The sequence below is a fragment of the Leptonychotes weddellii genome, chromosome 11 (genome assembly GCF_054177405.1).
Source record: "Leptonychotes weddellii isolate Sample4059 chromosome 11, ASM5417740v2, whole genome shotgun sequence".
NCBI lineage: Eukaryota > Metazoa > Chordata > Mammalia > Carnivora > Phocidae > Leptonychotes > Leptonychotes weddellii.
Window position 1 is genome coordinate 72,419,320 of NC_138379.1, and position 56,696 is coordinate 72,476,015.

The 56,696-nt window shown below is 42.0% G+C and overlaps 1 non-coding gene and 1 pseudogene across 1 annotated transcript; one reads left to right on the forward strand and one right to left on the reverse strand.

Annotated features, from left to right (window-relative positions):
• The first annotated feature begins 7,212 nt into the window (after positions 1-7,212).
• LOC102728213 (transcription elongation factor A N-terminal and central domain-containing protein pseudogene) lies at positions 7,213-8,916 on the forward strand (annotated as a pseudogene).
• A 6,986-nt stretch (positions 8,917-15,902) lies between these two features.
• On the reverse strand, positions 15,903-16,004 carry LOC115940203 (U6 spliceosomal RNA). Its single transcript, XR_004075000.1, has one exon. It is a non-coding gene; the product is annotated as a U6 spliceosomal RNA (small nuclear RNA).
• Positions 16,005-56,696: the final 40,692 nt, after the last annotated feature.

The window sequence follows — 56,696 nt, forward strand, 5'->3', positions numbered from 1 at the left end:
GCACTGGGTGTTGTGCACGAACAATGAATCATGGAACACTTCATCTAGAACTAATGATGTAATGTATGGGGATTAACATAAGAATAAAAAAAAAAAAAAAAAAAAAAAAACAGTGAGGTCTCATTTTAGGAAGTGGTGATGCAGCTGGGATCCCAAAAGTTAGGCCTATATTGTGCAAGAAATCAGGTACTTAACCAGGTATTTCCATGGAAACAAAAGAAAAACAATGTTCAATGATTGGAACAAATTATAAACCCGTTTCTGAGTTCTGAGGGTAGCCAGTCAAGAAGATTTCTAGATGTCAAGTTCAAAGCATCTCCAGATGGAGTGAGGGCATTCAGTGGCCGCATAGCCATAAGTGTGAAGACTGTCTATATATGAGCTGTTGTGGTGATTTCTCTGTGGTTTATATTAGGTTGTCCAGCTATAGCTTGCACAGCTTTGGAAAAAGGGCAGTTTTAGCTCTTACTGATTCTAAGTCAGAAGAGTGGGAGAACAATTAGGAATTGTTTGGAGAATTATAGCCAAATATTGGAGGAAAGTAGAAGAATTCAGGATCAGGACAGTTTACTGGTAGAAAATGAAACCTCAAAGACAATTAACGGACTAGAATCTAATCTCCGTGAGTGTCTATTACAGTTTCTACAGAAACATAATTTTTCCTCTCTACAATTCACTATTTTTATTAAAAAGAACCATAGTAAAGTATTTTGCTTGCAAATTGTCCATTTCAATAAACTTGGCTTGATTATTTATATAAGTGCAGCAAGAATAACGGCTAACTATATAGAATCTTTTTTATCTGCTTTTTATAAGGAATCTCAGATTGGACTTTTAACAGCTTCTTGGGGCTAAACAGCGAAACCAAGGATTTGCTATCAGACTTCACCTGTAATACCTGAAGATTTGGGTGAATTTCTCTCTTCTTGAGGTCCTCAAAATATCCTAAGGTTCCTGGGCCTGCCAGGAAGTATCCTTCCTTATTCACCTGGTAAGGCTGCTGGGAACTCTGTAAGCAAGGTACCAGACTGATTTTTCAAGGGGCTTTATTGGTTCAATAAAGTCAACCTTAGTTCCTTAAAGCTGTCTGGTCCTGAGTCTGTGTGTTTCTTTCTCAAATATGACATCCCAGTCAAATCCTTGGTGATATAACCAATGTTTCTAAGTGTGTCTTGCTATAAGGATCACAAGTTGAACACATGCAAATGACTATATTGCCATGAAAATAAGAATAGTCACTGAGAGTTTCTGAATTCTGGAGGGATCAAGCAAAGAAAAAAAGATAACTGTTTCATCTTTCTTCACAAAGCTATATTTTATCATATTGCTCTAAATCATAAGTAGCCTAAGAGAAAAAAGAAAAATATTTTGTAGGGGGACCCCGTCAGGTGGAAGCTGGTGGCTCAGGCAGTGAAAGAATTCACCTGAGGCAGAACAAAGGACATAGCGGCTTACTGAATACACTGCAAGGGAGCAGTAAGCAGGACAGAAAAAGAGAGACCATCTGACACAAGGCAGTGATGGGGAGCTATAGTTAAGGGTGGGGAGTGAGGAGGCATGGGAATGTATGAAATTTTCCTTTTTTGGTACCTGTACCTGGTTGTAAGAAGCCCACTGGTCAGCTAGGGCATATGGATATTTGGAGGTGGGTCGCCTAAAGAATCCATTTGCATTCAGCCCCGTGGTCACTGTAGGCTCTTTTACCTTACTCAGGTTTCCATTGCTCAAGCCTGTTGCCTACAAGAAGCCTCTACAGGTTTCTTTAAATCTGGAAAAACAAATCATTTTTAAAAATCAGCAATGTTTCAAACAAAAAAGTCATAAAAAGTTGTAATTTTTTATGGTATAAAAATATACCTTCTGTCACTGCAAACACACATCCTGCTTTCCTTGTGTTTGGAGAAGTGTCCCTTATTTCTAGCAGCTTTAATTTCATATATTAGAATTTAACCCTTAAGAACCTTAATTTAGTGAAAATTTAAAAATCAACAATTATGAACTGTCTTTTACATTAGCATTCTGTGGCTTGATAAATTTATAAATACTTTATATAATTTCTGAAAATATATGTTTTCCCATGTATGTTTATATGTTTCCCATACAAATTTTTCAATATGGCACAGACCATGTAATGGACCCAAATATCTTCAGTGCCTCTGTAAAAGAAAGCTCACTGTTAGTAATCAATGTTTTAGTATTTTATCTTATTTGGAAATGATCTAGATAATCAATAAAATTCTACCATTTAATTTACCTTAGGAAAAGTCTTATCAGTGGAAGTCACCAAAGAGATTTGGATAACTATTTTTGAATACACACACCATAAAACAACCATTACTGAAAAGTTCACCTAAAATTTCTTATTTCATTTACATCTATTTAATTTACTTGTTTTTAACAATCATACTTAGATCATTCATGAAAATTTCAGGAGACATTAAAGCAGTTGGCTCTCATTTTTTTTTTTGCTGAGACATTTTGTAACAGAGATAACATGTACTTATTTTACTCTTAGTAAACCTAGGTAAAGTACAAGTATTGTATACTTAATGCTGATAGCCCTAAAAACATGTATTAATTAAACCAACAAACTTAAATAGTTTTTATTTATCAAAAAATTATCCTAGATCATGTGACTTGAAAAATATTTGGTTTCGTTTCTGGTACAGTTCTGAGATTTAGAAATACTTAATTTATGGGTACCTGGGTGGCTCAGAGGGTAAGCGTCTGCCTTCGGCTCTGGTCATGATCCCAGGAGAGTCCAGCGTGAGCGCCCTGCTCAGCGGGGAGCCTGCTTCTCCCTCTGCCTCTCTCTCTGTCTCTTATGAATAAATAAATAAAATCTTTTTTAAAAAAAGAAATACTTAATTTATAAGCATTTATTTTTAAGTCAATTAAATGAGGCTCTTCACAAATTAATTTTGCAACACCATCTGGAGGTAGAAAAATACCGTATCTATAATGTACATACAAAAGACATACATAAACATATTGATAAACAGAGATCTTATGGCTTTCATTTTCAAATTTCAGCCATGAATCAGATATAACAATATAAAACTCACTAGTTCATAAGTACTAGTTGGAGTAAAATTAAGTTTATGAGCTCAGATGGCTAAAACTTTTTACTACATGTGAAGACTTTAAGATTTGTATCGTATTGTTTGTATTTGTATTGTTCTTGACAGGTGATCTTTAGGAGGCTATGGTCTAGAATCTGGGCTAGAGAGACTTTTTAGCAGTTTGTATTTTTAAAAGCCCTCTTCCTCCCCACCCTCACCCCCTTTTTTTTTCCAGTCTGGGCAGAGTTTTAATTACCTCATATGGTGTTTACATTTCAAAGACATGGTAAGATTTACATCTTTAAGGAACAGAGAAAGAATGCATACCTTGGGCCTAGAGATTAGTTTGGAGTGCTCTGTGTAAATCTTGTAGCAAAAGAGAAGCTAAAACAGGCAGCAGAGTGTGTAAGGAATTTTCTGGGCAAAGTAGAGGAATTTTGGAAGTTAAGGGAATTTGCTGAGGAGATGGGGCCAGACTTTAAAAAGGGGAATTTACATTGGATGTGGACTTTAATTTTGTTCTAAGTTTAATTTCTGCTCTTTCACCTTGTTAAGGGAGCCCCCAAGGCTAGCCATTATACTTCTGTGTATCCACTTTTTAATTTGGTCTTTCCATAGATACCAATAAAACGATTGTTTAAAATGAGAGCTCTCTTAAAAAAAATTTTTTTTTCAAATATAGAAGATTCCTCAATTCAAAAGATCCATTCCAGGGCGCCTGGGTGGTTCAGTCGGTTAAGTATCTGCCTTGGGTTCAGGTCATGATCTCAGGGTCCTGGGATTGAGCCCCAAGTCAGTCTCCCTGCTCAGTGGGGAGTCTGCTTCTCCCTCTGCCTTTCTCTCTCTCTCACACACACACACACTCTCAAATAAATAAATAAATAATCTTAAAAAAAAAAATCCATCCCCTGGCCATTGACGAGTTTATTAATCTCAATAGCGATTCAAACCAATAGCCTTTTTATGGCTCAACCAAGGGCACAAGAGGTGTCCCATAAGAGAGTGCAAGAGATGCAGTCCTCACAAGATCCAGAAAGTTCACTCCCAAAGTCAGCCTAAGAAAGTAAAGGCCTTTGTTGTCACTGGTGATAAGAACTGCGTAGAGAAAACAGTATCTCGGGAATGTGAGATGCCTTTGAAATCGCTTAAAAACAAAGTTGAACAAAAATCAAAATGGCCGCACTAATGCTTCAGTGAAGCTGGATTTTAAAGTAACCTTTTTCCTCTCTTCCGCAAACCTCCCCTCCTCCCTTCTTAGCCTTTTGTTTCAGGAACCCGGTACCACACTAAAGACATGATGAAGGAGGCTAGTAGCACATACACAATTCCTGTTAAAACCAGCTAAAGCCTATATTTCCCTATAAAGCCCCCCAGTCCCTTCCTCCGGGAGGGCCTGCAGGTTTTCAAGGCCAAAGCCTGTTGCAGCTTCCTTTGCCCAGCTAAGCAATAATGCTATCGTTCCTCTTTATCCCAAACTCCATCTTCGAGTTTTGGCCTGGAAGCACAGAGTTTGGTTTTCGACACCTCAGTCATAGACCACCTAATCTGTGACACCAGGCAGGCAATACAGAAATGGGACTTTTCCACCACTAACAAGACAACAAAGGTTGAGACAACGAAGGCCCTTATGGACTGGGACCCCTCAAGACAAACTCTCCTGAGAGCTCGCACAGCTGAACAACAAAAAATGCCGTTTGTGACTTCACGTCTCAGAACCCCAGTCCATTTGACTGGCCGCCAGATGCACACCAGTATGTACACTCCCAGATGGCAGAGACCAGAGAGAATATTCTCACCCGTCACAAAGCCAAGCTCTTAGGACATACAACAAGACAAAAGGAAAAACGCAGCTGGTTTTTACATAGGGGATCCACAGCAAAGTTCATCTAAACAGATGCCCTTCTGGTGAGAACCATGAACTCACCAGTCTGTGAGGCCGGCTCAAACAACAAACTTATAGGACCTATGCCTCCATTCTACCCTGTGGTTTTTCTTCTTGACAAATGACACAAAAGACAAAGACAAAAGAAAACAATGATCATTTCTGGGAGGAACGCGATCAATAGAAATCAAAAGTACTCATCACAAATCTTTACCAGAATTGCTATACCCAAGTAACTAGCTCACCCAAATATTTTCTGCTAATCTAAATTTAGAAAAAGAAAAGTATTCTCACCTTTTTCACTTCCAACAGACCGGGCAGACAGAGATCCAGGAGACTGACATGGTAAGAACTCTTACCTTCTGCCAGCTTCCGTCAGAGGTCCCAGGATCTCTCCCCTGCAGCAGCCCTGAAGTGAGCACTGGCCAGATCCTGGACAGCCCTATGTTGGGCACCAAAACTGCAGGGAAGAAATACTTTTCTTTCTTCCTTTCCAAATTTTTTGGTTGATCTAATAATTAACTTGACATAAAACATTAACAGGAGAAAAACAACTTTAACTATGTACCAGTGGGAGCTCCACAAAGATGAGAGGCTCTCCCTTGACAGGTAACGGAGGCTTATATGCCATCCCAAGTAGGAGAAGGGAAATAAGGGTCTGGGACTGCAAAGGGGAGGAAGACAATTCACAGGAAAATGGGAAGAGCAAATGTTTGGTAAACAAATGTTTGCCATACCATATGGAGAAGTTGTTCTCATGTGTAAAAAAAAAAAGTTATCTTTCGTAATAGCTCTCTTCCCATCACAGACTTCCTATTTAAATTCTTTTAAACAGTTAAGGGAGAGGTAAAAGCTCTTGAGTCTGCTGGGCCTTGATTGTCTTCAGTTCAAAATAACCCACATGCCAAAGTGAAACATTCTGGGGCCACCAACCCACCATCAGTTGAGGTCAGGGTTTGAATTATGCAAACGCCTCAGGACCCTGGAACATTGGCCCAAGACTGTGACTGTAATGTGTCTTACAGCTTGCCCTTAATTTGCTGCTGTCATGAAAATCCTTGGAAATCTTAAATCTTAATCTAAATCTTGGTGGTTTAAGGAGTATGAGGAGAAGGGCGACAGATACTGCTTTTGAGCCTTGAGGTTGTCTGGAAAGATCAGGTTTACACTAGAAGGTTTTGGTCGTCAAGGTGCAGAAGTGAGGAGACTACTCCACTATTCGGAGAGCCATGTAATAAAACCTTCAAAACTTGGAAAGTAGCATAGTGGAAGGATCCTGAACTTTGCAAACAGTCTTAAAATCTAGTCCTAGCTCTACCATTTATTAGTCATTTGGCCTTGAGAAACACCATGACCTCAGCTTCCTCATTTGAATATGGGGATAAAAATAAACACTTTGAAGGGGTGTTGGAAGACAAATAAAATAATGTACATAGAGTACTCGGCTCATAGCAATTGCTCCCAAAATATTTGTTCTTTCTTCTAAACCTTGAGGATTCCACCAGTGTTATGTTCTAAAACAACCTTTTAAACAATAGAAGCCTTTGTAAAATTGTCAGGCATTCTACCTTAGAAGCTGTGAGATTTGCAGGATGTAATTGGATATCATTTTAATAACTCTTAGAATTGTGTGGCCCTACTGGTCAGGAAGAATATGGAAAGAAGATAGAATTCCATCAATGTCAAAAGTCATTGGAGCTAGATGGAAAAGAAATTAATATATCCTAGACAAAGAAAAGCAAAATCAAATCATGTGACAGCCTGAGTCAGTTTCAGGCTTCCGTGAGTAGTCTGGGTGGGACAGGGCTTAGTGGAATAAAATGAGAGTAAGCACGATTGATACCCTGGTAAGTACCTGTGTGGCCATACCAGTTTGTGCAGCCTTGTATGCAAGCCCGACCACCTGTAACAGGATGAAGTCCAGGTTTGGGCTACAAATAGGGCAGGCAGAAATCCAGGTACAATCCTACCTAAAATCTCTGAATTCTCCCCAAATTGCTTGGGATGGCATTATTAGTCCCTCAGTGGATAAGCATCTTTCAACTCTGGGAAAATTTAGAATTAAGAATAAAATGTTTAAAAGACTCACACTTAGAACATTAATATTTACGTATTAAGGATAAATCTGTGCCTATTTGGTAGTATAAGTATTTGTAATACTCAAAAGAAGTTGTTTGGCCTATTATAAAATTTACTGCACTAAAAAACCCAATTTGAAACGTATGAGTAATCTTGATTGGTATATTTAAGTGTAATCTTTCTAAGGTTATGTACAGTATTGGAACCACTAAGAATACTTAAGAATCACTATCTATGTAAGTTTATTTTATTAAATTTATAAGAGTTACTTAGAAGTTGAGAAAGATTATTTTATCAAGATATTGAAGGATTTCAAATGAGATTAAGATATTCAATTCATAAATGGGGTTTAAAAGCTTAGAGGTATATAAGTCTGTAAGTGGGCCTAATTATTAATCAAAGGCTTCCTTAAAAGTAATTGACGTTTCTCAACGTGGAGGTCTCCCGAGATTCCCGAGCTCCTGCACTTCTCAGTTTCCTCATCTGTAAGATGGAGATAAGCCATATACTTGACTTGGGCTCATTGTGAGGATGGAGATGACATGAATGTGTATGGCACATGGACTTCAATAAATGTACATTGCCTTCTGCTGTTAAGAGCTGTAAAGATGTCTGACCAGAAGCAGGTAGCTGCCAAAACATCCCTTATTGAGCAACTGATGTCTAAAAGGAATTTTGAGGATCTTGGCAACCACCTTACTGAGCTGGAGACTCTTCATGTGACTAAAGAGCATCTCCAGGAGACCGTCATGGTCAGGGCGGTGTACAGAGTCCTCAAAAACTATCCTACAGTGGCTTTGAAAAAGAAAGGCAAGTGTTTGCTGTCAGAATGGGAAGCTCTTTATAAGGATCTCCACTTCGAACTAAGGGACAGCCCTAAATCATTCCCTACGGGCAGAAACGAAGAAAACTGTGGACTTTCTCATGACCCAAGTCAGGATGAGATATCAGGCGGCTCCAGTTCTAATTAATCACCCCACGATGTTGCAAGAGCCATTGAAACACTTGTGACTGAAAATGGCACGAGTCAAATGGAGCCCAAGGAGGAGCATTTCAGGGGTGGTGACCCAAAATCCACTGACCAGAGATCCAGTGAGCCGCTGGATCCCACAGTACCTGTGAGAGCTAAATGCACAGAACTTCTTTATGAAGCTTTAATGAGTTCTTGCACAGATCAGTCCAAAGCTGATTTGTGGCAAAACTTTGCAAGAGAAATTGAAGGGCACATTTTTACCCTTCGTTTGAAGAGCGTCAAAAAGTACAAAACTTGTGTTAGAAGCAAAGTTGCCAATCTGAAGAACCCCAAAAATTCTCATTTACAACAGAACTTGCTCTCTAGGACCACGTCTCAGAGAGAATTCACTGAAATGACGGTGATGGAGATGGCAAGCAAAGAACTGAAGCAGTTGAGAGCCTCCTACACGGAACCTTGCATGCAGGAACATCACCTTCCCCACGCCACTGAGGGCACGCAGGCAAAGAAAATAAAATGCAGACGCTGTGAGAAGTTCAATTGCAAGGTCACTGTAACGCCAGAGGAACACTTTTCCTGCCAAGTTGGGTGCGGAATTCAAATCCAGATGAAGAGATGATGACCTATGTGATCTGTAACGAATGTGGGGAGCGGTGGTATCATAGCAAGTGGGTCTGCCCGTGATGGTAAATAAATGTTCTCTTAACCAAGAAAAAAAAAAGTAATTGACATTTATTAAACTTGTAAATAGAATAATAAGATTTGTAAACTGATCTTTAAGGAAAAACTAGGCTTCTGAATTCAGGAATTTAATAAATTAAATGTTAACTTTTAAAAACCAAAGATGGGGGTGCCTGGGTGGCTCAGTCAGTTAAGCATCTGCCTTTGGCTCAGGTCATGATCCCAGGGTCCTGGGATCGAGCCCCGCCTCGGGCTCCCTAGTCGGTGGGGAGCCTGCTTCTCCCTCTGTCTCTGCTGCTCCCCTTGCTTGTACCCTCTCTCTGTGTCAAATAAATAAATAAAATCTTCAAAAATAAATAAATAAATAAAAATAAAAACCAAAGATGCCTCTGAATAATATTTTCTGTACATGAGGGTGCCTGGGTGGCTCAGTTGGTTAAGCGACTGCCTTCAGCTCAGGTCATGATCCTGGAGTCCCGGGATCGAGTCCCACGTCGGGCTCCCTGCTCAGCAGGGAGTCTGCTTCTCCCTCTGACCTTCCCCCTCTCATGTGCTCTCTCTCTCTCTCTCATTCTCGCTCTCTCAAATAAATAAATAAAATCTTTAAAAAAGAAATATTTTCTGTACATGAAATATTTGCTGTTCCTGAGGGTAGAAAAAAAAATCTCCTATTGGGGGGGAAAAAATGAAATCTTAAGAAAGAAATCAGAATAAATTAAGCAGGACTCCAACTGAAAGAGGAGTAGGGCCTGAGCCTGAATCCAGCTTACTGGTCCACCTCTTGCCTTCTCTCAATGCCAAACTGATGCACATCCCACCATCACTGCCACCCTGTCTCCATCCACAATTGACTTGCATCTACCCAGTGGGGAGAGAAGCTGAGTAGCACAGGGCAGGTCAATGGGGGAGACATACCAAGGAATGTAAAGATCATCAGTTTTGAATTCACACAGACCTGAGTTTGAATAACAGTCTCTGAGAACTTAGAAAAAGTATCTAAATTCTCTGAGGTTCAGTTTCCTCTTTTCTAAAGTGGAATTTTTTAAACACCTATGCCAAGGGTCATTAAGAAAAGTATATGTAATCCTGTATTTTCTTAACTTTCACCACTAGCCACTGGGGGTATGATTGTGAATGAGACACAACCCTGCCCTCAAGAATAGCTAAAATGATGATTGCATTTATGATTAGTGCTCAACCAAAGGCTGCTATATCTATAGCTCATCATCAAATGGAGGAAATCAACATTGCCATTGAAGTCAGAAAGAACTGGGTTAGAGCTTAGCAATGCCACTTACTAGCTATGTAACTGTGGCCTCTGAGCCTGTTTCCTCTTCTGCAAATGAGGACAACTGATTGTAATACAGAGTAGTTGAGGGAATCAAACAAGCTGGTGTGTGTGTAATAACATCTGGCACAGTGCTCAGCATATATAGGAGATTCTCGCTGTATTGTAATATCCTATATGCATATGGCAGGTTTCTCCTGGCCCCACTGTACTGCACAAAAACTCCAAAGTACAGGGCTAACCCAGGTCAATGTCTTGTTGAACTCCAGGGATAGAGAGAATTTTGGAATTGCTGCTGGCCAGAAAGCCTGGCATTCTCTCCTGTACCCATGGCCCTGACTGACCCTGAAGAACCAAGTTGTTAGGTTGGAACAGATACATCAACATCTGGTTCCATTCAGTTTCTCTCCATTTTGCCTCCTTAGAAGTTCATATAAGAGACTGCATCTGTACCTGCCCACTGCTAACCCCAGCTCTTTTTCTTCCAAAATTTCCTAGTGGAAATATCAGCTGTGACCTTCACATTGCACTCATTTGTCTGGGCACCTACATAACTTCACACACCAAATTTAAGGGCCTTCTCTTGATCTAATAGTGATAGGTCTTTAGGAGTGTTGTGATGGCTGGTCAGTTCAGAATTCACACCAAACCCCCAGCAAGATGCTCCTAGTATCAGCAAGATACTTCCCCAGTGAAGATACGTCTTTTTAGAGCTTCCATTCCTGGGCACAGTCTTCTCACCCAAGTAGCTAAAGTTTGAACCCTGGGACTCATGAAACAAAATTCTCAGTAGTCCTTTTTGCCACAAACATCTTGCCATGCTCCCCTGGTGGGAGGTGTGGGAGAGGAACATTTGCCCTTTTTTTCCCTTCTAGGTTCTTTGGCTGGTCTAATAATTAAATTGAGATAAGACAGATTAACAGGAGAAAAACAAATAAATTTAATTTTCTACATACAGGAACCCTGAAGCTATGAGGCTAAAAGACAGTCAAAAAATTGAGGTTTATATGTCATCCTGAGCTAAGAAGGAGGAAGGGATCTTGGGCTTCAAGGGGAATGAAGACAATCCACAGGAAGATGGGAAGAGCAAATGTTTGGTTAAAAAAATAAAAAAAGTTTATTTTGCCATGCACAGACAATGGAACAGAGAGAGGAATCCTAACAAACAGGCCTCTCCAAACTCTTCCTAGCCTACCACACCTAGCCCGGACTCCTCGTGGTTATCTCTGGTGATAACCCTCTCTGGGACCAGACCCCCCAACTAAATTCTTTTAGGCGGGTAAGGGAGAGGTAAAAAGCTCTTCCTGAGTCTTTCAGGCCTTGACTGTCCAGTTTGAAATAATCCACATGCCGAAGTGGCACATTCTCCAGTGGCCTGCCCTAAACTCCATCAAAAGCAAGCCCACAGGGCGCCTGGGTGGCTCAGTCGTTAAGCGTCTGCCTTCGGCTCAGGTCATGATCCCAGGATCCTGGGATCGAGTCCCACATCGGGCTCCCTGCTCAGCGGGAAGCCTGCTTCTCCCTCTCCCACTCCCCCTGCTTGTGTTCCTGCTCTCACTGTCCCTCTCTCTGTCAAATAAATAAATAAATAAAATCTTTAAAAAAAAAAAAAAAGCAAGCCCACAAATCATGGAGCTGCTTGGACTGTGGCTCCGCCTCAGGTGTCCGTTCTTTCCTTTCCCATTTTTCCCACTCGTACACAAAAGGAGTGATCCAATCATTTTTCCAGAAAGGCTTCCCTGACACCTGCACCCTCTGAGCCAAGAAACTATTCCTTCTGTCCAGAGGGAGGGAGAGCTTACAATGGATGTTTGCTTTGCTGTCTGCTTCCAACCACCCTTCCAGTAATGATACCTGGAATTTCCTATGAGGAAACCCCTCTCCACTCTCAGTCCACATGCTTGGGTGAAACTGCCAGGGCGAGCCTGGAGAAGGAGAGTCTTAGTCGGTCTGGGGTTCCATAACAAAATACCATAGATGGAGTGGCTTAAGCAATGAGAACTTATTTCTTACAGTCTGGAGGCTGGGAAGCCCGAGATCAAGATGCCAATCAGTTTGGTTCTCCATGAGGCCTCTCCTCGTGGCTTGCAGATGGCTGCCTTCTCATTACATCTTTAGATGGCAGAAGGAGGAAGCTCTCTGGTCTCTTCTTATAAAGGCACTAATCTCATCGTGAGGACCCTATCCTCGTGGCCACATCTAAATTTAACTACCTCCCAAAGGCCCCTATCTCCAAATACCATCATACTAGAGGTTAAAGTTTCAACATATGAACTGATGGTGAAGGGAGATAAATCAGACTGTGGCAGAGAGCCTCACACTTCCCCCACTCCGGTGCTTGGTTCAGAGCCAAACACAGAACATAATCAGAGCCAATGGGCCAAGTCCTTGCTCCTCTGGATGACTGAAACCTTGGACAATGAGGCCTGAGCTGTAGGCAAGCATCTTGACACCACACAGAGGACAGAAAGAGAGAATAGTTCCTAATGACACCTGGCCTGACGCCAGACCAACCTTACCCTTCTGTACGCTTTAAATTTTGTAAGGCAAAATTATCTCTCTTGGCAATTTAGGTTAAGATTTTATGACCTGCAACTAAAAAAAATTCTAACTTCTGCAGATCTATACCAATTCATCCAGTGGTGTGCTAAAGAAAACTTCATGCGAACCAGTTGTTAAAGCTTCAGGAATTGTACAAACCAGGTGTTAAACACGGCCATTATTAATAATTAAATCATGCAAACTTATGAACAAGTCAATAATATTTGTAAAAGGTAATAAATACTCAAAACCCATCACTTCCTAATAAGTTTACAGTCACTTGTGCTTTGAGTTTATTTCCATCTACTGTATGTGCATGGTGGAAAAACTGTAGAGAAGGATGCTGCTGTGCACCTCTTCCCAGCTCTGTATTCAGTGGTATCAACCTGGGAGCTTGAAATTAACAGGGCAGAAGTACCTTCACCACAAAAATGGACAAACACTGCAAATCAAGGCTTGACTTACTGGTTTCTTGATTGCCTAGGCTTAAGGAAATAGTGCAGAGCGTGTCAATAACGTAGATTAAGTTGAAAGTGCTTCATGTCTGTAGTTGTTAGATTTGTGACCAGAACAAAAACTTGAGAAATATTCTTCCAGTATTCGAAAAGTATTATTTGACTGAGCAAAGAATATTTGCAGCCACTGCCATGGCCTAGCAGCACTGTGCTAGTTTTCCGAAGTCAAAACGAACAGGACACAGATGGCCCTGTGCTCAGGGAACTCAGAGCTCAGGGTGATTTGTTCTAAGCCAAGTACCACAGAAGAGACAGCAGTAAAAGACATTGTATCTGTCATCAAGAAGTGTATAATTTAATTGTAAAGGCAAGTCTAGCACACAGAAAATACAGTAGAGTCTCTTAAGTCAGGGATGACAAATATCTATTATGCACACCGCCACCTCCCTGTCCACACCTAAGTGAATAAGTGCCGGCACTCTGCCCTGAGCCAGGATGTGGCTCCAGCAACCTGCCCAAGAGAGCACTCCAGGCAGCCACCACTGTGCTCATCATGGGTGCCATTACACAGGAGTACAAACCATGGGACAGCCCAGTTTCAAAGTTCAGAGGTGAGACCAGCCGGACCTGCGCTACCAAAGAAAGGTTTCATGGAACAAAAAACTTGAAAAAGGTCTTGGAGGATGAGTAAGGAACGTGTTAGAAATGCAAAGTCCCAGGCCCCACCACAGGTCTACTGAGTTAGAAACTCTGAGAGTAGCCCCAGGACTCTTGTTTTAACAAGCCCTTCAGATGGTTCTAACGTACACTGACGTGTGAGAACCACTGGACTTTGCCCTTGGCTTCTTCTCCAGCTGCTTTCTCTCATGTGTCACTCAAGTTGATCCTTACAACTGCACCATGCAGTAGGTAGGCAAGCTAGAATATTTATCCTTCTTACACGGGTGAGAAGAGCAGTTCAAAGACATTACAGGACTCACCCAGGACCACGCTGCTTACGTGCAGCAGAGCCTGGGCTCCAGCCAGCTCTCCAGGTGCCAGAGCAGTGTTATTTCCATCAGCCCTAAGGTAAGAGCATAACGATAGCATGATTCCTCCCAGCCCCCAGCCTCCTAATTTCCTCTCTCACCTTCCCAAGGAATTGGCCAGCTTCCTGACAACAGGCTGTGAATAAAAGCTCTGTGGGGTGATGACAGTTGCCTGACAGAAGGAAGGTGATAGGACTTGGTGCAGGGCCCCCACCATGCTCATACCTGCAAGGATTGAAAGTGAACTTCAAAGCCAGCACCAACCAGCTGGTCCCAGGCATCCAACAGCTTCAACTCATCAGATGCCATGGCCCAGACCTGGCTAATGGCAAAAATGTGGAAACTCAGCCTCCAATGAAACCCAGGAACAGAGCCATGAAAGCTGGTCTAGGATCCAGCTCTTTGTGCCAAGCCCTCTCAGGCAGAAATGATCAGGTTTAAAGAACTATCTCCAATCCAAGGCCAAGCTGACAGGTCAGCCTGGAGGACTGGAAAGGGCACGGTCTCTTGAGTCCCACATACCTGGGTTTAAAATCAGTTCCAATGTTTACAAGCTCTGCAGAGCAGCCTCCTTACCTTCTCTGAGGCAATCACTTTCTATGCAAAATGGGGACATAAATACACACAGTTTGTGTGAAAGAAGAGAAATAACATATGCAAAAGTGCTGGCAGAGCGGGCACCTGGGTGGCTCAGTCGTTAAGCATCTGCCTTCGGCTCAGGTCATGATCCCAGGGTCCTGGGATCGAGCCCCTCATCGGGCTCCCTGCTTGGCAGGAAACCTGCTTCTCCCTCTCCCACTCCCCCTGCTTGTGTTCCTGCTCTTGCTGTCTCTCTCTGTCAAATAAATAAATAAAATCTTAAAAAAAAAAAAAAAGTGCTGGCAGAGGCCTCGGCCCTTTCCTTCCCTCACTCTTCCCTTTGGGAGTCTTCTTTCTCCATCTGCATGGATCCGGAGAAGGGGATGCCAAGTTGCTAATGAACCAGGCTAAAGGGGAACAGCTCTGCCTAGACAGAAGATAACCTCTAAAAGTACCTTCTAGCATTAGATCATAAATCTGTCTTATGTTGAAACTGTATTTGTGGGCTGTTAGCTCTGTTAAGAGTGTATCTTACTGCTTTATCCTGCATTCAGCACTCACTATGCACAATAATGAGCTGCTTTGTAACTTAGGCAATATTGGGCATGAAGAAATTAATCAGGAATTCGCCAGAATTCTCCAATCATCTGAAATGAATCAGTAATTCTCAGTAATCAGTAATTCTCTGGCAAACTACATCCACAGGCCAAATCCAGCCAAGCGCTTCTTTTTGTAAATAAAGTTTTATTGGAACACAGCCATGCTCATTTATCCACATATTATCTATGGCTGTTTTCACACTACAAAGCCAGGGTTGGACTGCAAGGGCTGAAATATTTACTATCTGGCCCTTTATAGAAAATTACCTACCCCTGCTCCAAAAGAAAGTACAGATAAATTGAATTGTTACAGTTCAAGTTCTCTAAGATGTAGGCTCTGAGAAAGAGTTTAGGATTCAGGGTGTTAAACAGGGAACGCCTCTGGGATCCACATCTCTGGAAGGGAGAGAAAGGAAGCAGGAGTGGGCACAGGGAAAAGACTGGCTGCAATGCAGGTCCAGCAGCTTCAGTCAACTCCACAGGGAATGCTGGAGCAAATAACCCCTTAGAGTTGGCCTGAATGGGCCCAAATAGCTGCACTTTTACCCTCTGCCTTGATCGGTCATTGGAAGTGGGCAATCCCCTGGAATGTGTGCCCGCTGGTGAGGCAACTCCCAAAGGGGCTAAGGGCTGGAGGCTGTCTATTGACATCATTCCCAGAACCGAGGGCAACAAATCCTCCCTTGCATCTCCATGCCCAGCACAGCCACCCAAGCTTTCTTTCTTTCTTTTTTTTTTAATATGGAATGCTTCACGAATTTACGTGTCATCCTTGTGCAGGGGCCACACTAATCTTCTCTGCATCATCTGCAGTTAATGTGCTGTCAAAGCGAGCACCACCCAAGCTTTTTTAAAAGTTTTCTTCCACCACCTTCCAGAAGTGCCCCCCGCCTCTACACCAGGGAGTCAGGTGTCTTCTAAACTTCCAAGGGAAGTGGTAGCTGTCATCAGTGGGACACAAAGTCAAAGTGGACACAAGGTGTTCAGAATAACAACTAAAATATCACCTTAAACTTATTCCCAGTAATATTCTTGAAAAACTTTATGTCCGTAAGCTTTATTGGAAATCACAGAGAAACAGGCTATGCATCAATAAATGCCATTCTCAGGAAAAGTGGGCTTTCTATTCCTATGAGAATAACACCCAGATTTTTTGATAGAATGGTGATATCTAAAATATATAATGTATATAAGATATAAAATGTTTTATATAAAAAAGATAAAATGAGAGATAAGGTAGAAAATGTCACTGCTTATTAGTGCAATAGCACAAGAGCAAGAGATTTTGATTCTACAAACCTAGGTTCAGTTCTCCACCTGCCACTTACTCTCAACCATCCCTTTACCCTCCCAATGTGTTTGCTCATCTATAATATGGGACTGTGATACTCTATCCACCTCACAGTGTTCTCACAGAATCAGAAGAAATGATATATGTGAACCAGTGATGAAATCTGGAAAGTTCTCAAAAAATATTTTTTTTGTCTATGTCTTCTGTAACACCTCCTTCATTGCTATCTTGAAGTTCTATTCAAATATTTAATTGCTTTAGTTATTCTTTTTTTTTAGTTCTTCTCTGTTCTTACCAAGTATATCATCAATATTTTGTCATACACAGAACAGGTATTTTAAAAGATTTTTTATTTGCTCTTGGTCTACCTATGTACATAAATATACATGCACACATGTATGTATACATACAGATACCAGCCCCATACGATATTTCCTTCCCAGGACAAATATCCCAGAGAATAGATAGGCATTGATATTCAAAACTTTTGGCAAAGGATGTTCGAGAAAATACCAGCGAACATTCAAGGTCCTACCTCTTCATAGTCCTGCCCCCACTGACATCATATAGGGTCTCACCTACTCCTGGGAGCCCACTGATTGGCCTAGCATAGTGAGGTTTTGTCCCACCATGTTTTCCTGAGCTATAAATGGCCAGGTATACCACAGTAAGATCTAGGGCTTCACTCCGTTTTGTCCTGTGTCTCAGCTGGCACACCTGTTCTGTCAATGAGTCATTTTCCTTTCTGCATTTCTTCTTTTCTCTTTCAAACTCTCTCTTCACTCCATGAATGCACATAATATATATATATATATATATATATATATATATATAATTTATTTCTTGGCTTGCATTAGCAAAGGGGAAAAGAGTACCATAGTAATAGGATAACCAGCATTACTCAGGCTCTGCCTACTTCTATTTAACCTGTCAAAATCTCCATTTATAATGAAAAGTCCCGTATAACTGGTTATGGAAGTCCTTAGAAAGTGCTTGCTTACTGCTGTATTCCCTGGCCCTCTCAGCTACTATGGGGCCCCTTTATTTTCTTTCTCTTCTGCCCTAAGTTTGTAAAGCTCCATGAAGGTGTCTTGGCTCTGCTCGTGAATACCTGGTGAAGTCCTTCTGGGCCAAAGTCACCAACAGAGGGTGGATGTCAGTGATGTGGCAGTCTAACCTGAGGAGAATTGCTCCCCACAACCTGTTACAAAAGCAGGACTGTCTGCTCCTCCTCAGTCTCTTAAGACTTTCATCCCAGCCCTCTTTCAACGTCATGTCCTTCATTGTTTCTTTCAGTTGCAGTCCCCTCTCCCCTGTCCTTAGCAATCAGAGGCAGGTCCTGCAGTGGGAGGGATTGGCCCTGGACAGCTGTCTGAGTTTCAAAGTCCATCCACTTCAAAGAACGAACCTCCTCACAGACACCTGCGGCACCATCAGTGGGCCAGGCATACTCACCCAGGCTCTGGCTTCCCTCACTAGAACACTGGGTCCTTGCTGCTGCGTGTGCCCACCCAATCAACAAACATTTGTTGAGCAACTACACTGGCAGGCCCAGCATCAGACAGTGCATAACTGAAACCCTAAAGGGGTATGCCTTTATACTTCTAGGGCCTCTTCCTTTACCTAGGCATTCAGTCATTCGATGAGGATATTTAGCAGCTACAGTGAAAGAGACATTAAACCCTGTGTGGTCAAAGATGAATAGAACACAGTAGCTGTTGCCTTCACTGGGCTTATAATCTAGTAGCAGATATAGAAAGTTCACAAATAACCATAATACAAAGCAAAATACAGTAAATGCTATAAGAGGGGTACAAAGTGTTTCTGGTATTCAGAAAAAGAAAAGTGCATTTATTAAGCACTTTCTATTGCTCGGGCATCTCTAAATCCCAGAGAGAGAAGGAGGGAGAGAGAATAGTGTGTATGTGTGAGTATATTTATAAGATGCATATTACAAATACTTAATAGTGTATATATAATTTCCATTTGAAGTTTATTACATCTCATTTTGCAGATGAGCATCTCCCTCTCAAAGTGATTCAGTAACTTGCTCAGAAAAGGATCTCTGTCAACAGGAACATCTGGAAAGTTTTAATAAAACCAGTATCATCTCAGCTGGTTCTTAAAGGTTTGGTGGAATTTTAATTCATATGTATGATTTTTAGTACAAAAGTAATACGTTTTCATTGTGGAGATTTTAAAAATATAGGAAAGCACAAACATGCAAGTTAAAAAAAAAAACCATAAATCCCACCACCCCAATATAAAAACATCATTAACATTTTGGTGCATATCCTTATAAACATTTGTCTACTAATCGCCGCATCTAAAAGAACAATTGGGACTATACTGTTTAGTCACCTGCATTTTTATAAATGCATTTCATTTAATCCTCACATTCCTGCAAAGTAAGGAGTGTTATCAATCCCATTTTCTAAGAATAACTTGTGGGGCAGAGAGTTTAGTTTGTCCAAGTCACATTACAGAGCCAAAATGCACATCCCAAATGTCTTTCTCCAGAGTCCATACTCAGCTTCCTCCAGCTGCCTCCCAGCCCATGAGCTATGCAATGGAGACGGCAGGGCATGGAAAGGAAAAGTAGGAATCACTGGGAGGGATTGGTCTTAAAGAAATACATGTAACCTGATTCCAGCCTCCAGACCCCAAGCACACCCTGCCCCACAGACAAGGAAATGCAACCCTGTAGACAACAGTAGAAGAGAGACTTTGAGACAAAGAAGGAACAGTGGGCACATTTCTTCTTGGGACCACTGGGATCCTTGACTGGGATTTGGAGACTGCTTCTATCTAGGGCATAAAGGATGGGGAGAAATTTTTAAATGACTCTAATTTTTCCAGCCTGGGTGGTTGGAAGACGGTTTGTCCCATAACCTGTTTCATAACCTGTTCAATAATACATGTAACCTCTACTAGGCAAAAACTATTCCCTCAATTTAGACTCACCCCTAACTCAGGCCTTTATGCACCGTGTGATCCAGTGAGGTCTCATCAAATCTATAATCCAGGTCACTAAGGAGATCTGACCCTGGCTAAAAATCTCATGGGAGCTGGTGTGGGGGCTGGAGCACCTCCTTTGTGCAAGCCCAGGCTTACCCACACTGTGTTTTCCCACAGTGGCTTCTCTGTAACCAGCAGGGTATCTGGAACAGGCACCAGGCTCAAATGTGGTCAAGCAGGATGGTCCCCTCCCCATTCCACACCAAGTGGACTTCAGTTCTGCCCTAGCAGGGATGGGAACAACAAGTCTTTGCCAAGAGAAAAGAAAAAATCAAAACATAAAATGTACTTCTTCCTTGGGCTGCATGTTCCTGGCTTGACTTATATCACTTATATAACAGTGATATTATTTTTTAGAACGGCACAGAGAGTTTTAGGCAAGGCCAGAAATGCCAGCCTGGGATTTGGTCCCCTAGAGTTCTGCCACCAAAAGAAAGGGAAGGAACATGGCTGTGTGGGAGTCAGGAATGTCTCTTCTGATTCCAGCGTCCAGGCCCCAGCCACACCCTGACCCACAGACAAAGAAATGCAACCCTGTAGACAACAGTAGAAGAGAGACTTTGAGACAAAGACGGTATAGTGGGCAAATTTCTTCTTGGGACCGTTGGGCTCCTTGAACCCTTTGCAGGTCTGGCTGACAGTTCATCTTTGATGGAGAAAACAGTAATTCACTGGACAAAGAGTTCTGGTTCAACTACTAGCTGAATACACAGCACCCATCTCCACCATCCACATCCCCCAAGCCCAAGATAATTTGTTTTGTTTATATTTTCTATCAGTTTTTCTAAACCTTACCACGTTCCAGAAATTCACCCTCAAGGAGCTAATTTTTACATAATTGTTCATTTGTTCTTTTTCTTTCTTTCTTTCTTTCTTTTTTTCTTTCTTTCTCTTTTTCTTTTTTTTAAATCAAAGCTGCTCTCCATTTCTGGATGACATTTGATGACCTGCATCAGTAGAAAACATTAGCTTTGCCCTTTTTGACTCTGAAAACTTGGCAACAGAGTCAAATTCTCTCCAGGTCTCTCTAGTGTGAAACTTCCTGTAATCCTTTTCCCTAACACATACCACAAATCACTCACACAGATGCTTCAGAGAGAAGGCCAGGCCCTTACACATATCCTATGGAGAGCCTTCTTCAGTCCTGTTTCTTCTAAATTTTTTCAGTTTCTGATCCTGCTTTGCTCTTTCCTCTACATTTTATCACATTGAATCAAACCAGTGTGTCCTCTAGTATGTACTGGGACAGATAGTGCCCAATAAATACTGATAGATGGAGTAATTTGAATGAATCTCTACCCATCTTTTCCTTTTTCATTCCTTTTCTTTGTATATCTTTATCACTGACTCCATATTCAGTGGGCTTCCAACTGAGCTCTATACCTGCTCACTGAAACTGAGCAACTCGACCCTTACCTATACCAGTGTCTATCACCAATTTTATCAAAAATTTCTTTTTAAAAAAAGATTTTATGTATGCACAAGGAGGAGAAGCAGCAGGCAGAGGGAGAAGCAGGCTCCCTGCTGAGCAGAGAGCCCCATGTGGGACTCAATCCCAGGACCCTGGGATCACGACCTGAGCCAAAGACAGAAGACTGAGCCACCCAAGCATTCCATTATCAAAATGTTCTTAACATAAACAAACTTCATTGCACCCATACCAATGAAAGTCCATTTTCCTTTTTACATTCAGTGGTAAATAATTATTGACTACCTCCCCTGTTCCGGACATTATTCTAACAAAACAGATAAAGTCCCAAATCCAAAGGAACTTAATTTCTAGTAGCAGGAGACCAACAATAAGCAAATAGATAAACCAATAAATAATATGGTCAAAAGAAAAATAAAGCAGAGTCAAGAGACAGAATGATGGGGGTTGGCTAGGCCTTTTCCAAGCCTTAGTAAAAATAATCACTTGTCCTCATATTTATCAAATGCCTAAGCCTCTCACTCCTTTGGCAGCAGGCACGGATGCACTGAGATAGTGATCCACAACATCTGTTTCTGCCAACCAACCCTCATATGGGAAAGGTAACAATGTCCACTTTGTAAGGATTGAACGAAATAGGTAATCCTTGTGAAGTGCTTGATGCAGTGTCTGGTACACAAAACATACTAAATAAAGGACAGCCAGAAAAAATGGGAGGGAGTGGGAGTCACCTTTGACAAAGGCCATCTCATTTGTGCTAATTTTAGCTTACTCTCCATATTATTTGTGCTTCCTCCAGGCAGCCTATAGCTTTATGAGCAATTGACCCTTGAACTGAGACGCTGCTCCAGATAAAGACCTTAGCTGGTCTTTACGTGACATGATAAATAAATGGCATGGTTTAGAGAGGAATGCAGGCTGAACTTGACAGTAGCTGGTATGTCTCACTTTCCTCTCTGGGGCTTTTCTTCACCCACTGGAACTCACTAGTCATCTGACATATGGGCAAACCTGGAAGTGAGGGAGGTAGTACCTCAGAGGGCAACTTGGATCAATGGGCACGGGAGCCAATAGATAAGCTACTCTACCTCTGGTTTTAAGGCAGAAGAGTCTGAGGATCATTCTACAGTTTCTCAGAAGCTTCCCCCAAAGGACGGAGTCTCAGTCACCCACAGCAGCGACCAGGTCAGTCATACATCCTGTCTTTGCTTCTTTCCCTATTCAGTGTTGTAGTCCCAACCCAGCTCCTGTTCATTGGAATCACTTCCCAAAATAATTACATAGCCCTCATATCAGGAAGAACTCAGGCTACTAAAACAGGCATACTATCCATGCAGTGGTCTTTCCTTTCAGATTCTACCTCTTAATATTATACATATTAGATATATAGTGTATATATGAAATTTCCATGATCTCTTCTCTTCTTCATAGCTTTTTCAAGTTAGAAAGTCTCCATTACTGTTTTGGATAGGTATGCAAAACCCCAGAATCACATCACTTGTTATAGAAATTCTCTTTGGTCCAAAATGTTTACATTGCCTCCTCTATAGAAGACAAGATCTTAAGTTTTTTCAAGTTGGAAAACTCATCTGAAAGGTTGCAATGAACTTCTGTATTTTAGGGTGCAGACTATCCCTTAATTCTGGAAGCAACATTTTGATGAACATTTGATGAATATATATACACACACATACGCAAATGCTTCAGACTGAGATGTAAAATACTGTTATTTGAGCATATAACTTGAGTATAACTAGCAAAATTATTGACCTGCAGCATGAGATTTTTTTCCTAAATCTAGATTTAAGCTGTCTTATAACTAAACTTTTTTATTTGCCCTTGGGAAGAAACAAAAAGACAACAGCCTGGAAAAGCAACAAGATGGACCAGCAGAAGTGGAGTCCTGTTCCAGAGCCAGAGACTATCAGATTGCCTGGCTAGAATGGAAGGGTTTGGGAAGAAGCTCCTTAAGGTTCCAAAAAATTACTTGAGGATGAAACCCTAATAAAATTCTGAACTTCTTGATGGCAGAATAGAGACCTAGACCCTTGTTATTTGGGCATTAATACCTTCTAAATGTGGAAGGACAGAAATCTCTTGATTACTCATTATCCCCAGGACTCCTGCACCCCTTTCTTTTCCCTTCCTCGTGAGGACAAGAGAAATCAAGGATCTACCAACTCAAAGTGTGTTCTACCATGTCAAGCTTTATAGGTATTTTGTAAGTATTTATTGAGTGAATGGATGAAACTGACCAACCTCTATCAACAAATACAAAACTATCTGAATATTAAGTAAGAAAGCATAAAAAAAAGAGAGAGAAAGAAAAGGAGTTTTTTTCAACTACTACTCAATTTCCTTTCTAGCATTTCTCAGTGGGCTCTGATAACCATTAGTTCTTTGGTATGCAAATAAATGATGGAGTGTGGAGGGAGAATATATGGTAAATATGTTTGGGAATACTAGTTAAATAGAGTAAAAAGGGCTTTATTGTTGTTAGCGTTTTTTAAGTATAGGAATTCTCAGCTTTTAAAACACTAACATATGCTACAAGAGTATATACTATGTTCTGTTTCTGTATGTACGGTTGACCCTTTGAACAACATGGTTTAAACTGCATGGGTCCACTTATATGCAGATTTTTTCAATAAATACAGTACAGTACTGCAAATGTATTTTCTCTTCCCTGTGATTTTCTTGATAACATTTTATTTTCTCTAGCTGACTTCATTGTAAGAATACAGTATATAATACACATAACATATAAAATGTGTGTTAATCGACTCTTTATGTTATCAGTAAGGCTTCCAGTCAACAATAGGCTATTAGAAGTTAAGTCTTGGGGCACCTGGGTGGCTCAGTTGGTTAAGCGACTGCCTTCGGCTCAGGTCATGATCCCGGAGTCCTGGGATCGAGCCCCGCATCGGGCTCCCGGCTCGGCGGGGAGCCTGCTTCTCCCTCTGACCCTCCTCCCTCTCGTGCTCTCTCTCATCCTCTCTCTTGCAAATAAAAAAAATAAAATAAAAAAAGAAGTTAAGTCTTTAGGGAATCAAAAGTTATAGGTGGATTTTAGACCACACAGGTCAGCATCCCTAACCCTGCATTGTTCAAGAGTTGACTGTATTTAATCATGACCTATTTTTGGAGAAGCATCGTACAAGATAGTATTTCTTGGGTATACAGTTCCCTGAAACATACTTTGGGAAACACTGTTTCAGTATTATCCTGATTTCGTTTTGATTTTTGATTCATACTGCATTTTCCTGGCCCTTAGACAAAGATCATTCTGTACTCATTCTCCTTACAAATCTTCTTATGTAAGTGTAAATCACTAAGTGTTCCCAAATATCCTCCTTACTTCTGCACCCCAACTTTGAAGTTTAATTTAGGCCTGGACCTCCAAGAGAGAGGTCTTCTCAGACATCTTAATGACTTTCTAAGAGTCTTACAGAGTCCCTTAATTTTAAACCATAACCTATAAAACAAGTTGTTATCTACCCATTCATGCAACAAAAAATATGTACAAAGAAATTTTTATGCTCAAAGCAGCTTGGGGATAAATAGTTATATGACACAGATCCTACTTTAAGGAGTGTATAATTTGATAATAACTGTAACTTCAAATTAAAAGGCTTGGGAATGAAATAAACCTGATTTTGTGGTCTTGGGCAAGTTACTTAACATTTCTACTGGTACCACACCTGTAAAATAGAGATAATTATATCTACTTTCCATCTTTGTCATGTTGATCAAATACAATGAAGTATACAAAAATATCTAGCATAGTGCACATTCTGGCACTAGAAATTTAGTAGCATTAATAGTAGGAGAACACCTTAAAATCTATACAGCAGCATTACCCAGAAAGAGGCCTTGTCCTCAACTGCTTCACTGAAACCTCCAGAAGCTGCCCAAATCACTGAACTCTGAGCATGCACTGGGGAAGTGTTACCACTTGCACCACTATACACCCTCCACCCCTTGCACTCTTTGCTAGCTGAGGCAATGGTGAACCAAAGAGGAAGTTGCCTTTAGCCAAGACTAGCTGGTTGGTCTCTCCAGTCCTCTAGCCTGGCCCAGCCTTTGTGGTCTGGCCTGGTTCTCACAGTTATTTTCAACAAATTTTCACAGTATTAGTAGGGCATTTTTTGTCTTTATCTATTTTGAACAAATGAGTGAACTTAGGCTCTGAAAAAATAAATGCCTTGGCCCAGATCACCCTGCTAATAAGTGGCAAAGCTAAGATGACTCTATTTCATGAGGTCAGTAGCACATAAATAACAAGAGAAAAGGTGGAAGGTTAAGAGGCTATTGCATTAATCCAGGCAAGGGGTGGGCCATTGTTAGAATGGAATGGAGAAGAAAGGAAATAATGAAAAACTAAAGTCGACATTTTTGACAGTGGAAAAACCTGAGAATCTTACAGTATCTGTTAACTTCCAGCCTTTCCCCCAACTGCCTCCTCCCTTATCCTCAAAAGGAAAGCACATCCTAGCTAACAAATATGCACACAGAGACATCCATGCTTGATTCAGCTTTCCACTGCCAGATAAAAACATTAGCTATATTGATTTTTACACAAGGTCTGCCTTCAAAGAGTTAAAAATCAGAAGGGGAAAAGAGAGAGACCACATATAGGACATAAAGTCAAAGGTTCTGTCATACACAGCCTCGTTACCTAGATTCCATGGTTAGTTCTGCCATTAGTTATGTGACCTTGGGTAAATCGCAGAACTTCCACTGGATCACACTGTCTCCACTCATCACTCATTCATTCATATATTCAATAAATATTTTTTGGTTGCTTACCAGGTGCCAATATAACAGTGAGCACCAAGAATACAAATGTCCCTGAACCCAGGGAGGTTAGAGGCAAACAACCAGAGAATTCCAATTCAACAGATTCCTCTTCCTCACCCCCATGACCAGTCAGTCACCAACTCCTATCCATTTTAGCTCCAGAACATATCCTGAATCCACTCATGTTTCAGCCCCTCTCCACTACCATCCTGGTCGAAGCCAGCCAGGGCTCATGAACTCAGGTTTGACTGACTCCATCGCCCAAGCAGAAGCCTGATGAGCCAGAGGAAGGTTCAGCTGTGGTTAGCCACCCTTCCTCGGAGCCCTGCCTGCTGCAGGAGTGAGACCAAGTCTTCTGGGCAACCAGCACATTGTATGCATAGTCAAGGAGGCCAAGAGCCTTAAGAAGGACATCCTTCGATGCTTGAACATGATATTAGCATTCCAAAGAAACCACAGATTATTAAAAATCACATTATGCACATAATTGTTTCAAAGGGAGGGGAAGTGAGAAGCCAGAGAGTTTAAGTATCACAATAACAAAGTTACGTTTCCTGCAGGAATTTTAATAATAAAAGTGTTTTTAATAGCTTTAAGTGTTTAGCTATAAAACCAGTACATCATTACGTAAATCCAGTCTTTGATGATTCTGGCTTTTCTGCTCAAGAAGAATAGCTGTTCTTTTTTCGATCATATCATAGCTTTTTATCATTCTTTTGAATGGAAAACAAAACACAAACCGCTCAAACAAAGCACATCACCTCCCCACATACAAACCCGGTTCCCCAGCAGAAAAGAAAACTTGCCTCAGTTTCCTGGTCTGTAAAATGAGGATAGTTAATAGGATCCCCTTTAAAGAGTTATAAATAGGGTTGTACTGGTTAATATTTGTAACATGCTTGGAGGAGTGTCCAGCATACAGTGTATGCTGTATAAGTGGTGTTAAATTACATTAATTACTAGATAGATAAGTTATATTATATCTAATTCCTGTTACGAAAATACTTGATGTGGGAGAACTGTCAAAAGCAAAAAATTTAATAAAATAAAAGGGAAAGGGTAGGAAATGAGTCTATCACAGCACAGCACATAAGCTATATAAAAGAGGACATCAGAATGAGATTCCCTCTAGAGATAAAGTATATTAGAGACCAAATATGTATATTCCTGAATAAGTGTGTTATGTGCACATGTACATATATCTACATACACCTACATGCATCAGTATATAACTCCTAACTGTCCTACTTAAAACCAGAGTCTGAATCAGAGACAAAAATGAGAAATTCATTAATTATGCCCTACTTTTCTCTATAATAACACACAAGAGGTTACAAACCCCAAATTGGGCCCAGTCCCAGAATTTGGTCAGTAAATTGAAAACAATAAGAACATAAAATGACTGAGATTCTCCATCTGCAGAAATAAACCACTTAGGAGATGGTTGTAAATGTGCTGTTGATGGGAGTAGGGCTTCTCCCCATTTTCCGTCAAGGAGAACAGGATGCTTCACAAATTTAATTAAGGACACCAGAGTCTCCCCCAAGTCCAGAGTGACCCCAAGGTACCTCCCCAGGAAAACAAGTTAGAATGTGGTTTATGGTAACCTACTCAGATGAATTGCAATGTATCTGAGGTAATGTTGTATTGTCATAACAGAGTGGGGGGGGGGTTCCACGGGAGTCAGGAAACTGAAAGCCAAGCAGTGAAACTCTGAGTGTCTCCACCACTACCCAGGGCTCTGTTTCTAGATCATCAGTATTGTAGGATTGAAGCATCCCCCCAAGACAGCCAGTAACCTTTGGTCTAATTAAGATCTCCAAGGAAAATGGAAACTGTCCTTCAGTGTCCTCAGTGGCGTGCCTTGCAAAGATGAGTGCCCTCTCTTGGCTCCCTAACCAGAACCTCCGCTGCTGTAAATTTAAAATTTTAATTGGTAAGAGAGCCAATTCTGTAGACAGACTGCCTGAGTTTCAATCCTGGGTTTAACCTTTAATGGTTGGAAGATACAAAACAAATCATTTAGCATCTTTGGTCTCAGCTCCTCACTGACAAGGGGATAACAAGAGTACCTACCTCATGGGCTGTTGGGGGAGATCAAGATAGAATAATCCAGAAAATATACTTTCTATTTTGTGCCCAATAAATTCTAGCAATTTTTATTATTGGTTACTGTATTGTTATTGTTGGTCTGGTTAAATCCTGACTGATCATCATCATTCTGTTTGAACACCTCTGGATAAACCACTGAAATCAAATATTTTTTTCTTTTTTTTTTATTTAAATTCCAGTTAGTGTAATATTAATTTCAGGTGTACAACATAGTGATTCGACACATCCACACATCGCCCAGTGTTCATTACACTTAATCCCCATCACCTATTTAACCCATCCCTCCACCTACCTCTCTTCTGGGAACCATCAGTTTGTTCTCTATAGTTAAGAGTCTGTTTTTTGGTTTGCCTCTCTCTCTTCTTTTCCCTTGGCTCACTTGTTTTGTTTCTTAAATTCCACATATGAGTGAAATCACATGGTATTTGTCTTTCTCTGACCAACTTATTTCACTGAGCATAATACTCTCCAGCTCCATCCATGTCATTGAAAATGGCAAGATTTCATTCTTTTGATGGCTGAGTAATATTCCACTATATATATCACATCTTTCTTATCCATTTGTCAGTCAATGAATACTTGGGCTCCTTCCATAATTTGGCAGATAATGCTGCTATAAACATCGGGGAGCATGTGTCCTTTTGAATTAGTATTTTTGTATTCTTTAGGTAAATACCTAGTAGTGCAATTGCTGGATCATAGGGCGGTTCTATTTTTTTATTTTTTGAGGAGACTTCATACTGTCTTCCAGAGTGGCTACACCAGTTTGCATTCCCACCAACAGCACAAAAGTGTTGGCTTTTCTCCACATCCTCATCAACACCTGTTGTTTCTTGTGTTGCTGATTTTAGCCATTCTGACAGGTGTGAGGTGATACCTCATTGTAGTTTTGATTTATATTTCCTTGATGATGAGTGGTGTTGAGCATCTTTTCCTGTGTCTATTGTCCATCTGTAGATCTTCTTTGGAAAAATGTCTGTTCATGTCATCTGACCATTTTCAATTGGGTTATTCATTTTGGGGGTGTAGAGTTTTATCAGTTCTTTATATATTTTGATACGAACTCTTTATCAGATATGTCATTTGCAAATATCTTCCCCCATTCTATAGGTTGCCTTTTAGTTTTGTTGATTATTTCCTTCACTGTGCAGAAGCTTTTTATGAAATCAAATTTTTGATCTGAAAAGTTAATCAAGAGCCTTAATCTCCATTGGCCTTAACAGGATTCTTCCTTATAACTGTTAGCAACAATGTTAATATTGCTAACATTAATGTTAAGAATGATCTTGTATGCACAGGAATAAGTAACACTTTTTTAAATAAATACATTACTATATAAAATATCCAATGTTATAGAACTATCCTCAATTGCCTCCCAGGAACCTAGACCCAGTCAATGTTTTCCTATATTAGAAATGGTTGGGACTTGAGCGGTAAACTCTCTGACTTTATTTTACAGTTGAGAAAACTGACAAGGAGAAAAAGTAGACTTTCTTTTCTTTTCTGATTCGTGGTCAAATGCTCATTGCCCTGTGCCCTCTAAGTTCACAAATCATTGACAACACAGCAGAACTGGGAAGAGAACTGCTGAGCCGTGGACATGAATTCAGAACACTCCAGCTTGAACCCACTTCTGTGTGAGTGACCGTGGGCAGGCCGTTAACCTCTCCCTCAGCCCCCCTCCCCATTCCTGCAGGTAAGAAATAGGGTCATGTTGGCTATTTCTGCTGCTCAATGCTGTTGGGAAGATGGGATGAAATGAAATGTGAAGGTGCTTTGTGAAGCCTGGAGTGCCATGTAAACAGAGTGAATTGTTTTGGTGTGGACTTCAGAGCAACATTTTACAAGTTAGTTCTACTAATCCCTGAGAGGTACTAGAAGTGAATTGTGTTACATTAGTGGTGGAAACAGGGAGAGTGATAGGAGGGAACAGATACCACAAGGCCAGAGGGTCTAAGAAAGGTTCCTGAAGGAAAAACAATGAATTTATACATGTGTCTACTTTCCTTACCTTCTATGCCCACAACCATTCTTAACACATTCAAAAAAGAGAAGCTGAGAACAAGGGCTCAAGCTTTTCTTAGAAAAACAGGTGATAAATCATAAGGTAATCGAATCTGTAGCAAGGAATGGGAAACACGTGGTGGGTCATTCTAATTATTTGATACGTTGCACGGTGTTGGGGTGTTATTTCCAGTGTTTTACATTTGATTTGTCCCAGGCCACTCTCTCACCATAGCAACTCAAGTTTACTGGAAAGTGGAAAAGTCTGCATTTGAGAGAGTTAAAGGAGTTTGATACAGTTCAGCTAACCACAATTAATTTTTAAAAAGAAGAAGAAGTAGCCAAATATTTCCTTCTTGCAAACATCATTTGGGAGATATTCTCTCCCTTTCTCCTTCTTATATACCTCATTCTCTTTTCCCTCCACTTCCCTGCCCTCTCTCTCCACCTCCCTAAAAATGCCTTTTCTGTGTTTCTGTTTCTCACCAACCGAGGAAAGAGACAGAGCAAGAGAACCAAGTCCATATATGTTCTGCACAAATATCTGGTTCTATAAACACCATGAGGATTTATCAGCTGTGTTCTCTGTTATACCCAATGGCAACTCAATAAAATTTTTTTAATGGATCAGTGAATGAGGCTCCTCCCACCTTTTGCTCCGGACTTAATATGATATCCCTATTTCAGAGATGCAGTAGGAGACAGTACAGCAGGTCGTAAACCTACCAGGAATCAGTGATACCCTGTTTGAATAAATACATTATTGTATAAAATAAAATGTTTAATGTCACAGAACTATCCACAACTGCCTCTCAGGGACCCATTCTCAGTCAAAGTTTTCCTATAGTGAAACCACTTAGCAGGGAATGTTAGAGATGGTTGGGACTTGACAGGTAAACTCTCTTTCTGACTCTCTGATTTTACATTTGAGAAAACTGAAAAGAGAGAAAATTGGCTTTCTTCTCTTTTCTGATTCTTTTCTGAGAATCTTAAGCCCAGGGGTCCAGTTCAACCTTGCCCCCTACCATTTGGTGTGGGCCTCAAGTTAATCACTCACATCTCTCTCTGCTTTATTTTCTGCTCCTGAAAACAATGGCTTCAAGCAAGAAATTCTTTAAAGATTCTGCATAGTTCTCAACTTCTTTGAGTATTTTACCAGAAGACCTGCAGAGAAATATCCATCCCTTCATGGACGAATAGGCTAGGCCTGTGCTGCTTGTCTTTTCTGACTACAAACATGGGCCACACTAGAAGAGAAGGCAAAAAGTGTCCAGTCTGTCTGTCTGTACCTCTAACTCATGTTCATACTGACTAAGCCAGGAAGGTGAAACTGGAAACAGGGCCAACTCTCTGAATAATTTGAGGACCAGATCCCAGGCTAACTGCCCCCATCTGGGCTGGATGCCCTTACTAATTCAATTCCTGTCATCTTTAAAGGACTCTTCAGCTCAGTTAGCTCTTACAGGCAAAATTGTAAGCTTTCAAAGACAAGAGATTCAAGAGGTCTCCCAACCTTTTCCCACCTCCATGAAGGGCCTTGCCTAAACCACCCCAGAGAAGTGATTAGATTCTGCACTTAACCATCATCAAAGGACATTTCACAACTTATCCAGGCATTCTGCCATCTTTGGGCCAGGCACTGCTTCATACCATCCTCAGAAACTGAACTTTAACAGGGATTCTCTATGATACACATCAGGAAGCTGCTCAGGTAAGAAAGCCTGGGCTATTCCCACGGTGCTCTGGAAACTCACTGGTTTGCAGAGCAGATCTTAGGCTTTGGGCTCTTCTCTGGGCCATGGCAACTTCTCAGATGGAGCAGTGGGACATGAACTTGAAAATTTGGTTGATTTTAAGCCCCTTCTTGGGCATCTCTTCCACTGCCATTAGTAGCTGAGCCATTTGAGAAGTCAGGGTAGCCAGGACACAGGTGCCCCCAATGGCTGGGCATCAACCTAGACTCATGCATTCTCAGGGTACTGAGTTGGGTGGAGAGGACTTTTCCTATATCTGGCCTATGTCCATGAACTCCAAATTTTGGAGTGATTGCTTTAGACTAGCCAAGTTAATGTTTAAAGATCTCATAAATAAATAAATAGGTACTCTCTGGAGGAAAACTGCCAAAAGCCGCTCAGACCTTCCTGCTTTCTAAAAGCCCTTTCAAAGTGGGCATCAGCTGGCAGGTCATTAAGAAAAGTGAAATGTGCTCATTCTGCAAAGCTCCCTTTTCCCTCAATGCTCCTTTGTCCCTACGGGTTTCAACACACTCCATTTGACATTCTCAATTCCTTTGATAAGAAGTTCTTAGAAGTTTATGACAACTCAGATCTCCCTATTCTGGAAGCAGGTCTATAGGAATTCTAGTAATTAGTTGAGTGACCTTGAACAAGTTGCTTCACTTCTCTGAGTTCAGTTTTCGTGTTTGAAAATGATTTGTTCTCTGTAGGACCTCCTTAATAATCCATGACTCTGCCAGAAGCAGTGGAGTCACGTGGAAAGAAAGTAGCTTTGGAATCACACAGGACTGGGTTGGGGTCCTGAATCCCCCACTCCATGTTTGACCTGGGCCAGTTACTTCACTTCTTTTAGACTCCATTTCTACATTTGTACAGGAATAAATGAATTAATGTGTGCAATTAATCTATACAAACTCAATGTAAAAAAGTAAATATCTTGCTTTGTGGGTTTTTGGTAAATTGTTCAAGCCCTGTGGCATATTGGCAAAAAGCCTGGTGTCTCTCTCTTACAGTTATTTTGTCCATGAGTTTTCCAGGAACTCCAAGCTTCACTCAATCCAAAGGTACCCTGTCCTCAACCAAATGGCTCATCTCTTTCACAGGATGTTGTTCTGATGACTCACCCTAAACAGATCAACAGTCTGTGCTTGCTCCTAGAGCCAAGATGGATTTCTCAGTCAACATTACCTAGGGAACACCACATAGGCACCACTGTTATAGGCCTTTGTTCACACTCCATCCTCAGCCATAGCTCCCCAATTTTCAATCCATAGACAGGATTAGGAGGTGCAAGGGGTACATATCACACAAAAACAATGCTTGCCCACAAGCCTGAGCCTTTGCCTTGAGTTTAGGTGACTGGTCTAGCTGGGGGCTGGGCCCTTCCTTTTCAAGAAAGCCCTGGGATTAGATAGTTTTCCAAAGAGATCCACTTTCTTCATATACCTCCCCCCATTCTGTTCTTCCTTTCTCCCTACTGGGCAAATATGTATACCGAGAGGTAAGACAGCATTTGCAAAGACATTTTTCAAAAAGTGTAGTCACATCCTTATCTCATTACAAAGCAGGCTTATTTAAGTGCCTTATATTTGTATAACTGGGAATGTGTTCCCTGAGCTTCCAAGGTCTGCTCTGCTCTCTGCTTCCCCAGGTAAAGAAAGGAGGAGTTGAAATAATTTTAAGTACCCCCTTAATGGGCAGCCCATTTGGTCTCTTCCTTATCCATAACCGTAATGTGTTGGTACAAATATAACACACCTAATAACACCCGACACAAAGTAGGACTTTAAAAAATGTTAGTGCATCTGGGGCGCCTGGGTGGCTCAGTCGTTAAGCGTCTGCCTTCGGCTCAGGTCATGATCCCAGGGTCCTGGGATCGAGCCCCACGTCGGGCTCCCTGCTCAGCGGGGAGCCTGCTTCTCCCTCTCCAACTCCCCCTGCTTGTGTTCCCTCTCTCGCTGTGTCTCTCTCTGTCAAATAAATAAAATCTTTAAAAAAAAAAAATGTTAGTGCATCCCAATCCAGTAAGAACCACACCCAAAGCAAACATGCCCTTTCCTGTAGGGAAAGTGACCCATTGTAGAAGTTTTGCAGATATCATTACTTCTTCACTAGTTGTAACATCATATTTATTTATTCCTTACTAACCCATAGTTAGGCAAACATTTTCCTTAAAGGGCCAGAAAGTATTTTAGGCTCTGCAGCCCAGTTACATCGTTGTCATATATTCTTTTCGCTTTTTTTTTAATGATGCTTTAAAAATATAAAAACCATTCTTAGCTCTAGCCTGTTAAACAGGGCTGTTGCAGGTTGGGTTTGGCCCAGGTGCTACAGTTTCCCTACCCCTTGTCTAAACTAATGACTTCATAAATCTAAATGTTAATCAGCCTCACCTGGGAATTGGGGTGGGGGACACTGTTTTTGAAAACAGATTCCTGGGTCCTAACCAAACTCACTCAGTCAGAATCTTTGAAGTCAAACCTTAAGCTCTCTGGTGCTATGATGGCACTGATCTACTGGCTGACCCCAGGGGCAGGTCTGGAAGACCTTCTCTGACACACATTTGCTCCTCTCCAGCCTCATTCCTCCTCCATCCTCTATGGATGGTTCTTTTACCTGCTCAAATGTTATTTGTTGAGTAACTTCCATTATGCTCTATCCTCCATCTCTCCTCTTATTCCTATCTATCTGCTTACAAATAAATCATATGCACTTCATTTTTTTAACAATCCTTTCTAATAATACTGGACAATTTTATTTATAGCCCCTTCCCCATAAGCTTGCTGGCAGGACAATACTCCCCCAAAGTGTTTTGTTCACCCCATCTTGGCTGTTACCATAATTCCTCCCCAGTCCCATCCTTTCAGCTAAGCATGGACCAGCTTCTGCCCCAGCCATAGCCACCTTTGGGCTGAACAGTGAAACAGTTTTCAGATCTCTGAACCAGTCTTGAACTTTGCTTCAGGAGGATGAATATCCAGTTCTTCAGAAGTTTTCCATGATTACACTTCTGGGTTTCTGGTTCCTCAAGGTCATAGTGCATAACAGGCAACTTACCCACAAGAGGCGAAGTTCAACCTCTGGAATTCTAGAAAACGGTTTATGCACAGCATGTAACAAAAGCAAAGCCAAAAATAAAGGCAACTGGGAATGAAAGCCAAATTTAGGGGGCTTATAAAGTCAGCACAGGATTTTGAAACAATTGGCAATCAGTCCTAGATATAAACTAGATCAAAATGATGTTGAAGTCACTTGGGCACAGCCCATAACCTTAGTGTAGGTGCAAGTGGGCTGGGGATTTTCATGGAACTGCTGCTGTCAGCATCAGAATTTTTCCCTGCAACATAATATACCAGTTAGCTGAACAGTTGTGGTCTCCAGAACTTTGTCAACAGAAAGAAGCCTTGATCAAAAGAGTCCAAAAGCCAATTCTATCTCAGTTTATTCTTGACTCAAACAGAATTGGAGAGAAGCCAAGGGTAAGATATTGGAGGGAGAGGCATGGACAGTAGGCACAGTATTATAAGATAGCTGAGGACATTTGAGAGAAGATATGCATCTCTGAACAAAACAATCAAGAAAACGAGGACTGGCCTGTTGGCCTGGATCTCCCAGGATCTTCTGGCAGACTTAATTAGAAGTTAAATAATCTCCCTTTACATCTGTTGTGCATAAGATTTGAGTCTATTGGGAGTTGTGATATCTGTTTTTTACTCAAGTGAAGGGATATTAAAGAAGAGATAAGGAGTGGGAGACATTGGGAAAAGTTAGTGGAAAGTTTCAGATGCCATATAAAGTTTTTCAAGCACTGAATAAATGCAAAACAACAACACTCCTAGAAGATAACACAGGAAAATATCTAGGGGACCTTGGATTGAGGGAGGATTTTTAGATAGAGCACCAAAGGCACAATCCATGAAAAAGAGAACTGATAAGCTGAGCATCATTACAATTAAAAATTTCTGCTTATGAAAGACACTGTTAAGAGAATGAGAAAACAAGACACAGACTGGGGAAAAAATCTTTGCAAAAGTCATGTCTGATAAAGGACTGTTATCTAAAATATACAATGAACTCTTAAAACTCAACAATAAGAAAATGAACAACCTGATGAAAAAATGGGCAAAAGACCTGAGCAGACACCTCATCAAGGAAGATATGCAGATGGAAAATAAGCATGGCATTAGGGAATTGAAAATACAAGTAGATACCACTACATACCTATTAAAATGACCAAAATCCAAAACACAGATAACACCAAATGCTGGTGAGGATGTGGGGCAATAGGAACTCTCACTCATTGCTGGTAGGAATGTCAAATGGTATGACCACTTTGGAAAATAGTTTGGCAGTTTCTTTTTTTTCTTTCAGTTTTATGGAGATATATTTGACCTACAACACTGTATAAGTTTAGATGTACAGCATAATGGCTTACATATATTTTACAATATATGAGTACCACAATAAATTTAGTTAACATCCATCATCACATACAGATACAAGGAAAAAACGGTTTTTTCCCTTGTGATAAGAACTTTTAAAATCTACTCTCTTAGCAACCTTCTAATACACCATACAGCAGTGTTAACTATAATGTCATTCTGTATATTATATTCCTCGTGTTTATTTATCTTACAACTGCAAGTTTGTACATTTTGTCCACCTTCATCCAATTTCCCACTCCCTACCCCTGGCAGTTTCTTACAAAATTAAACATACTCTTACCATACCTATGGTCCAGCAATTGTGCTCCTTGGTACTTACCCAAAGGAGCTGAAAACTAATGTCTACACAAAACATGCCCACTGATGTTTAAAGCTACTTTATTCATAATTGCCAAAAGTTGGAAGCAATTGAAATGTCCTTCAGTACATGAGTAGATAAATAAACCCTGGTACATCCAAAGGAATATTATTCAGTGCTAAAAAGAAATGAGTTATAAAGCCATAAAAACACATGGAGGAAACTTAAATTCATATTACTAAGTGAAAAAAAGCCAAACTGAAAAGGATACATATTGTATGATTCCAACTATATGACATTCTGGAAAAGGTAAAACTACAGAGACAATAAAAAGATCAATGCTTCCCCGGGGTAGGAGAGTAGGAGGGAGGGAAGGAGGGAGGAATAGGTGGACCTGAAATCATTCAGAGGATTTTTAGGGTAACAAAACTATTCTATGATACTATAATGATGAATCCATGTCATTTCTCAAAACTCACAGAATCTACAACACCAAGAATAAACCCTAATGTAAACTATGGACTTTGGGCGATAATAACATGTCAATATAAGTTCATTGATTGTAACAAATGCACCACTCTGGTGCAGGATATCGATAACAGTGGAGGTTGTGTGCAGGTCAGGGCAAGGGATATATGGGAAATCTCTGTACATTCTGTTCGATTCTGCTGTGAACCTCACACTGCTCTGAAAAATAAAGTCTGTTTATAGGGCACAGAGCAACTTGTAATAACACTGAAGAAGAACTGGATTGGATTTTTTTGAACTCAGAATGAGTTTAGGTCCCAAAACAATGATAAATTCTAGCTGGATAAAGAGGTGAAACCACCTAAAACATCAGCTAGAGCCATGTCATCATAGATGCTCTGTAAATATTTGTAGAACAAATCAATAACTTATGCCACCTTATCTGGACCTGAGGCATAGATGGCAACCATCATTCCAGATGGCTCCAAACATATGTGTTCATTTTGTTGTATTGTCTTTCTCCCCTACTAGAATGTAAGCTTCATCAGACCTTGTCTGCTTGCTTACTGCTCATGCCCAGGGTCTAGAGCAGTGCATGGCACATAGTAAGTTTTTGATAAATATTGGAAGGAAGAGAGGGAGAGAGAAAGGGAAGAAGGAGGGAAGGAAGGAACAAATGAACAAACAAAGGAAGCAAGGACCTACCATTTGCTCACCACTCAACAAGGCTGTGAATAATATAAAGGAAAAATAAAGCACTCTCCTTGTCCCTAAGAATCTCAGTCCTGTGAGAAATGACAAAATATACTAAAACAAACTGAGTGAATAATAGAAGCAATTCGCTATGCTGAATATAATCAAAAGCTAAATATATTTGAACACAGACAAGTGTTATGGGAACCAGAAAAGAAAGAGAACTACATGGAAACCGGATATAGTTGTAAAGACTCAGCTGCACGTATTTCTCTGGTCCTACAGAGCATGTCCCTCCATAAATAGTCAAGACACACTATATCATGTTCTCTGAATTGGTTCTGCGGAAATTTGCCCAAATCTTTCTGAAACGCACATTACCCACAGCTTCAGGGGTGTCCAATGACCTAAAAATCCCTGAGCTCCTTATTCTCATTATTGCTGTTTCTTCCATTGACCCATAAATCCAATCTCCCCAGTCACCCCTCACCCAACCCTCTCTCTCTTTCTAGAGGGGGAGGGGCAGAGCACAAAGTCACTCCTGCGCTTTCTTTGACTCCCTTACTGATATTTTCCTCACCTTTTTGCTCTCTGTCTCTTCCACTCAATCTCAACAACCCTTCTTTACTCATCTCTTGACTTGCTTTTAATCTTTTCTTTTTCTCCAGCAGTGTCCACTCCATTTTCTTTTCCTTCCTTACTTCTGGATCTTTCTACACAGACACTTACATTTATAGCTCACCTCATTGCCCCATTTTTAATAACTGGGAAACATCCCCACCAAAAGCATTCTGTTACAGTTTAAAAAAAAAAAAGAGGTACATTCCATCATCCACCTGCATCATCCACTCAAGGTGAAGGAAGCACCTAGTAAATCATTCTTCCACATTCTCAGGTGGCCAAACCAGTAGAGGTGGCTGACCCAACATTATCTGCTGTCCTGCTCTTTGCTGGGCTGCATTTCCTGTTCCCCCAGCCCTCCTACTCATCAGCGCATAAACTGAAGTAAGATTTTTAATTCAGTGCTACTTTTCTGGAGAAAGGGTGACTAGAAATGCCTAATGGAATGGCACATGTGGAGGAATGTTCTCCTGACACCCAAAATCATATGCCCAGTTTGGACCTGGAGCTAGAGTTATATACAGCAGGCAGAGAAGGTGGGTCTCACCCATACTCAAACTGAACAGTACCACCTTCTCAAGCAGGAATCTACTGTTTCCACCCCCATTATTCAGTGATGGAGAGGTCCCGGATCTGTCCTCCACAAATTAAATGTGCCAATAGGTGCCACTAGTTCAGAAGGAGTCAAGAAAGAAGGCATCAATCAATCCGCCATCCAGGACAGAAGGACAGTAAGATAAAGGGTGAAACACAAGTATATTAAATTAGGAAAAGTCAAAACACATGAAACCCCTGTAGCTTTAGCTTGTCTATGAGACTCTCTATGGGAAAAGTAATGCACTTGTTGGAGAGGCAGCTGGTTTTCATTACAGCCAAAAAGAGTTTAAAAATAAATACAACCCCCCTTATGCCCACCCCAAATTCACTGCACATTCAATTCTAACAGAATGGACACCCAGACTTAAAAGTCAAACAGTTTGAAACCCATACCAGGGAGAATTGTTGCTGTCCTTGTGGCTCAGATGGTTTATTCCTTTAGAGGCCACTAACCAAAACAATGACAGCTTTCATGTCAAATTCCAGGAAATAAAAGATAGACAACAATAAGAGATTTTTTCTCCCAAATACAAACAAATGAATTAGCATTGAGGGGCTGAAGGGAAGCGGAACAAATTAGACCAGAGGACTTCTACCAGCCTTCCTGCCCCACTGCACAGCCCTCGGGAATGTTCTCCAATCCGAGTGCAGGAGGGGTCCGGGTTTGGGGACAGATATGTAACAAAAGACGCAGGCCCACCCAGGAGATACTGGAACCTGCTGTGAGCATTACAAACTCTGGCATAGGGCCAAGAAATGCCTCCCTTCCCCCAACTATGGAAAAAAAGGGAAATGGCCAACCCAACATTGTAGACAAGTCCCTCCCACAGTCAAGAATGGTTTTTGTGTAGAAATAATGCCTGGCACTGTGCCTCCAGAATCTTAGGCTGGTAACTACATTTTAAAATCATTAATTTTTCAAACCCGCTCGCCATTACCGTTATCAGATCATCTCAATCAGTTACAGCCTGGTATGTTCAGTGCTCAGTAAATATTTGTTGTTAGAATTAATTAACTGTGCTAAAGAAGCTCCAAGCCAGGATCATTATACCACCAGCCTTTTAGTTTCCCACAAAGAAAAAGTCTATTCTTAAACCACAGTCTTAACCCTCAATGCCAACCAAACATTGAATAAGTCATTTATGAGTTATTAAATGGGCTATGCCAAAAAGCAGATGACTCAGGGCAAAAAACCCAACCACCCAAATCATGGAGGCTGGGTTTGAAATAGCATCTTCTGCAGGTTAACACATTTCCAGTAGCCTATTGTACAGACGTGATCATTGACAACCCAAGGTGTTCAAAGACTTCCCTAGAGCAACAAGCAACAATTAAATTAGCCGTAAAGTCTCCTTAGGTGGTTTTCATTAAGAAAATCTTATAGATTTAAAATTTTTAAATCTCATTACTCACTAGTCCCCACCTAGAACCAAATGCTTTCTTCAACCTCTACCTTATATAATCCTACCACTTTCTTGTGAATCTCCTCCTCATGCCTTATCCCAGGTCATTCATGAAATCCCAATTTCCACATACAAATAGAATGATGAGCAAGGACAAGGAGGCCAGCTGACCTGGGAGGCCCCAGCAATTCATGCGGTTGAAGGATGCCATTGCCTGCCTGCAGGGTGTGTGCTATTCCAGGGTCATTGAAGGAGCCGGAGAAGCAGTCAGTAGTAAGACAGCAGATCACTGGACCTCATGTTAGAAAGTGGACTTTGATGGCATGGTGGTAACCTGAAGTCTTTCCATGTTATTTATAAACCAAGATAAGTTTCCTTGGGATTTCTTGGAGCAACCGCTAGTTTGGTACCTGGAATTATGTTCAGCTTGTCTTTGTCTTTCAGTCGGGGTGCTCACCCCCTTCACAATGAGCTTCATCATGGACTATTCCCAGCCATCTGATAATCATAAGCAGCCTGGCCTAGCCACCACCTGTGCTTCTCAAGGGGCTGCAGCTATATGACTTCATTAGAAATGCAACACCAAAGCCTCTCTAAAATACTTGGTGCATGTGGTCTGCTTACAGTTGTTCTGCCTTAGCTAAATGCACAGAAGATACCTATGGGCAAATGGGATGTTACTTCATCTGCAAAGATTCCACTTACACATAATCTTTTAGGCACATACCTGTTTTCTAGGGTAGTGATTTTCATTCTGTGTCCCTGAAATCCTTAAATGACATGAAAATATCTCAGAAGACCAAGGAGGCCAAGCTGGTAGGACTCTGGGCCCTCCACTTATTCTTCAATCAGATTCATTGTGGTTTTACCTATTTTGTCTATTTTATTTATATAATATATAAATTATATACATATATATAATCAGAAAATTTCACATAGAAAAAAATCCATTGCTAAATAAAAAGCTTGAAAACCATGATTTAACCAAAGTAAAATCTACTTATATCAGTGAGTATAGTTTCTAAAACTCTATCAGGCTTTTGTGATGTGAACAGCCAACAATGTAGGAGATTCTCTGATTGAAGCAGGCCTGGGGAGCCCAGACTCCCACTTAGGATCATCCCCTTGCCCCCACTTACTCACATTCTCTCTCTCTCTCACTTTCTCTTTCCTTGGAAAATAGTTTTGAAACTATTGAACCAAATGATCTATGCAATTCCTCCACATTCAGTGATCAAAAAATTTCTATATTCCAGTAATTTTAGATGGAATGGACAAAAAGAATAATGATTTCACTGTCTGGGGACCTAAAGTTTAAAAGATTCTGAATTACATTTCAAACCATCACCCAAGAAAGGAATTATTTAGGCAAGCAAGATATTAGTATATGTTGAAATCAGATTTCATTGCACAACTGCATAGATGAGCTTTAAGTTGGGTTTTCTGATTTTTTGGTTTTGTTTTCCTTGTGGCCACCCAACCTCTCAGAGGCCAAGCAAGATCTTTCAGTTTAGGATTGCAACAAGTCAGATACTGTAGCAGAGGAGTAAGGATGGTAGAAATAGACCACCAGGTGATCTTCAAGCTCTTCCTGCACCAGTTTGTCATCCCAAATTCTGTTACTTTCAATATCCAAAGAAAATCACTTATTCCCAAACAAGAAGAAATTTAATCAGCAGCTTTAACATTGTCATTCAACATTTGGACCTTATTTCTTGTTACTATGTCACCACCACTCACATTCTTAAGATATAAAAGTGAAGATTGTCCCATGCCATGGTCATTTACAGTGACAACAATCTCTTCTACCCTGCGAAAAAAAAAAAATTTTTTTAACAAACACTTCACATGGTTTTTCGCCCAAGGATTATGTAAAGCATTTCCACTTGTCTTGATAAATGTGACCTAAATATTAAAATATTCAGGCTTTGATTTATGTGTGTGTGTGTGTGTGTGTGTTTTAATTTAAGTAATGGACAGATTGCAAGGAAGTAGAGCTCTTGGTTAAAGACATTTGCTTCACTTTTCTCTTTATTGTCTGGCTAACTTTACTATATCTTAAATAGAAGAAGGTACATGGAATACACCCAAGGAGTTTCCAAGTTGCCAGAGCTCAAGATACAAAATCGGTAGGTATGGAACTATTCTAAATAAAACACACCTAGTAACTTCTAAAGGGGCTTCCCAGAGCACAATTTGAGGACCCCACCCCATGCCAATGTTCTTTAAAGATTCCTTCAATTATAAAATTCTCTGATCCAACTCAGTATTTAAAAATGGGTAAGAAAAGGAAAGAAGTGTTCAAAGAACCAAACAAGGATCAAAAAGCCATACTCCTTACAAGTTTGTTAAAATAACCATGCAATTTATTTTTTCTTCCCATAACTCAGAGTTCTATATCTGCAAAATGGAGAAAATATGGGGCAGAGGAGGATCCAAATGGCTAATGATGTTGACGAAACATGTTCCTTTCTCTTAATGGTTTTGTTAGGCCTCTCACAAAGTCACCACCCCCACCCCTAATACTAAAACATATGGGCAGTGTTAGACACACATAAGAGGAGGGTAAAGCACAACGTCAGTAGAGGCAGGGTGAGTTGGGGTCAGAAGACAGGATGGGACAGGAAGCAGAAATCTCAGAATACGATAGGCAAGAGTAATGGGATGGCTCTAAGTTTTCCCAAGCCTCATCTGTGCCAATTTGATTGGACACAGTTAAAAAGGGAGAAAGAAAACGCAATTAAAAAAAAAAAAAAACAGATAAAGAAAAAGAGCTTTTCCAAATGGGTGGGCAGGGAGGCAGGGATCTGGTCTCCTGGCAGGGGAAGAAGCCCACAGCCCAAGACGCATGTCTTTGAACCAGCTGAGCCCACTCTCCTCCTGTAGCAGCTCCTTCCCACGGAGCTCAACTGTGCTTTCTGCACCTTGAACCCATTTGAGGGATTTTTTTTTTTGAGTGGGTTTGGCAAATTGTTATATAAAAAGAACCAAAAAAGAGAAGAGAAAAATAAAATCATTTCTTCAGCCTAAAAAAATTTATCCCTTTAATTTAGCCAGACAAAGAATTTTCAAACTCCATCCAGCCATAAACTCAGTTCTTATGCCACCCACATTTCACATGCCTCCCCAGTCCTCATTGCAGCTCTTCTACTCCTTCGGCTCATCCCATCCACCTTCCCCCTACCCAGCACTATGCCTCACTCACCATATCCCAGCCTCAAAGCCAAGCATCCATTTGAAGCAAACATGAGGACCCAACAAACACTCCCTCTCACACATATTCACATGTGAATATCCCTACATATACAGCTACCTCCATCCCTCACTTAAAGTCTCTAACATCTAAGAGAGATGTTACCCATGATACCCAGCTTGCTCCCCATCCTCTTCCAGTGAAACTGCTTAATGCACAACTCCCATTTAGGGGATAGCTGTAGGGGATGGTTATTCTGCCTGGTAAAGAGCCATAGCTGACTGGACCCAAAGTAGGTAATCAAAGAGCTATGACAAATGACCCTGAGTGTGGCTGGGTAAAAGCTAAATTGCACATATTTATTTATCTCTTACAAATCCTCCCTGAGGGGTTTAGGCGACATTCATTTCATTCTCTCTTATCCTTGGGGTGAGCTGTGAGTCTGCATAAAATGCTCCATTCACACACACTTGGATTGCCTCCTTTATCTTCCTGCCTAAGCCTTTTTCTTTGGAAGAGCAAGTGCCAGAAGATAAGCTTCTGAAACAAGTCAGATTCTGAGAGCAGCATTCCCACCAGTCCTGGAGAGCTTTCACACAGATCAGTGTCCTGGCATGGGCCTGTTCAGTCTACAGAAGGAAGTGTGATAATGAAGGAATGTGGCTTTGAGCCACTGTCCCCCAGGGAAGGGGAGAGAGGAAGAGAAAGGAGGAAAAGCAGAGTTAAAGGTCATGTAGAATTACTAGTTGATAATACCACCTGCCTATGACAGTGAAGTTTCAAAGCTACACATGGTAATGGGGCTTTGAATTCTGGGATCTGTGTAACCAAATCTTGGGCTAAAAGTTAAACTATGGTCTGGTCTTCAAGTGAACAGGAACTTCTTCCATAATGCCAATACCCTAGTGATTAAGGAATCATAGCCTCCCCAAATTCTACTCCTCCAGTTGGACTAACCTTAAGAGTGTGATCTATTAAAATGGGAAAGGGGAATGGATTAGCCTGGTGATGCATATTAAAGAGGGCACATTCTGCATGGAGCACTGGGTGTTATGCACAAACAATGAATCATGGAACACTACATCTAAAACTAATGATGTAATGTGTGGTGATTAACATAACAATAAAAATTTAAAAAATAAATAAATAAAAATAAAACTGAAAAAAAAATGGGAAAATCCCCCTTCTCTCTTAACCCCTATGGGGCAACTTTGATTAGATAAAGTCCTGGATGTGAGAGTCTTAACTCTGACCTTTGGAGAAATTTAGCGTACTCAGGAAATTATTTTCTTTTATTTGGAATAGCCATAGTTTCTGCTGGTGAAGTTCCACAGGGTTTCCTACAGACACCATGGTTGTGCACACTTTGGCAAGGTTCCTAGACCTAATGAAGAGATAACATGAAGAGGAAGAAAATTTGGAGGGCAGCAAAAAGATATGGATAATAAACTATGTGTTGACTTCATTCTAACATACCACATCTTTAGCCATCCACATGAAAACTTTTTCTGGAGAGCTGATAAGATATAAAGGCAAGGGAAGGAGTTTTACCTCTTCCTTCTTTCATTCTCTAGTGTCAGGATTAGGAAGTAACAAGCTAAAAGTCAGGGAGTAAGAAGGAGAAGGAGACAAAGCAAAAGTTCTGTATTGCCCCCTCCCTGGATTATCCCAGTATTCTAACAAATCACAAGCTGGCCCTTTGAAACAAGATGCAATTTCTCAGCCCATATTAGGGCTAGAACCAAATTTTCTCATTATAGTAAATCAGGACAAGTGTCATCGGAATTCCAAAGAGGCTCAAAACTCATATCTCCATGCAGCTCCCCCAACCATCCCCTCTGATTTTAGGAGTAAATCCATAGACTGATAGGTTCCAAGGCAACCCAAATTAAACACATGAAAAGAGAAAGAAAGAAAGAAAGAAAGAAAGAAAGAAAGAAAGAAAGAAAGAAAGAAAGAAAGAGGAAGGAAAGAGAGGAAGGAAGGAAGGGAGGGAGGGAGGAGAGGAAGGGGGAAGGAAGGAAGGGAGGGAGGAGAGGAGGGAGAGAGAGAGAGAAAAGGAGGGAGAGAGGGAAATAAAAAAGAAGAAAGGGAGGGTGAGAGAGAAGAAGGAGGAAAGGAAGGAAGGGGAAAAAAGGGAGGAAGAAAGGCTCTGGGTTTTTTTTAACTTGGGTGTAACCAACAAGAGTATGATTTATGCCATTTGTCAAAGCAGGGAAAAGCTGAAAAAGTCAGAGAAGTTAAGGGGTCCTGTCCCCCTTACCCACCTCTGACGTACACAGTATAAGGTAAGAAAAGGCTGTTGGCAGAAATCCCTCAGAGAAAGAGGGAATCCTATTTATAGTTAAGCAATTGCATCTCTTTTCACTAAGGAAAATGGTATCAATTTTCAGGGAAGAAATTGGAAGAGACCAATCAAGCATTCAAGAGATGGATGCTTCCGAGTGTGACCAAGAAAACTCCTTAGTTCCTCAGGCCTCAGAATTACTATGAAGCCAGAGGAGAGCAGCGTTAAGAGAGCAAATGCCTTTGAGAAACAGGCCTGGAAGGTCAAAGAACATGGTAGATATTTGTTTTTGGGGGCCACCCAGAATCTGAACACTCTCAAACGAGGGGAAGAAATCCCAAGTTAGGTGGAAGATAGGCCTCCTTCTTATGGAAGCCAAAGGAGCTACAGAGTTCCTCTTCTGCCTTCCCTGGCAGCTAGAGAAAGGGCACGTGACCTACATGTAGCGCATCAGAAGCTACCACACAGAATTTAACTCTGAGTTAAAAGTCAAGGATCAGTTAAAGATGATCAGGAGGCCATTCATGTTTTGGCAAGTTTCTAGGGACAGCAATGTCCAAAAATGTGACATCAGAAGCCGCCACTTAAGTCCACTGCTCCATGGTGGAACTTTGGCAGAACCTTGCCTTTCTTGATGTCCCAAACTGGTTCGCTAGTCTTCCCATAGATTTCAAGAGTTACCATATTACTTAACTATAAAGAAGGATGAGATCTTGCCATTGACAACAATATGGATAGACCCAGAGAATATTATGCTAAGTGAAATAAGTCAGAAAGAAAAAGACAAATACCATATCATTTCACTCATATGTGGAACCTAAAAAACAAAACAAATGAATGAATGAATAAACAAACAAAAAGCAGAATCAGACCTATAAATACAAAGAACAAGCTGGTGCTTGCCAGAGGGGAGGGGTGTGGGAGGATGGGCAAAATGGGTGAAGAGGAGTAGGAGATACAGCCTCCAGTTATAGAATGAATAAGTCATGGGAATAAAAGGGACAGCATTGGGACTATAGTCAGTGGTGACAGATGGTAGCTGTACTTGTAGTGAGCATAGCTTAACCTACAGACTTGTTGAATCACTATGTTGTACACCTGAAAGTAATGTAACATTGTGAGTCATACACTCAAATTAAACAGCTACCAAATATCCTTCCAATAAATTATTTCCTGCCTACGTTAATCAAGAGACTTCTTTTCATTATAACCTAGAACCTCATTAATGCTGAATTATAATAGGAAATGTATCAGAAAAGACTCCCCTATTGGTTTTGAGGCGCCCACCTAACCCTATCTAAAAGCCCATCAAGTGCCCTTTTCTCTGGTGGTGTTCACCATGTCCTCTCTGGGCTGTGAGCTGGTAACTAAGGAAACTCTTACATTTGTATTGACTTTACATACCACATGGGACTCTGCTCCTAACACACAACTCAACATTTTGCCCTCTGGGAGAGGACATGCTCACACTCACTGCACACTCATGAATGACCTCATTTCATTTGGTGTCCTCCTTTCTTATTCCCTTTATTTCAGTGCTGTTTTCAGCAAATATCTGTTTGGGAGATGTAAGTGTTCTATAACCCACAGGGAAGAATCTGAGAAGGGGAGTAGGTCTAAAAGCCTTCTACCAGTTTCCACCATGGCCATCTGGCCAACACCTCTCCACTCCAAACCATTTGCTCTGCCCCATGCATAATTCAAGGCCTTGTTCAGTAGAGAAATTTCACTCCGCCAATAGAATTTTCTCTCTTTCTCCAAATTCCTGTTCAAGATCTCCCTCTTCTATGGAACCTGGCTCCAGAAATCAGGAGCTACATAGGTCCCTGAATGCATCATGGTGCATTCTTTTTCTCCTTCACCAGGAATTCCAGACCTGCTCTCCATGGCCCCACACCCAAAAATCTCCACTTACCCTGACCAGCTTCTACTTCTTTAAACTTTAGCTCAGGTACTGCCAACTCCAGGAAGTATTTGCTGACCCGTCCAGGATATATTAGAGGCTTCTCCTCTCCACTCTCCAGAAACCCCATGCATACTTCCATCATTTCATTTACCATGTGTGTTTTACCCTACTTATGTGTCTGTCTTCCCAGGCAGATCATGAGCTCTTTGGCAGCTGGCACTTTGTCTTACTCATCTTCTTACACCAATACTTGAAGCAGTACTTGGCACATAGTAAGTGTTCAATAAATGTTTGCTGAATGAGTGAGTGAGTGAGTACTGGGATCCAGCCCCAAATCTGAACTTACTCTGCCCCTGACACCTCATCTGTCAAAAGGGGAAATGCAGAATATTCACAAAGGTCACTTGCAGCCCCAATATCTTGAGAATCATTTAAGTTTTCCCTCATGGATCCCATGGAACAACATAATAGTCATAACTAATATTTACTGAACAGTCAGCAAGCCAGCCACACTACCCAGCACTGCATAAGGTTATCTCATTCAAATCTAACTAAAGCCTAAACCTGCTTCTGGTATGTTTGTGTGGGAGCTGTACAGTAACCAAGTGCCCAGCATCATAGGTGACTAAGAGGGGGCTGGATATATGTATGGGGCAACTTAAAAAGGAGACAGCCAAGTAAAGGGAAAAGAAGGGGGCCAAGCAATTGGATGTGGTTTTCCTGCCAGAAGAGACTTGAGGAACAAGCCAGGGGAGAAATAGGAAGGAAGGTCACAATGGTCAAATGTTCCCCTGTGAATCCCCACAAAACCCTATGAGCAAGGCATCGTTAATTCTTTACTAAGAGGAAAACTAAGGCCCAGAGAAATGAAGGAATCCATTAGGGTCCTGCCAAATGGAGGCAGAGTCCAAAATCCCAGGTCTGTTTGATTGTCAAGGTGGGCTCATTCTCTGCCCCAAGATGGTAAAAGTCTGACTGTGGGCAACAGTCCCCAGAGCAAACACTCAGAGCTCTGTCCTAGAGGTTCCTTCCAGCCTGTTCTCCCAGGGAAAGTGATTAAAATCACACAACCAGTCACAACACGGCTGGCAATTTCCAAGGGGACTTCTACTGTTATCTAGGCTAACCTACCAAGGTGGATTATCACACAGGCAAAGAGAAGAGCTTAACTTTGGAATCTAAGAATTTGAATGCCAGGCCCCCATTAACTCTTTGTTGGCTGGTGACCTTGGGACTTTGAAAACTGTAAAGCATTAAACAAATATTAGATACTGTCATTATGGATGATCTGAGAATCCTGGCCTTAATGTATAGTCAGATATGATCTGGCCCTGGATGTTGGTCCCTTCAAGCACGCCAACACCTTCAAAAAGGACAGCACACCTCAGCTAAGCCTGACACAACCTCTCCAAGGCTTCCTGCTCTGTTTATTTGTTCTAAGCATCTGTTTGGTTACAGAAACACAGCAAAAACTGGGAGACTGGCGTCCTTCTGCCTGCAAACCTCCCCTTCAGTTGGACAGATGGGCCAGAGAGCCTGGCTCACGGGAGTGGGGGTCCTAAACAAGACGCAGATGGTCAACTGACCCAGGCAGGCAGCTCCACGTGCCGGGGGTTGAGCAATTTCACAGGCAGCTCCTTCAACACCCCCTCACCATCGCTGTGCTGACCCCTCTGGCAAAGAGCTGATGGCTAGGATGGGCATGACGGCTGAGAAATAAAGCAGCTCCAATCCTCCCCCTCCAGCTCCCCTTCCCGCACTGGCTAGATTTAGCACTGTTGTCATCAGGAGTGCCTGGAGCCTGGACTATATATAGGAACCGTGCATGAGTCTGGGGGGCCTTGACACTGCCATCTATGATGTGGAGTAAGAGGGCTTGGGCTGGGTAGTCCAGATGTGCTCTGGCCTCCTGTACCTGGCCTGGGAGGGCCTAAAATGAGGTGCCTTGCTCTCACTCACTTCCGTACCCTGGGAAGTTTGGATTCCTACTTGGAAGACCTTCCACCCTGCACTCTCCACCCCACCACAAACTCAGACACAATCTCAGAACAGCACTCTTGCCAAGACAACTTGTTCTCTGGGAAGCATCTCCAACTCCCAGGGGCAAAAATTCTCATTTCTAACCTCCTGTTGCACCCTGTATGGACCTCTATTGAGAGGCTGTACAGTGGGGTAATTAAGAGATAGAACCTAGAGGAAGACTGCCTGGGTTCAAGTCCAGCTATGCCACTTACCGGCATAGAGTTGTGGGAATTGCTGAGTTAGTAGAGGTGAAGGGCAAAGGCAAAGTACTTGTGTGTGTATGTATACAATGTACATACACATTTATATCCAAATACACTATAACCATAGTATATGTATATATATACACTACACAGTATATAGTATGCTTATAAATATGTACACACATAATAGCATGTATGTATGTGTATGTATATGTATATGTGTATACTTATACTTTTGATTTACTATATATAGTTACATGCTGTATATATAAAAATTATATTAAATACTAATAATATGTTATTATTAGTTTATTAATAATGTTAGCACTGTATTATACACTAATACATATATAATATACTATTTATATTCTCCAAGATGAATAATATGACACAGCATCATCTATTTATCTGTCTGCATTCTTCACTAGACTGTGCTCTCTTAAGAGCAGGGATCATGACTTCTAGTTTACCTGGCCCCTAAGCCAGGGTTTGGAACATAATAAGTACTCAATAACCAATTGATGAATGAATAAAAAACAAAATACTGTGTTGTGTGCCCCAAAATATATACTATCAACTGAGGTAGAAAAATCCAACTCACCACCCACTCCTCCAGAATCTTTTTAATTTCCCAGCAGAATCTCAAGTGGAACCTTCCAGTGGAGGCCTGGCTTTAATTTTAGGAGATAAAGAGAGCCAAGTGCTGGAGAAATGCGTTATCCCAGTTTTCAAGCCCTTTTCTCCTTAATCCCCCAAGACTCCTGCTCCTGCCTTCCCTCTCCAGCCCCTCCCAGGCTACACCCCATGCTGTCCCATCCTCCACCCCTGGACAGCCCTCTTTTCCCACACAGTTTGTGACACCACTGCCTACTCCCAGGGATACGGAGGAAACTGGCTACCTCAGAGGCCAGGCAGGCTGGTGCCATTCCCACAGCCATCATCCATGGCCTTCAACACCAACCAGCTCTGCTGGAAGCAGCCCAAATGCCTCCAACGCTGGGAGTGACATCCAAACCAGAGCCTCCCGTGGCCTGCAAGGCTAGAAAGACCACACACAGCAGGACGTGCACACCCCCAGCCTCAGGCCTCACTCTCCACCCAGGCCTCACACAGACACCCACCTCACACACTGTGCTACACAGAAAAGCCCCTCTTGGGGGCATCCTACTGCCTCCACCCCTAGACAAAAACAACACTATTAAGTATACAGCTCACTTAAAACTGTCACTTCCCTGAGTCTGCAGAACCTCCTATCTATCTGACATCATGATCAAATCACAACGGTGGAGCAGAAAGGAAAGCAGGTGTCTTAAGCAAAAATATCATCTTCAGGGGCACCTGGGTGGCACAGTGGTTTGAGCATCCAACTCGTGGTTTTGTCCCAGGTCGTCATCTCGGGGTCATGAGATCAAGCCCTGAGGCCGGGTCCCTGCTTGAGATTCCCTCTCCCTCTGCCCCTCTTTATCTCTCTCTCAAAATAAGTAAATAAAAATCTTTTTTTAAAAATCACCTTCAGGGGCGCCTGGGTGGCTCAGATGGTTAAGTGTCTGCCTTCGGCTCAGGTCATGATTCCAAGGTCCTGGGATTGAGCCCCACATCGGGCTCCTGGCTCAGCGGGGAGCCTGCTTCTCCCTCTCCCTCTGCCTCCCCCCACCTCCGTTCATGCTCTCTCTCTCTCTCTCTCTGTATCTCTGTATCTCAAATGAATAAATAAAATCTTTTTTAAAAAAATCACCTTCAGGGATGCCTGGGTGGCTCAGTCGTTAAGCGTTTGCCTTCAGCTCAGGTCATGATCCCAGAGTCCTGGGATCGAGCTCCGCATCAGACTCCCTGCTCAGCGGGAGTCTGCTTCTCCCTCTCCCACTCCCCCTACTTGTGTTCCTGCTCTCACTATCTCTCTCTCTGTCAAATAAATAAATAAAATCTTTAAAAAAAAAATCACCTTCAGTTGCATAGCCATGAAATTTAAATGAGCACTGAATGTCAGGTCCTACCCATGCTAGGCACGTTCTAAGAGTGAAAAAGACACTAATATCACTTCTTTTTTTTTTTCTTTCTTTTTTTTTTTTTTGGCAAGAAGAATGAGGTTTGGGATACCAGTAATTTGACAGTGTACTTGGTGAAGCTTCCATGGTCTCTCTTCCCACCCTAGCATTGCCCCAGGACAGCTCCTCCTTGGTTTGTTTTATATACGAACTTCTAATTAAACTTTAGTTTGAAGAAAGAATGCGATAGCTAAAAACGGATGTTCATGCAGTTCCCATATCTGGCTTCTTGAGCATATCCCAATGTAGGGGTTCAACCTGGATGAAGTTTTAGTGCCACCTCTTCCCCTCCCCTCCAACCCTCTCTATGCACACACACACTCACACACACTCACAAACGCCACCCCTCCCAAGCCAACACTTATTTGTTCTTGGCTAGGAAAGGGTTACTTGTAAATACCAGGCTTAAATGGCAAAGAAGGCTGAGGTGGCCACCAGTCTTTGTCCTGGGACCAATAGTTCCTCTGGGAAGCATGCTCATACTTCTGGCATCAGGCTCCTACCTCAGCTGCAATGCAGCCTTCTGCAGCCTCCTCCTACCCTGAGGTCACTTCTTCCTTTGGGTTTCTGCAAGCCCAGAATTCCATGTTGGGAAATGAGGCCAGAGGGTAGAACAGATGCAATCTTGAGGGTATTGTTGGGAAATAGAGTAATCTGTGGAGTAAACACTCCACTGTTCTCAAGTTTGTGTTCCCACAAAAACTCGATACTAAGGAGAAGGATGCATCTGACTTTCTGTAAGTTGTCATCAGATACCACTGCATGCATGACCCAGCATTTGTACTCAGAAGGGGTGAAAAAGAAAGACTTCCTGTCTACAAGCATCCAACCATCTTCAGAGACATAAGACCATGTCTGCCCTTGGGAAGGCACACATCAACCCAAATCAATGCCAAGGGGAGGAAGGAACTCAAGAGGACAGACAGAGAACTCAGGAAGTCTCCATGGAGAGATGGGACTCCAGTAGGGTCTTAAGCACTAGGACCAGAGAAAAGGATGGATGGAAAGCATTTCAGAGGACAAAAAGTAACCTAGAGGGGTGCAGAGTGGAAATGAGCAGGAAGTGTGTGGAGGATGCTGAGTAGAACAGCAGAGCTACATTTGGGGCAGGTTGAGAAGAAACACTAGCATCAAGAGTGGCTACTGTGTGATTACTTATGTCAGGCACCTTGTTGATGGATTTATATAAATAATGTCTCATTATTCCTAATCGTCCTGGGTGGTAAGTAGTGTGGTCTCAGTTTTATAGAGGAGGAGGGTGAGCTCAGAGAGCTTAAGTCACTTGCCCAAGGCCCCATCCCCACCTCCTTTCCTCAAACAAAGCCTGAGCTGTCTCCTCTTGAATCAGTGGGTTATTTGGGCCCAACCTTCATAATTTCTACAACAGCTAGAGGAATGTTTTCTCCTACTTGATCGGGAAAGCTTCTGAGGGCAGATTTGATGCTAAAATTCATCTTAATTGTTTCCCCACGGCACATATCACCTTTAACAAAGCTAGTGATTTCTTCATTTATTCCATTCACTATAGTGAATATAGTAAACTGGTGACCTGAAAGAAATAGACGTTGAAAGTCTTGAATTTCAATTAACCACTGACTTAATCAAACCACAGTTCTCCAAGAAAGTGTCAGGTGAAGCTATGTCTGGCTCGGTACAGCCCTGCTGAACTGAAACTGAATTAAGTAAATGGCCTTGAGCTGCACAGAGGAGAGGGGAACCCATCCGTGTGCAAGGCACTCAGCAGAGCCTTCATTTATGATCTAATCTGAATGCCAACCTTTGAGGCGATTATTATTCTCCCTATTATGTGAAGAAGAGTCCCTCTGACTCAGAGAAGCTAAGTAATTGACGTAAGATCACACAGGTAGGATGGAGCTCAGACGCAAACCTGGGTTTTGTCTGGTTTCAGAGCCTGGGCGGCTGCCACTATAGAACATTATACTTTGCATAAAGCCTACGTGCCTGAGCTGCCAAAGTGGGGGGTGGGGAGGAGGAACTGTCCAGAGAGAGAAACCGCTCTCAGTTCATTCCCCTTCAGGGAAGCCACTGGCCATGCTCCACCTCCTCAGGGGGACTTTACCAAAACATCTGTGCTCTGAGGGCTTTAGGCACCAAAGACAGCCAGGGAAAATGTGACCCCTCCTGGAAAGAGCCCTGTCCCCTGCAGTTCAGAGGATTACTTGAGACACCCCAAGTATCCACAGTACCCACCCCCTCTAGGCATTTCCTTCGTCCACAGCTACATGCTCAAAAAATGGCCGGAGACGGAAGAACAGCTTCAGACCTTGGGTAGCACAGTCCATAAGCATAAGGAAAAGCTGAAGTTGCCGGCAGGCACTGAGCCACGGGAGGCTTAGCCGTGCTTCCCTCAGCAGATCAGACCCCAGACCTGGGCATTGTGGGGAGGGGGGAGGAGGGTGGGGGGAGGAGTAGGAAGAACAGGAATACATGGCAGGTATTTTCCTGAAATTCCTGGGAAGCACTGGGACAAGGGGAAGTTTAGTCTGTTTTTCTTCCCAGTGCTGGCTACAGGACTCCATGTGGCAGCCCAGTTACCTCATCCCCAAGGCAACCCGCACATGACTGGAAGGCAAGGGTAGGAAGTAAGGGGCTACAGGGAACCCCAGCAGCCCCACTTCCTCTGCCCTCGACTCACCACCTCCTCATCTGCAAGTGCAAACTGAGGTTGAGTTAAAGGCCAAGTAACTGTGTAAAATTTGTCATCCAAACCAGTGTACTCTTTAGAACACAAGGAGGCATTATTAATAATCATGCTGGGACAACAGATGTAAATCAGAACTGGGGCAAACTGGAGCTTTTGGTCCCCCAAGTTATAGGGCTCAGGGCAAAGTCCCTGCGGGGGACTTTTAAGGCAAACCGGTTGATTTCAGTAGCAGGCAGAGTTTTCCCAAAGAGTATTTTAGAACCCCTAAGATTTTCATCTCCTTCTCCTCTCTGGTGTAAGGGGTTGTAGTCAGTGAAAGCAGGTAGGAGGGCTGGGAGATGGGTTAAATGGGTGATGGGTATTAAGGAGGGCACTTGTTGTGATGAGCACTGGGTGTTATAGGTAAGTGATGAATCACTAAATTCTACACCTGAAACTAATATGTTAACTACCTGGAATTTAGATAAAAATTTGGAGAAAAAGAAAAAGAAATCTCTTCTCCCATAACTCATAGTGGATCTGCTTCCCTGATTAAACCCCACCTGACACATATCTAGAAAGAGATGTCTTTAAACATCTGGGCAGGTGCAGGTAAATAATATGCAAAGACATCCTGGCCTCCTGTTATCCCCACACACACCAGTGACTCCAAGGACAGCCTTAGAGGAAGGCTCAGAAGAGGACAACTGAGAGGTAGAGGAAATGGATTCCAGGCTCGGGACCATGGGTTCCTAGAACCAAATTCCAGTTCTGCCAACTAATAGCTACCTTGGGCAAGTGGTTAACTCCTGTATCTCCATTTTCTCCTCTGAAGTTTCTCTTGCTCTGCTATACCAAAAGGCAAACACACAGAACTGGACATTACAGCCCCCCTTCTCCCCATATGCCACCTCTGTGCTCTCCACACTGGGCCACAAACCCCACATCCAAGAAGTGGTGGCAGGAGGGAAGAATTAGCAAAGCCAAACTAGGATGGGTAGGGAGAGAAGGCAATGGGAAGAGCAGGCAAGGGAGTGTCTGTGAGGAGAGGGGTGTCCTCACGTGGCCTTCCCCAAGCTGCTGGGCTGGGAAGCTTGCAAGGGATGGATTTCAGAGCACAGTGTCACTTTTCAAGATGTCCATCTCATATAGGGCCAGCACCTGTGTGCCGTTGCGGTTTGGGTGAGCTGACTCACTGTCCGTGCCCCTCACCCTCACCTTCCCCTGCTCCTCTGGCACTGCTGAAAGATGAGTCATCTCTTCCCCTCCACGTGAGGACTGACACCTCAGATCACAGCATCTTTGTTCAGACCTCAGCCTGAACTGCACCCTGCATTTTGCTGAACAGGAAAAAAGACCACGTGGGCCTCCTAAGAGCTAGTGATCTGAACATTCACACATGCAGCAGAGCTTCAGCAGGACCTCCATTCATTCCGGAGCCGAATGGGTAGGAGATAGGGAGATGTCCAAAGGTAGGGTCCTCAGTGAGCAAAGTTGGGAAGTCAATGTTGGGGTCCCTTGGTCTCCTCAGAAGACAGTCCTTTCATCAGATGACTCAACCTCTGCAATGCGAGACTCTTCCCACACCACTCACTGAGCAGACCACACTCATCAACAGAGACCCAGAGAGCAAGAGCAGTTGTGGCCATACGTGTGCCCACACACCAAGTCAACAGGCTCTCTACCAGATTCTGGTATTTGGGTTCTGAGACTGATCTGGGGATGATTAAAGAAACAAGGAAATTTGCCTCAGGCCCACTTTGAACCTTGAGAGATCTACACTCCACAACAACTTGGTATTTGGCAAACTGAGTCCCGGCAATCTGCTTAGAACTCAGCATCTGAAAGTTTTCTCACCCAATCTTTCACTGGCCCAGCCTAGAGCCAATCAACCCTCCACCTCAGCCCTGGGAACTGGTACCCCTCTAACCCTCCCAGAGAGGTGTCCCATTCCAGGACTGGTCAAAACCAGTGGTTGTCAAAATGGGGCTCCCAGACCAACAGCATCAGCATCACCTGAGAACCTGTTAGAAATGCAAGTTATTGGCCTCCACTCTCAACCTATTGAATCAGAAGTTCTGGGGGGCGGTGGGGGGCAGCAATCTGTGTTTTAAAAGTCATCCAGGTTTAAGAACCACTGGTCTAGACTTACGATCTTCTCTCCCTCCATCAGAGCCAGAATAAGATGGTAGTTTCTAGAGGCAAGGGGGCCAGGCAGAGCCCCAGGACCCTGCTGCACTTGGGGGCAATGGCTGGAGGTAAGAAAAAGGTCTGCTCACTGATATGAGGAATTCTTAATCTCAGGAAACAGACT